Source organism: Microchirus variegatus, assembly GCF_963457635.1.
Source record: "Microchirus variegatus genome assembly, chromosome: 19".
Taxonomy (NCBI): Eukaryota; Metazoa; Chordata; class Actinopteri; order Pleuronectiformes; family Soleidae; genus Microchirus; species Microchirus variegatus.
In genome coordinates, this window is record NC_139820.1 from 21,463,834 (window position 1) to 21,528,281 (window position 64,448).

Genomic DNA, 64,448 nt, shown 5'->3' on the forward strand with positions numbered 1-64,448 from the left:
TTACTCACCTGAGCTTAAAACGTCCGCGTTTACGGGGGTTTTAATCGGTTTTAATCCGAAAACGCGTTCATGGTTTTTAATTCCGCCTCAAATGCACACACACACATACACACACACGCGCCGGCTGTTGCTTCGTGCGTGATGACGTCAGAGGGAGAACGTGGGATCTCTGGACAGAGCACCGCCCCCTCTGACAGTTTTGTCATGGTGGCCACTCTGGGTACTGCAACAAAAAATAATCAATACATTTTTCCGCCGTGTCAGGGAACCGTACGATATGAAAACTTTATGAGAAAACTTTATGAGAAATGTGGATAAATTAAGACAATGAGCGGTTTTTCTTTTACATAAAAAAAATAAATATTACGACAAAGCAGGTTTTAGTTTTATGTTCGTCGCTCTTCGGGGCCACCGTAGTTGAGCTGCAGCTAACGATTATATTCATAATTTTCTCGATTAATCAAGTCATCGTTTGGTCCATGAAATGTCAGAAAATGTATCAAAAATACCATCAAGCAAATCTCCAGGAGCACAGATGAATATTAATTTACATGAATGTAAAGAATAAAGTCGTAAATTACGAGATTAAGGCGTGTGTAACAACGGGAATTGTTGTCATTGTTCATGTTGTGCACGGACGTTTTAGAGTGACGGACCAAGAGTAAAAGTTGACTGCAGTTGTGTATATCTGTTCATACTGTTTGAATAAAGACACAGTGCACACGGGGTTAAAACAATTAACCCCGTTAAAACAATTGTTTTTATTGTTTCTGTTTCTTGAGAAACCACAAAACTCCTGTGAGTGAATGTTCCGATGATTCATCCACCGATAATCCAGCTGTTTCCCCCCCTCCAAGTCCGCCTGGTTCTTTCTGCGAAAATTAGCATTTTTTTGCGTATTCTTTTAAAAGTTCCAAATGTGCCAACACATGAAGTATCTCCGTGTTTGTGAAACTTATTCTGAAGTAACAATTACACGAAATGCTCCACGGTCCTCATTTTAACAACACCCCTCTTCTAAAGCAACAGGTTAGAATGATTTTATTATTATTATCTTTATTATTATTATCATTATTATTAATCTGACAAAAAAGCTTCATAAGTAAAACTAGATTACAAATAACCTGATCAGGTGTGTGTGTGCCTCATCACAGATCGTATTTAGTTTGTTAAGATGATTCACTCGTATGGAAAAACCAGTGATGTTAGACATTGACAGAGATCGTCTATTGCATTCCCTTCGGCCAGATGCTTCACTCTGAGTGGATTTGAGACGATAAACGTATATAAAGTGAATGTTGTATTATTGTATATTGTATTATTGTAAGACATAGACTGTATTTAGGATAATAAAATAAAGAATGAATGAATACGGGGTGAATAAAGGACAAATAAGTAAAGTAAAATCCAGCAATACAGTAATAAAAAGGAAGGAATAGTAGAAATAAAGGAATGATTAAAGAATTGGGCATCTAGGAATAAGGAAATCAATAAAATACGAAATACATGAATAAAGAAGGGAATTAAATGAATGAAAAGAAGAGTAAATAAAATAAATGAAGGAGAAAATCATAATTTTATTCTGAAATTAAAGCCAGCATAAAGTTGTACATTCACGTGAACACACTAACTGTTATTATCTAAAAAACTTCAGAATAACTATTTTTTAACAGCTAAACTGTCGTCTAATCTATGTGAAATCAGATAATAAAACTGGAGAACAACAAATAATAAATCAATAAGATAAATCATTTTATAGAGGCAAAACAGTGGCTAAAACCAGTAACATACAGTTTATACGGGATTATTAATTCCTATAACACACTCTTTAGTGTCTTCAGTGTCTGACAGTGAGACAAATGAAATCCCAATAAACATTAGACAGTATCATAATCCCTGTGTTGTAATTGGATGCAGGCTTATGTTCAACACATGACCATTTAAAACCCCACTGGTGTTAATCTCTTTGTGTTGGTCAGCAGGAGGACACACACCGGGATTATATACACACACACCTGACTGCAGACGACACACACACTTCAAAAAGGTATTTATTCTATGTATTTATGTTTAAAGTCATTAGAAAAACCCTGTCGTACGTGTGTGTTTATGTATTAGATTGTCCATTATGACGCCTTAGATGTGATAAGAGTTAAACTGTGTGAATTAAAGTGACATTTCCAGCCTGAGACGCAGAAAAATATCACTGCTAATGAAGGAAAAAGTGATTTTTGCCATTTAAAAAAAGGCACAGCTATTAAAAATCTGTCTATTCATGTCGACGATATCGTAAGAATGTGTTTGCGGCTTCGTCTCGTTGTTAAACAGCCTCGTTTACACTGGAAACTGACGTCTTTAAAGCGCTCGCTCTCCTGCACCAAAGCCCAAGTAGAAAATCAGCGCTTTTAGCTCACAGTGAAACAGGAGCTGACGGTCGACTGCTGCGTCGTTTAGTACGTTTGAGTCTCTTTGGTGAATCGGAACAAAGGGTTTTAAACACAGATGTCGCACAATTATACATTTGGACTCAGCGATGGAAGCAGCAGTGGATCAATAAATCACTGAGTGATGGTGATTGCAGTGATGTAAAATTGCTGTTTTTCTCTATGGGGTTTGGTGAGGGAGAGCGAGCGGTTTACGAAATGACATAAATGTAAGTTTTCAGTCAAAAAATGGCTGACTAATAGCAAAATAAAAGGTTGAACATATTCTTTAGAAAATGTAGACTTCAGGAAAAACATAGTTGATCACGTAAGTCTTTTAAGAAGCGACTAAAAGACAAGAAACTGGAATATTCAGTCTGTGTGACCCCTGTCTGTGACCCCTGTCTCCACAGCAGCAGCAGCCATGGTGGACGCCGCGGCAGCCGAGCAGTTCCTGGACGCAAACCCGCAGTTCGCCAAGCAGTACTACGATGCCACCTTCCGCCCCAGGGTCATCTCGGACCTGCTGACCAGCGGCCGCAAGACGGCGGTGGACGTCAGCAAGTTCCACGACCTGACGACGGTGGAGGAGAGCGAGATCCTCTTCGACCTGGTCAGGGACATCCAGGACAACCTGCAGATGGAGAAGTCGGTGTTCAACCTCATGAAGCACCTGAGCTTCATCATGAGGGCCGACCGCATGAGCCTCTTCATGTACCGGCAGAGGAACGGCGTGGCCGAGCTGGCGACCAGGTCACTGAAAAACCTTCTTTAACTGCAGTCTGAAAGTGTGAGATGTGACAGCTTGATTATAGTTTTATATGAAAGGAAGATTTAACAGCACAGAGTCGAAAACTCATGAGTCGTGATCTATTTAACAGCTCAATAATACAGTTTTAAAGTAGGACAGAGCTTAAACAACCCACAATTTACTGGTTTAATTGATCTTCGTTTGAATGATATAAGATTCATTCATCAAATTGTGACATTAGTCTTTTAATAAAAGCCATTTGCAGAGGGTAACCTCCTTTATTCTCGCTAGTTTGGACCATAAATATAACACATAAATTGTTCTAAGATCCCTCACAGAACATAGAAAGACAAACGCTAGTGTAACTCAATAAAACCTGCCAGAAAAGTCCAATTTAAACATAAATAACGAATAAAACACACAGTTTTAGTGTAAAAACATCAGTGAATATTAATTAGCTTATTTTATTTGTGCTATTTTATAGTTTTTTTAAAGCTCACCACAGTCTCACACGTCCAATGTTACGCTAGCTAGCATGCTAATACCTCGCTAAACATTCGTACTTCCTTCTCTTTAGTTTCTGCCTTTACTTTTATGTTACCTTACTGTGTAAAATCATTGTTATTAACTGTTGAATTTGAACTCTTTTCTGACCAAAAAATGCTCTCCTTTTTGTAAAATTGTGTTCCAATTAAGGGGAAAATAGTCTTCCTACTCCACTGTTATGCTAGCTATCATGCTAGCACCCTGTTAAACTTCTCTTTAGCTTCTGCTTTTACCTTTACCTTTAAGTTACCTTACTTCTGACAAAAAATGCAAAGAAATAACCTTTATATTGTCTCTTTAAAAGATGAAGTTACTTTCAGCTAAGCTCAAGCTAATATATTGTAAATAAAATTGAATGTTAACATTAAGTGAAGCAGAGGAAGTAGCATCTTAGCCGCTATGTAGCGACTTCACTGGTTGCCAAAAGAATGTTTTTTGATGAAAAATTGAGAGAATAATTAATATTTCCCTGTGAGATTAATGCTCTCAATCACTACTTTAAACTCTCCTTTAATAGAACATTCAGTAAATTATGTTCTAGTTAAGGTAGAAAGTTGGACACCAGTTTGATTGACAGCTGGTGTTGTCCAATGGGAGCCTGAAAAACTGTTATAACTTAGGTAAAATCTCAAGGCTGAAGAACACTTCCTGTTTCTTCAGAATAAAATGTCCCTGCCAACACAATTTAGAGTAAAATGTTGAACGGTGTCCATCCCACTCAGTCAGTATTTCTAGTTTTTACAGCTTTAGTTCTGTATGATTTTCTTTATTAAAACTAAACAACAATGATGTTTACCTGCAGGTTATTTAATGTCAACAAAGACGCGTCGCTGGACGACTGCCTGATTCCTCCGGACAGTGAGATCGTTTACCCTCTGGACATGGGCATCGTGGGCCACGTGGCCTCCACCAAGAAGATGCTCAACGTCCCAGACGTGGCTGAGGTAAATTTTTCACTAAAGTAGTCTTTATTTCAGTTAGATTTTCTGATATTTTCTCTAGTTTTGGACCATTTTCTGTGACTTCTAGTGACAGTTTCTGAACAAAATCATGTTCAAAATCACTTGAATCACTCGTTCTGATGCTCAGTTTGAACTTCAGCAGCTCGTTGAACACATGTACCTAATAAAGTGGCTGCTAAGTATAGAGCAGTGGATAATATTGATTAGTTTGTTATGGTATTAATGGATAGATTTATAGTATTAAGTTGTCTTACTGCTCCACAAACAGCTGCTTTGCCTCCATTTGACCACTAGAGGGCGACTTGAGACCACAGTGTGCCGCCGCTCCCTAATTCCCTGCCACCAAAGCCAACACAATCTCATTACAGCCAATTCCTCTGACATTTGAAAATGGCTGTCAAGCTTCTATTTATTTATTTATTTACTTACTCGGGGGCACAGTTGGAGTTTGTCGAGCCTCTGCAGATCCTCCTCACCTCCTCCTCCTCCCTTCCTTCTTTCTCTTCCTCACTCCTGCACCAACTGTTATTGTGACATTTAATCATGAATAAAGCAGCAGACGCTCAAACGTCCACACGTCTTCATGACTGATGGATCACAGCGTTCTTCTTTTTAAACGGAAGGTTAGGAAAAGCTCTGATGTACAAACAGAAAAGTCATCTTATTATTAGCAGTATTAGTATGAGGAAATCAAACTTCCAGTTGCAAAACTAGCCAATAATCCTGATGGTGGCGCTACAGCGAAGTCCACATGTTGAAAGTTCATGACAGATCATCACCGCTGCAGCTTTGGCACTTTTTAATTTGAATTTTTGTCACTTTTCCTCTCTGTTATCTTCTTCTTCTTCTTCTTCTTCTTCTTCTTCTTCTTCTTCTTCTTCTCTCTCTTTTACTAAACCTAAAACTGAACTTTCCCAGAATTAGAATTAGCAGTTTTTTTTGGACCGGGTGGGGAATCAAACACGCAACCCTCCTGTTAAATCTGCACAGATTTACTAGAACCTTCTTTGAGAATAAAAGTAGAACGTTCGTTGGGAATAGAAGTAGAACGTTTGTTGAGAGTAGAAGCAGAACGTTCATTGAGAATAGAAGAACGTTCATTGAGAATAGCAGCAGAACGTTCGTTGAGGATAGAAGTAGAACGTTCGTTGAGAATAGAAGTAGAACGTTCTTGAACTCTTGAACGTTCGTTGAGAATAGAAGTAGAACGTTAGTTGAGAATAGAAGCAGAACGTTCATGAGAATAAAAGTAGAACATTAATGAGAATAGAAGAAGAACATTCCAGAACGTTCGTTGAGAATAGAAGCAAAATGTTCTAGAACGTTGGTTGAGAACAGTAGTAGAACGTTGGAACGTCGTGTATGAACTGTATCCCGTGTATCGCCCACATCTCCATGAACACTAACCATCCAGATTCAGGGTCACAAAGCTGTCATCCATTCATTCATTCATTCATTCATTCATTCATTCATTCATTCATTCATTCATCACCATCACCATCACCATCATGCTGCTGCTGCTGCTTCACAGCAGAACATGAAAGCTGGGACACTGTGGTGGTGCGTGGGGGGGGGGAGTGACGCCTGTAACCATATCAAAGCTCCAGCTGCAGCTGTAGTAGTTTGACTTTTTGATTCTCGTGTCCTGTGAACGACCTCCTGAAGAGAATCACTGCTGCTGCTGCTGCTGCTGCTGTTGCTGCTGCTGCTGCTGATGATGATGATGATAATGCTAATGCTGCTGCTGCTGCTGCTGCTGATGATAATGCTGCTGCTGCTGATGATAATGCTGCTGCTGCTGCTGCTGATGATAATGCTGCTGCTGCTGCTGATGATGATAATGCTGCTGCTGCTGCTGCTGCTGCTGCTGCTGCTCTGAACCTCTCTTTCCATCCCAGTCCAATCCAGTGTGGACCGCTCATCCAGTCAGCTACAAAGGCAGGGATTATTTTTTTTCACTGGGATTATTATGCACCAGGGCAACAGCTGGCCTGGTTTCTCCCTCCTCCCTCATCATCCTTTCCTTTCCTTTCCTCCTTCAGAGTGAATTTAATTCAATTCTAACTCTGGATGACATCACTGGCGTAAATATCTGTCTACACAGAGATATGTTTGTGTGTGTGCGTGTGTGTGTGAGGTGAAGAACGTCAGGATGTTGCAGAGGAAGCCGGTTAATCTGTCCCCGAATTAGAGCGATCCCAGATTATCGGCAGAGGTCACGCAGGCCCTGAGCCACTTTCACCGACTCAGCACGACACGTGTGTTCCCCTTTATTTTGATTTATTTACATTCAGCGGAGAAGAAAAGCCACTTATTGTGTAATAATCCCACTCTTATTTATTGATATGTACAGTATCGTGTTATTTCATTAGAGATTAAACTTTTCTGTGATACGTTTAAAAACAACCAGGTTGCTTTACAAGTTAAAAAAAGGTACACAAAACACAGTAAATCATGATTAAAAAGTCATATATTTAAATGAGATAAAGATAAGATTAGATAAAATAAAGAGAGAAAATGTGAAATTTGGCTTAATGTATCCTAAAATGATTCTAAAACACATTAAATATCGTTTACCTTTCATTTTATTACTAATGTTACTAAAAAACATTACTTACTTTACTAAAAAATAGTCCAACGTGTTAATAATATTAGAAAAAACAATCTCTGTCAATGTCAACATTTACTCTCCTGCACCAAAGCCCATTGACAAAAACAGCCATTTTAGTTCACAGGAAACAAGAGGTTTTAATCTATTGTCGCCTCCATAAGTTGAATTTTCCTCACTTTTATAAACCTGTGTGAACGATTTCAAATATAAAAGTCACAAAATAATACAATAAAATTGAGTTGATGGAGACAGCAGTCCAATGTTAACAGTGGTGACCTGTGAGGTAAAATTTATGTTTTTGTGAATGGGATTTGGTGCAGGGGAGCGAGTGGTTCTAAAAAGTGACAAAAAGTTTAGTTGAAAACAGTTTTGGTGGTTCTTATTTTTATTATTTCTAATCTTGTCAATGTCTTGACTATATTTTCTATTAATTATAGAACTCTTATCAACTCTTTTGATGAATAAAAGTCTGACTTTTAATGGGAAACACACAAAAATGGTATAAGTGACCCCAAACTTTTGAACGCTGGTTTAAATCTGAAGTAAAAGTTGGGGAAAATTCAGCCTGTAATTTCTTTGGCGACCCAAAAATAATCTCTGGTGTCCCATATACGGGTCCCCGACCCAGTCTTTGTGAACCACCGATGTAGAGCATAATATCTGCAGCTGAGTTGAAACTTTTGCTGCTCTTCTGCAGTTCTGAGCACAAAACTGGAACCTCTCCATCCCCAAATGAGTCACGAGTCCAATCCTCACCCCCCCCCCCCGCCTCGAGGGTCGCTCCCTGCAAACTTTTCCTTCCCTTTTTGCCGCTTAATGAGCCGCGCTGTCTCTGACTCAACACCCCGAGGAACACAACTGATAACTCCTGCTGTTGAGCAGGAGCAGGAGGTGGAGCAGCACTGAGGGACTGCGGTTTGTGGATGATGGAAAGTCTTTGCTGGCAGCTTCTGTCTGTGGGGTGTTCGTCAGAGCTGCTGCTGCTGGAGGTTCAGGAGGTCAAAGAGCAGGAGAATTAACCACCATCTCTCTCCTCTCTCCTCCTCTCAGAGTCCCTACTACAGCGACTTTGTGGACGAGCTGACCGACTTTAAGACCAAGAGCGTTCTCGCCATCCCGATCATGAACGGCAAGGACATGGTGGCCGTCATGATGGCCATCAACAAGTTGGACGGACCGTGCTTCACCGCCAAGGACGAGGAGGTAACGAGGTTTTAAATCACCTGGACGAAAGTATCTAACGTTTGTAATCTGACAAACGCTAGATATTTACAATTTTTCTACATTTTTTGTCGGATGTCGCTGGGGTAAAACTTTGGGAACGAGTTCCCGTGATGACTTCCGGTCCAAAAACTCAGTAGCCAATCAGTAATCAGCTTCCTAAGGCCCGCCCACAAACAAAAAAAAAACATGGCGTAAGGAACAAATCAGGGATTTATAATCTGGGTTAACTTCTGACATGGTCGTGGTTGAAGATTAACGTAAATAATAATGCTTACGGTGCTGTTAACGCACGGCGCGTTTCCATGACGACGCGATGTCATGTTTGCGTGACCGTAACGCTAAACTTTTGAAAAAAAGAGGCACACAAACGCGGTACACAGGTACGCTGGTTATTTGCAGCAATGCTCTTTTCCTTTAATAAACAGACCGCTCCAGTTCCACTGTAGGCTAACGCTAACGGCGCTAAAGGAGCTAACGGAGCTATCTGGTGAATGGTGCCGTGGCATGAAAACATGACGTCACACATCTTTTTCCATTCAGTCGTCATGGAAACGCGCCATGCGTTAACTTTAGCGTACGTTAATGCCGTTAACCCCCGTTAGCTCGTTAACGTGCCCAAATAATCACTTCCTCCTCCTCCTTCTGATCGTTTTCAACGTTTGTGGACAATAGGCTCCTCTTCCTGTTGTGACATCATCTTCTCTAAACGTTCCGCTAGCATTTAGCTAGCTTAAGCCTGCCCCGTACTAGAGGATTTTCAAATCTGTGCACGCTGGCTGTTATCAGCAGACTGTCATCATTTAAATGTATGAAACGTTCTTAAATACGCTCTAAAAAAATATTAATATTAATAACACATCATCTTGTCAAAACGTGACAGTTTGACAGATGCAATTATACTGTATAAATTCAAACTGTATTTGAATTTTAGCAGCACAAATAATAAAAAAAAAACAATGACTATATTTGAAGTTATGATGATGTCATCTCTCGTTTATTTTCAGACCCTGAAAAAGTACCTGAACTTTGCAAACCTGGTCCTGAGAGTTTTCCACCTGAATTATCTGCACAACTGTGAGACCAGGAGAGGACAGGTGAGGCCACTCTTTATATTTTATAATGAATAATAGATAGCAGTTTAACGCGACCGTAACATGAATTTAAAGGTGCTTTTCTTTGTCGTCCGTCCAGGTGCTGCTGTGGTCGGCCAGCAAGGTGTTTGAGGAGCTGACGGACATCGAGCGGCAGTTCCACAAAGCCCTGTACACCGTCAGAGCTTTCCTCAACTGTGACCGCTACTCTGTGGGTCTGCTGGACATGACCAAGACCAAGGTGGGTCTTCACTGCCTCCAGTGTATAATTATGTCCAGGTTTAGTGGTAAAGGTCACCTGAAGAAAACAGAAATAAAGAGTGTTTATAAAGCAGACTGCAGGCGGATACTGAACACTGACATTCTGAGGTTCTTGAATCCTCACGTGTTGGACTTTATTGTCCTCTAAGCAGAAGGTTGGCAGGGAAATCCCTGGCTCCTCCCCCCTGTGAGACAAAGTGTCCTTGAGCAAGACATTAGTCCTCAAATTACCCCTGATCATGTGCGAATAGGTGAATGTGAACCACTCACGTTGACTACACTCTTAGAAATAAGGGTTCCAAAAGGGTTCTTCTACAAGGGATGAGGTTCTACCTGGAACCATTTGCTTCTGAAAAACCCTTTTCCTAAATAAAGGGTTTTAAAAGGGTTCTTGGTGGAACCTTTATAAAAAGGTTCTACCTGAGTCAAAAGGGTTCTCCTATGAGGACAAGCAGAAAAACCTTATATGGTTCTACTTAGCACTTTTATTTCTGAGAGTGTAGAAAAGTACACAGAGACACATATAGACTCAAAGACTCAAAAATCTGGCAAACACGTCATGCTATACTATGTCGTCCAAAATGTGAAAAATTTTTTCAAAAAAAATGTAGGTCCAAATTTTCACAAAAACACGATACTATACTATGTCGTCCAAAAGTTGTCAATTTTGACAAAAAAAATTAAAAAACTTGGTCCAAAATTTTACAAAAACGTCAGAATCTATGTCGATCAAAATAGATTCATATTTAGTCATATTTTATTAATTAAATTGCTAGTTTGTGTTATTTAATATGATAATTTGGTTATTTTGTATCAATCACACATTATATAAATCCTGGAAGAGCTCCCCCTACAGTTACGGAGTACACTGACAAAATCCATGAAAATAAGCCGTAGAATTACGGCATTCGTAAAAATCCGGTCAGTCGCTTCCTCTTCCAGTTTTCTCTGCTTCTTCTTCGTCTAAAATAACTGCCTTGATGTCATCGCCGGTACCTGGTTTCTCGTCTTGATTCTGAGGACTCTGGGTCAGCGTCCCTGATCTCGCAAAGCTGGTGTTCCTCCTAACAGACAGTAGGGGGCAGCGGAGACGAGACATTGAACAATGTCACACTGACTCTAATGAGCTGTTCAATTAGGGTAAAAATCCTGCACAGAAAAGACATATTTCAGAGTCTCCTGTGAGTGTTTGTTCGTCTAATGTTTTGTCTTTCTGTAGTAAATACTCGTGCTTCTTGTCCCCATGCGTCTGCGCTAATGAACAAACTCGTCATAAACGCTCCTCACTGGCTGTAGCTTCGGCTAATCTCGAGCAGCTGCCTGTTGATTCCTAACACCTGTTTTTTCTTTGTGAACAAAACACTTGTTGTGTGTGTGTGTGTGTGTGTGTGTGTGTGTGTGTCACAGATGGCTCTGCTTCCATGATTAAAGCTCTAGAGGAAGGAAAACAAGATAAAACACTAAACCAGTAGCTCTGATTTGAGCTCGGCGTTAGCTTTGGCTCTCGCTCGCAGCCCAGATACGACAAACTGGAGCAGAGCTGTCGTTCCCCTCTCGTGTTGCGTTGATCGTTGTTGTGGTTTGTAATCGTGGCCCAGATCCGTGGAGAGCAGGAGAAGAGCCATCATTCAGCGCCGTATGTGGGTCGGATGACGGGCCAAATGTGGAACATAGACGTTTTTGAAATATGTGCTGTGGACTTTGTGATGACGGACAGACTCTGCTGATGTGACCTGTGCTTTAAACTCTTGCTCTAAATCTTTTTTCCCCTTCTCCGTCTGTGTGTTTTCTGCAGGAGTTCTTTGATTTGTGGCCGATCCTGATGGGAGAAGCTCCGCCGTATGATGGACCCAAAACCCCAGATGGCAGGGTGAGGAAATGTTACTGATCCTATACCTGATATTTACTTTAGAAATCATGTCAAATCACGTAAAAATCCTCTTGTCACTTATATGTGACACAATAACTTGCTCGTTTTAGATTTTTAGGGTCTAATGTGTAAGTGTAAAATCTAGTGCTATCAATGCTAACACACGTTAATACATGACACGTTTCCATGACGACTGATCGGAAAAAAGATGTGCGTGAAGTCATGTTTACGTGCCGCGGCACCGGAGTCCAGTCACCGTTTGCCAGTTAGCTTCGTTAGCTCCGTTAGCTCCTTTAGCACCGTTAGCGCACCTACAGTCGAACTGGAGCGCTCTGTTTATTAAACTTAAAGAACAGCGCCGTTAACGCGTTAACGTCCCCAGCTCTAGTGAAGTCATGTGATTGTATGAATTGTTGTTTTTCATTAGCCAAGAATGAGCCTTTTATATTTTGGAGCCATGTCTTCTCTACAAAGGCCGCCATGATTTTACCGTAGCATACTATCTTTTGAGTTTTGATGCTAGCTTAAGGCTAATAACCGTTTTACACACAAAACGGTAAAATATCATTATATTATACAAACATACTTTTCAGTCGTAAATTACATTTCTGCCAATAAACCTTCATAAATATTACATATTGGATCTTTAAAATCGACAATATGAAGTGATTACAGTCAAAGAGAAATTATAAACATCTGAAAACAGTCAGTGAAGATTATACTTTATATTTTCTTCAGATAAACTCTTCCTATTACAGGGATCTTTATATTTCCATACAACCTATTATCTCAGGTATTTTAAAGCATATATTGTGTCGTAAATAACCTCTGTATTGTTATTTTTGGGACATTTATCTTTTGTTTTCTCAAGGAAATCATCTTTTACAAGCTCATCGACTACATCCTTCACGGCAAAGAAGACATCAAAGTCATACCGTAAGTAGAACACGGTGTAACGTAGTACTAGTAACTAACTAATAGTAGTTTGTTTTTCTTGTTTCCACGCTCCTGTCATTTCAGACCCAGTGCTTTGCAATCAGCTCATGACCTTCACCTGGTCTTCCTCACCTGAAGTCAATTTACTCATTAGTTCCTCATTAGTTCCTCTGTGTGTTGATACACCGGCTCACTTTCATTCGACCTCTGCCAGATTGTCTTGCCAAGTTTTTTCCAGCGTTATTCTTGTTAGCCTTCTTGTTCTGACCCTGTTTTTGCCTGTCCCTGACTTTGGATACCTGCCTGGCACTTGTTTTTGGGCGAAGTCAACTGCCTGCTCCTCTACAAACATGCTTTTGGGTTCTTTAAAATGCAGTTGATTATCCTTAAATTATCTCGTCACTATATTGTGACGTTTTGTGTTTGTTGCTCCTCAGAAATCCTGCAGCCGATCACTGGGCTCTGATCAGCGGTTTACCAACCTACGTCGCAGAGAATGGACTGGTCAGTGTCTTGTTTTTTTCCCTCTTTTCCTTAAAAGATCCAACTGCTGAAACCCCCAAAAAACCTTAACTTCATACCATGAGAAAAAAATCCATTCAAAAGTCACTTAGAATTGTCCTTATTTTGGAAGGAAAAGCACTTTTTTCAATTAATCTAACATTAAATGAATCAGAAATACATTCTATACATTGTTAATGTAGTAAACGACTATTCTAGCTGCAAACGTCTGGTTTTTAATGGAATATGTACAGTACAGTGTTCTAATGGTTCATTGTGTTTGCTCATCGCGTTAGAAGGCTACTGGATGATTAGAAAACCCTTGCGCAATCATTAGAAAATTATTTCTAATCTTGTCAGTATCTTGACTATATTTTCTATTCATTTTGCAACCATTTTGATGAATAAAACACAACAAAAATGGTATGGGTGAGCCCAAACTTTTGAACGGTAGTGTAAAAGTCATCTAAAAACACGCTACACATCACCTTTGGTTTGTGTTAATGGGCACTAAACCTGTGCTTTGTGGACATATTTCTCCCTCGTCTCTGTTGATGTATGACATATTTTTTAAGGTGACTGTGAGAAAGATTATTGCTCACAAGCCTGTAATCAAACAAGATAACGGCGGGTAAATAATCAGATTTACGATCCTGTCACATTTGCCTCGGTTACTCACATTAAATTAGTGCACAACGCTTTCAGAGCCTCTCATAATCAAGGGGAAGCCTCCTAAAATGGCTGACTTTCAAAGATACTCCATGAAAAGACATCAACATGGATGTATGTTGTTTGACCTCTGTGCCAGCAGAAGTACTCGAAGTCCTTGCTGCATTTAAATGTGGAGTGTTTTTAGTGTTTTCCTTAAAATTGACATCAACTCTTAATATATTACATCAAAATAACGCAAAGCTTAAATATTAGCATCTAACGACAAACCATACTTGGCTAGAAACTGCTATATTGTTTGTATCTTTGCTAATACACAAACTTCTACGTACACAAACAGGACATAATATTACATACAAATAAAGAACAACTCTTCTAGAAACCGCTAACTTGAGCTGCAGTGGCTGTCTTTGTTAGCTAGGGTTGCTAAATAGCATAATCGATCATAATATGAACGCAGTAATCTGTTGACTTACTGTAAATACTCAACTAGACGCCGCTAACTTGAGCTACGATCGCTACTTGTTAGTTGTTATGCTAAATAGCATTTCCCTGTTTATTAATTAGAAACTGCTAGCTTGACCTTGAATCATAGTAGCTATATTGCTAATTAGCTTAACCAGAGGCTAATAAGAGAAAAGTTTGATGTGAAATATGAAAGTTGTCTCAGAGCACAGCCTCAGTGACCAGGATGTTTGAAAAGCCTCTGGTCATCAATCAACACATGACGCACACTTAGCTAGCCTGTTTCAATACATGCGTTCCCAGGGCGCTAGGAGGGCGTGTTAGCATCATGTGACCTTTCCTGAGCCCCGGAGCCCAAACACGTATGGATTTAAACATGAAAAGCACAGTGAATCAATGACCAGGCAGCAGGTGGAATATAAAACACACACAGCTCCTGAGCTCGGCAGCAGAGTGATTCACAGATTCACTGTGGCAAAAACACACAAACAACAAGCTGTCCGATAATAACTCCACATGATGTATCGCCGGCGTTTTTCTTGTCACTTTTCCAGTAGATTACATCAAACAAGTGGAGCAGAAAATCCCAACACGAGGTCCGTGTGGAACTCTGGGTGTCAGTGTGAAGAATTTATAGAATTTAATCAAAAACTAGCTCGCATCAAATCGTCGTTGTCCACCGCGGTCAGAACGAGAGTTCTGGGTGTTGAGATGCCCAACTTTAAGTTGTGATAGTAATGACAATGCATATATTATATAGTCTTAAAGGGACAGCGTCGCCCTGTTCTGCCTGGAAACTGAAGTTTGTAAAGCGCTCACTCTCCTGCATCAAAGCCCATAGAGAAAATCAGCATTTTTTGTGTCGCTTAAGTAAAATCCAGTGAATAATTTCAAACACAGAAATCACAAAACAACACATTTGAATACATGAATGGAGTTTTAATGGTAATAAAAATATAATACTGTTATTGAGGTTAAGGCTTTATAAACCACTGTTTACGTCAGCTAACATCGTAGTAACTGTTAGCTTAAACTATAATTAAGTAGTTAAACCACCATTCCTCACAAGGAGCATTAATAAAGGCTAATAATGTTTAATAAATGCTTAATTATTGTTAAGTAACACTTATTCTGGACTCCCATACATTTAAGAAGTCCATGCTTTACTCACTTCCTTTATTAATGCTCCCTGTGACCCTTATTTTAAAGTATGTTTAAGAGAAATTTGGAACCTTATAGACACAGAAACCTTTAATAAATGTGAACTAAAGAGAATTTACATTGACGTAAACAGACACTTGAATTATATATGAAAAACAGTAATTTCATTGTTAGTTAAAACATTAATTAGCTGATAATAAACGCTTATAACATCAATATTGTTAATTATGGCGAATTGTTCCCATTTTAAACTTGTGTGTCCTTTATAGTTTAAAATAATAATAAAACTGAGTACAGTGTGTGTGTGTGTGTGGTCACACGAGCAGAACGTCCATATTACGTCTTATTACACGCTTATTACACAGAAATGAAAAGAGCTCAGTCATTGTAATTTTTTGGCAGTCATTATAATTAACCACATTATGCTTTTTTCCCAATTTTTTCCTCCAACAAAACCAGTGATCCTTCAACACCACGTCCTCTCTCTGTCCTCTCTCACCTCTTCATCCTCTCTCACCTCTTCATCGTCCTCCTCGTCCTCCTGAGTGAAAACTCAATCTCTGCTCTCAGAGTTCCTTCCTCTCCACCGTCAGATTGACGTTAATGCCCCCGGATGCAAATCGATCGGTGGAGCAGGCGAGCGTTAAAAACTCTGTCAGCTTCTCTAAGTAACATGTTCAAGTAAACGCATACATCAGCTCTTTCTGTTCCCTCGAAGCCAAAAACAGTCTGTCCACTGTACGTGAGAACACCAGCGCTATTTTTAACACTTATTATGGTCTTTAAAACTCCAGGATGTTCAGAATAATGTGGAATTCTTCGTAAAGCAAGAAAGTTTTAATAGGACAATTGACAAGATAATCCGCAATTAAGTTAAATGAGTTAGTTGAGATTCAAATAAAGTCAGTAAAAGCTACTGTTTGACTATTTTCTGATATGGATTCAGCTGATTTGTCTTAATTAATGAGAAATACTTGGAAATAATACTTGGATAATTTAAAGATTTAAGACACGCATGCAAAATAATACCGTTTTAAAAGATGAAATCTAACTATCTTACTAAAACCTTACAAAAAACTATGAACTAGGATTAAAAAAGAGGAAAAATCATAATAAATAGACCAGTTTATGAATATACATCAAAATATATACATGTGAAAAGTGTTTTTATGGTGTAGACGAGAAATGTACATTTTAAGCATCAATACTGTCTCTTACGGTTAAAAAATCTCTTGTTTATTCACGTTAATTCTCATGGAAAGTTTCCAATTTTTGTAAATTCCCTGAATTAAACCTGCAATGACTTTTTCTTCAAGTACGTACAGAAGAATAAACATAAGCTTTTTTTTCCTTAGCCTCACACAAAAATCAACCCTGCAAACTCCTTTAAAATCCTCAATTTAATTATTTCTCCTTTCCCATTTTTTCCCCTCCACAGATCTGTAACATCATGAACGCCGGCGAGGATGAATTTTTCAGTTTCCAGGTAAAGTTGTTTTCTTCTTCTTCAAATTGGACGAGTTCGCTCATTTACGTAGGGTGCCAAAATGGAAGCCCAAATTCAAAATGGCCACCCAAATTCAAAATGGCCGACTTCCTGTTGAGTTGAGGCCGTGGTTACGGTTGACTTTTTTGTTCGTCTTGCTCAATAGCATCTTCTCACCAAGTTTCGGGAAATTCGGTGAAACTCAATTTTGCCTCTGTTTTCACCTTAGGGGGCGCTGCTATAGAGCCCTTGAGCAACGCGCGGGCCCGGGACCTTTGCCAATGTCGCATTTTTACCAGACCTGACCATGCAAATAACAACAAAATAAGACAATAAAATAAACTGCGGCCGTTAATGTGTTCATCTGTGTGTCACTGAGTCACTGCTGCAGATTATTATAATCTACTGCGGTGAATAAAAGTGTAAAGATGAATATTTGAATATTATACATTTATTTACATTAATTCTCTCGGCCGACGCTTTCGTACGAAATGCGATTGTCAACGTTTGTGATTAATTCCTCTGCATTTATTCATCCAGGGGAGTAAAGTAATGAATTCACCCTCGCGCTCGTGCATTAATGCGGCTCCGGCGAGAACTTCATCATCTCTAACAAGATTGTTATGTTAAATAAATAAATGAAGGAATAAATGAGTGGCTTTAATGTTTTACCGTCAGATTACACTAACTGAATAAATCACACTTTAGGAGGTGATGAGAGAATAATCAATAACTGAATGATTCGTCTCACGTCCTCTGCTTTTATTCAGTTAAAAAAGAGGATTATAGCGCCCCCTGTAGTTAATGTGTAATGTTACATGGTTTCCAACACAGTTCCTGCTCACGCACTCATTTTTTATCATCAACCAACGGCAAACCTTTAATTTACTGGGATTAAAATCTTTTTGGTGGGACCTCAACAAACAAACGAGATGGCCACCAAATTCAAAATGGCCGACTTCCTGTTGAGTCCAGACCTTGGTCCCATTAGACTTTTTTGTTCGCCTTGGTCTTGAACATGTTCCCACCAAGTTTCGTGAAATTCGGTGCAACTTAGTTTTGGCTTGCTCCATCTGTGTTTCACCTAAGGGGGGTGCTGTAGAGCCCTGGTGCAGTTCAACAAACATTTAATATCACTATATTTAAGTCGCGATATCGCAATATTTATGCCATGATACGATATCACAATATTTAAGTCATGACACTATAAAATGATATTTAAGTCCAAATATGATATTATCGTGATATTGAAATCATGATACGATATTATCACAATATTTAAGGCACAGTACGATATTTTCACCATATACAAGTTACGATATGATATCACGATATTTGAGTCACAATACAATATTATCACAATATTTAAGTCGCAATATCACGATATTTAAATCACAATATCACAATACAAGTCACAATTGCAATATTATCACAATATTAATGTCACAATATGATATTGCAATATTTAAGTCACAGTACAATACTATCATGATATTTAAGACATGATGCGATATCACGATATTTAAGTCACGGTACAATATCACGATATTTATGTCACAATACGATATCGCGATATTTAAGTCATGATACAATATCACGATATAAAAGTCACGGTAAGATATTATCACGATATTTAAGTCACTGTACGATATCTCGATATTTAAGTCATGATAAAATATCACAATATAAAAGTCACGTTATGATATTATCACGATATTTAAGTCACAGTACGATATTATCACGATATTTAATAGACTGATGTAATTGTTTGTATTGACTGATAATCCGAACACGTCCTGTTTTAAGTGCAGCGTTAAACCCGATTTTCATGCTTCCATTTTTTTGAAAAAGGGAAAAAGTTCAGGTTTTCTCTCTGAATTATTGATTCTTCCCTCATTATTTCCTCTGAATGGACGAGTTCACTTCACATTTCTGTCACGTTTCTGCTTCGTGGTGGAATAAAACTCTGTTAAATCAGGGATTAGAGCTTTAAAAAACGTACAGTTTTGTGTGAATAAATGTGTGTGTGTGTGTGTGTGTGAGAACAGAAGGAACCTCTGGATAGCACCGGCTGGACCATAAAGAACGTTCTGTCGATGCCGATCGTCAACAAGAAGGAGGAGATAGTGGGCGTGGCCACGTTCTATAACAGGAAAGATGGGAAACCCTTTGATGACATGGACGAAACACTGATGGAGGTACACGTGTGTGTGTGTGTGTGTGTAGTTTATAAATACACATTCAGAGCATGTGCATTATTTATCACTTTGCCTGGAGGCTTTTTCTCTCTCTCTGCTCCACTCAGAGTTTCAGTAAAAATAAACAACATGACAGTTTAATCCCTCACTTTAAAATCAAAGTCGTTTCAGGAACAATTTGGTTGCTGTTGTTGTTGTTGTTGTTGACGACGACGTTTTCACATAATTTTCTTCTTGTTTAGTCACGACTCTGCTGGACAAAGTGTCAGTGGATCGTAACTAACGACATTTCATGTAGAATCAAAAACACTTTGACCGTCGTGTTCTCCTGCCAAAAGGAATCAAAAGAACACGTATTGATTTTAAACTCATATCTGATCACAAAACACTTTAAAGGGATAGTTCGTGATGTTGAAATAAGGAGGTATTGACGCAAAGTAATCGCCAGAGACACCGCGGTATCACAGTACGATATTATCGCGATATTTAAATCACAGTACGATGTTATCACGATATTTAAAGCACTATATCACAATATTTAAGTCACAGTATCACGATACTTAAGTCACAATACAATATTATCACGATATTTAAATCACAGTACAATATAATCACGATATTTGATTCACAATATCACAATACAATATTATCACAACATTTAAGTCACAATATTGAAGTCACAATACGATATTATCACATATTTTTGTCACAATACGATATTATCATGATATTTAAGTCACTTTATCAAGATATTTAAGTCACAGTATCACAATATTTAAGTCACAATATCATGATATTTAAGTCATGATACGATATCATCACGATATGATTTAAGTCACCATATCACAATATTTAAGTCACAATACGATATTATCACGATATTTAGGTCACTTTATCACAATATTTAAGTCACTATACAATATTATCATGATATTTAAGTCTCAGTATCACTATATTTAAATCACGATACAATATTATCACAGTATTTAAGTCACAATATGATATTTAAGTCATGATATTTAAGTCTCAATATCATGAAATTTCAGTCACGATACGATACTATCCCAATATTCAAGTCACAATACGATATTATCATGATATATAAGTCACAATATCAAGATATGTAAGTCACAATACGATATTGTAATATTTAAGTCACGATATCACAATATTTAAGTTACATTACGATATTATCACGACATTTAAGTCACAATATCACGATATTTAAGTTTCAATATCACGTTATTTATCTTTATCTCGCCATTAAACGGCCATTTTATGACCAGAAACTGAAGTTTTACTTCACTCACTCTTGTCTGTACTTCCTGGTTTGTCTGTTTGAAAGCAGATGATTGGCTCCTGGGAGAAATGGTCAAGTTATCTCTGTACACAGTTTTTCAGCGACTTGTACTTAAATCAGTTGAAGAAGCATAAAAACTTTGAGAGCAGCAGCAGCAGCAGCATTTTCCCCTCATTAAATGTTCTCCCGCTCCTCTTTTAATGCTTCTGTGCTGCCTTTACAAATGAAGACATCTTCTTATGCACTCGAGCAAAGAGTCCCTACAGGTTCGAGCTCATTAGTTTCACAATGTCCTTGTTCTTTACATGAGCGGCTCGGTCTGAAGCAAATTACTGCGTCAAATACAACACGGCTCACGAGCACTTGTTGGACTTTTTGGACCAAATTTGAAAATGTGAGGCGGCCTACGGGGGGCGCTCTCTCGCACTTTATTGGACATGAACATACTTTTGATTATGACTTTTCTCACCATACAAGTCACGATATGATATCACGATATTTAAGTCACAATATCATGATATTTAAGTTGCAATATCATGATATTTAAGTCGCAATATAACAATATTTAAGTCACAATATTATCACCATATTAAAGTCATGATACAATACTATCGCAATATTTATGCCATGATACGATATCGCAATATGTGAGTCATGATACAATAAAGCGATGTTTAATTCACAATGTAATATTATCATGATGTTGAAATCATGATGCTATATTATCACAATATTTAAGTCGCAGTACGATATCACCATATACAAGTTACGATATATCACGATATTTAAGTCACGAGACAATGCTATCACAATATTTAAGTGGCAATATCACAATATTATCACCATATTAAAGTCATGATACAATACTATCGCAATATTTATGTCATGATGCGATATTTCGATATTTAAGTAACATTATGATATTATCATGATATTTGAATCACAATGCTTTATAATCCCCATATTCAAGTCAAAATACGATATCACGATATTTAAGTCACGATGCAATAACATGATATTTAAGTCACAACACAATACTATAATGATATTTAAGACATGATTCGATATCACGATATTTAATTATTTTTTTTACGTTTTTTTCATTTTTAACGTACTTAATGTTGGTGGAAATGGGCGAAAATGGTCATAAAAATCGGAACAGGTGAAAAAAGTTATAAAATAGCGCCCCCTAAGGTGAAACCTGGTAGGACAAAGCTGAAGTCAAGTTGTGCCAAATTTCACAAAACTTGCTTGAAACGTGTCACAACACAAGACAAACAAAAAAGTCTATTGGGACCATGGCCTCAACTCAACTGGAAGTCGGCCATTTTGAATTTGGCGTCAAACATTTGGCGATTTTGCATGTTTTTCGTAAATGAACAAAGTCGTCTGATTAATCGTACCAATATTAAAAAAAACACATACATTTGTACTAGACACAACAAAGATGAAACGTTACCAAAAGTTCTCTCAGATTCAAAAGGACGTGGCCATGGCAACCATCGGAATTTTGGCGAAATTTTGACCATTTGCTACAGAACAGGAAGTGGCCTATAACTACGATCTGCTCCAAACTTCCTACGTGAGACAAGGAACCCGTTTTTAAACAAACACTGCTGAACAGGAAAGCACAGGAAACACTTATTTTAGTATTTATTCAAACGTTTTCTCCTTTGTGTCCAGTCTCTGACTCAGTTCCTGGGCTGGTCGGTCCTGAACACTGACACCTACGACAAGATGAACAAGCTGGAGAACAGGAAGGACATTTTCCAGGACATGGTTCTGTACCACGTCAAGTGTCGCAAAGATGAAATCCAGAACGTTCTGGTGAGCGCATACATACTCACTTCAATCAGTAACACAATGAATTCAAACTTATAAGGAAGTTCTCGTCATATAACTTTGAATGAACTTAATTCATTTAGATTTTACATGAATATGAATTATTGTACTGCCTTAGATGAACAGGACTCACCTCTTCGTAGTAGATGTATTACACCTTTTTTGTCAGTGATGTTTTTGTTATTTTTTCTCAATTATTTCTTCATGGAATCCTAGGATTAACAGATTTTTACCTTTTGATTCTGGAAAAGCGGAGTACAAATGTTTGTATGTTAGAACCAGGGCTTCAGAGTGTATGTAGTAAAGATTCAATTTTAAGTAAACAGACAACAAAATAAGAGGAAACAGAGGCTGGAACACCGACCCTGCAAAGACGGTGCTTTGCCTTACACTAATGGAAGATGCTGGCGATATTAACGGGAGCTTAGAATCATCTATAAAGTGAAATAAGCTGTCAGCTTCTTGTATGAGGTGATTTGTCAGCGGACACGAACGCAAAGGCGGAGAACAAAAGCAGAGAGAGACGACCTGCTGTGACCTCTGATCAGGAGTCGGATGATTGATGCTGAAGCGTTTCATCCAAGGTGAGTGTTGATGATCTGTGTTTCCCCCCAGAACACCAGGGAGAGATGGGGGAAGGAGCCTGATGAGTGCGAGGAAGAGGAGCTCCAGGAGATTCTGGTAAATAAACACAAAAACAACAACAGTGTGAGCTTTTAGAGTTTAAATTTAATCAGAAAATACACCAAAGGTGACCTTTAGTTTGACTAAATAGATACTCATGTGTAAATTTATGGCTGGAAGTCGTTTGGCGAAAAAAGCGTGGGAAATTGGAAGTGGGAGGGGCTAACGAAAATGAAAAAAACACACTTTCATGAGCGGATTTAAAAAAAAAAATGTTTCACGTACATGAACGAAAGTTGGTACACATGTTAATCATGTCAGGACGGTCCAAAAAGTCAATGAGGACTTTGCCGTAAGTCCTACAGGAAGGCCGCCATCTTGGGTTGATTTTGGCGATTTTGCAACAATGGTGTTAGTATGATCATCTTCAAATTTTTTTCATTGTTTTTAATAATTTTGGCTGCATTCCAAAGTTTTGTATTTTACATTTTGATATATCTATAATACACTGTAAAAAAAAATACCAACACTATACTATGTATACTATATATACTTATAAAGCCATTTTTATTCTGAGGTCCTGACCTCAAATTTACTCTATGCAAGATGCAGTTCACTGGTAATCCAGCAAGTGACACGACAAAATGTTTTATGTTGTTCATAATCAGTGACCTATACCAGGCTGTAATGACCTCCAAAACCTCATTGTTATGGAGTGTACAGAAAATAATGCACATTTTTTGCGTTTGTTAAATTTAAAAAAATTGGGGAATTGGGGAAAAAAATTGGGAAATTGAAAAATGAAATGCTTGAAATTGAAATGAAGTATACAAATGCATTTTCTTCATGATCAAGTGTAATGTGAATCACATGAAAATGAGAAATAATTCTAAGTTAAACTGAAGTTTTAAAAAAGGTAAATTTTTTGCACTTAAGGTGCTGAGTTAAAAAAAATTTTCAGGCTTAAGTATTTTTCATTTTTATTGTTATGAAGAATTAAATACAGAATCATAATATACAGATAGATAGAATTATCAACATTATGTGATTATTTCATCAGCTGTTTTAACAAATACTTCTAAGCTGAAGGAGCAGAAAAGAGGAACATTTACGCTTCTCTTTTTTCAGCCGGTTCAGTTCAGACTCGCATGAAAGCTCTGGTTGTAGTTTGTGCTTTTTCTAAGACGAATGTTGGAGCTCAAAATAAGGAGGTAATGAACCACGAATCGAGTGCGTAGATAAGAAATAGACCAGTGTTTGCTTTCTGTGGAAGGATGTAAAGTAAGCAGTCAACCCTGACACACACACACACAGAGAGGCCACAGCAGTATGAAATTTAAAATGAAATCTCAGTGTGTGTGTGTGTGTGTGTGTATTTGTTTATACTGTGTTTTTTTTCCCTCTGAGCAGCAAAAGAAAAATACATTTCCCCTGATGAAACAGGACCGAAAATACTTTTTGTGGAATTATTCTATTGATTCTCTCGGTCCAATTTGTGACCTTTTAATTTGTTTATTTAAAGGTTTTTCTCTCTCTCTGTGTGTCCCACAGTCTGAGGTCCTGCCGAACTCCAAGAAAGCCGAGATCTTTGAGTTTCACTTCTACGACTTCCACCACACGGAGCTGGAGTTGGTCAAGTGTGGCATCAAGATGTACTACGAGTTGAAAGTGGTGGACAAGTTCCACATCCCCAGAGAGGTAAGAGCTCATTATGGTCGAAGAACCTGTCGAAGAACCTATCGAAGAACCTATCGAAGAACCTATCGAAGAACCTATCGAAGAACCTATCGAAGAACCTATCGAAGAACCTATCGAAGAACCTATCGAAGAACCTATCGAAGAACCTATCGAAGAACCTATCGAAGAACCTATCGAAGAACCTATCGAAGAACAGAGCACAAACACGTTCTTGCCTCTATAGCGCCCCCAGAAGTCGGGTCATGGTCAGACAAAATTGGTCGGATCGAGACAAAATTGCCATAAATGCTAAATTTTAGATTTATCGTGTCTAAGTCGCACATACTTGTTCCGATTCCAAACAAATTTCCAATGTACTTCCATTAGCTCCGCCCACCCAGAGGTCGGCCATTTTGGAAAAACAAAAATGGCTAGTCTACACATTTGAACAAACTCGTCCTAGCACGTTTGAGCTAGCCGCTTCAAACTCGGTCCATCTGTTCTCGACAGGTTAATGATTAAAAGTTATCAAAGGATTATCTCTTCGTCAAAAGGTGTGGCCTCAGCGCTTCGACAAAGTTGACGTTAAAATACCACTTTTTGAAAGTTTTAACATAAACACAACCACGTGAAATTTGTCATAGGATACGACGAGTTGCGTGGGGCGAGCGCCCGATCATGACTGCGTGCAGTCCTAGTCATTGTAGTTATTATTATTATTTAATGTGAACTTGAAGTTCCTGCATCTATGATGGAGGTGGAACTGAGTTTTATTTGTTAGTAAAAGTACAAACTTGTGCTCCATTGTGGCGTCAGCGTTTATTATTTATTGTCTCATGAATATTAAATGTCAACAATAGTGTGTGTGTGTGTGTGTGTGCAGGTCCTGGTGAGGTTCATCTATTCCCTGAGTAAAGGCTACAGGAAGATCACGTATCACAACTGGCGCCACGGATTCAACGTGGGTCAGACGATGTTCACGCTGCTGATGGTGAGACGTTTATCCTCCTCCTCCTCTTCATCATCATTCCCTTGTTTGTTTATGTTAAGGTTAAGTCTTAATCTTAAGTGTGTTTGTGTCCTCAGACCGGTGATTTAAAGCGTTACTACACAGACCTGGAGTGCATGGCCATGGTGACCGCCGGCCTCTGCCACGATATCGACCACAGAGGAACCAACAACCTCTACCAGATGAAGTAAGAAGCCAGGGATTCGCGTGTGTGTCTTTGTCGTTAAAGCTGTAGTACGTAAAACTGCCTTGTTTTGATCGGCGCAACGTCCTTCAGTCTTGACATAGAACACATCACTTCCTGTGTGCAGAGTGGGAATGTCACCGGGCGACACGAGATCTAAACGCAGCTGTACTGATCGGAAGTTACATTGAAAATAAATAGCTTTTTAAAATGTTAAAAAGTTGGCAAAAAAACACAAATCTTGAGTTTTTTCCCATTAAACGATGACATCATTAGTGGGCGTGTCCACGTAGGCTGTAGGCAGGAAGTAGGAAGGACAAAATAACATTTGACAGTGGTTTGTTTACGTTTTAAAGTTGCGTACTACAGCTTTAAGTGTAGTTTTCTACTGTTTATATTTATTTTTAAAGATAATGGATGATTTAAGAGACAAACCATGTGAGGTAACTGTTGGTTTTTCAAAATAAAACTAACTTGCGTAGCATCCATTCTTCATAAATCATAGTCATGGATTTAAATAATCACATTTTTCTCAGTTTCTCCTTCATACTGTCGTGATTTACATGAACTGACCACAACCATCTTTAGAAAAAAGGTTTGTCATCATCAGTTTTTTAATTTAGCTTCTCACATATTTGATTTATTTTGAAAAAGGTGCTTGCCAAATTGTTAAAATCATGTGGATTATGGATTTATATATATATTTATGCATCATATATAAAGCACTGTTGTCTATAGCTCAGGAGGACATCATGGACCAGGACGTTGTCAAAACAAACTCGTATTTGTAACTTCCTGCCGTCGTGACCCAGTTTTCTTGTTGCATTAAACCACAAACTCGTCTCCAGCTTTAACTCATGACAGTTGTGAGGCGGCTGAATTGACTGGTGGTGACAGGAGCTCCTGTAGAGACGAGCTGACCTCAGCCGAACACACACACACACACACACACACACACACACACACACACACACACACACACACACACACACACACACACACACACACACACACAGTCGACATCAGTGAGCTGCTGATATTGAGCAGAAACGCCTCCAGCTGCTCGCGACTCCACCTGCTGATGGATGAGATAATGAGAGTCGCTATTAGCTGTGGACGCAGCAGGCCTGGCTTTAACATGCGTGATGCATCACAGTGTAACCTCCCAGCATGCTCTCTGTCTCTCTGTGTGTGTGTGTGTGTGTGTGTGTGTGTGTGTGTGTCCAGGTCTGGTAATCCTCTGGCCAAACTTCATGGCTCCTCCATCTTGGAAAGACACCATCTGGAGTTTGGGAAGACTCTGCTGAGAGACGAGGTGAGTTACAACAAACAGTAGTCCCATAGACCCTTACCCTAAACCTAATGCTAATCCTAAAACCAGGTCTTAACCCACAAAAGTCCTCTAAAGTTGTGAGGACCACACAAAATGTCCTTATGTTCCCAAAATGTTCTCTTTACCAATGGTTTTTATGTAAGGATCACAACTAAGTGCCTAATCCTAACCCTTAATCTAAACCTTCTTCGGACCCTAAGTCCAGGTCCTAACCCACACAAGCCCTTTAAAGTTGTGGGATCCAGATAAAATGTCCCCACAAGATAGGTTTGTAGGTTTTTTTGGACCTAACAAAGAACACTTGTTTCCTAGCCCCTTATGCTAACCTTAACCATCACAAAGCAAAGTGTCTAACCCTTAAACTAAACCTAATAAAGGTCTTAACCTCCAAAAGCCCTTAAAAGTTGCTAATGATCCAGAAAAATATGTCTCTACTTTCCCAAAATGTCCTCACTCTCTATGGTTATACACATTTGGACCTGGCAAAGATACACAAACAAGAACACACACAAACGTATATCTTAGTGAGGACACATCTGCATTCCCCTAACCCCTTACCCTAACCATCACAACCATCTTAAACTAACAATTAGCATAAACCTCATTCTAACCCTAACCCTAAGTCTTTAACCTTTTGGTCCTCACAAAGATATCAATACCTGGGACTCATAAAGGACTAAAGGTCTCATCTGCATTAACCATAACCAGTTAATGGTTAATCTGAACCCGAACCTGAACCGAACCACAATTCAAATCTTAGTCCTAAACTCAGAGAAGCTCCTCAGAAATAAGGTTCTGCCTCATTAGGACCAGGTTTGTCAGTCTCTGTGAGGACAACTGGTCCTGACGGGGTCAGTGTTTACGACAGAACACACACACACACACACACACACACACACACACACACACACACACACACACACACACACACACACACACACACACACACACACACACACACACACACGGGGGTGGACACCTGAACACCTGTCTATTGGAAAGCAATGTAATACAAGTGTCAGGCAATAAATCTAAAGGACTGACGCCAAAACCTTCTTCACCCGTGTGTGTGTGTGTGGGGGGGTGTGTGTGTCTGTGTGTGTTCCTGTAACTTGGCAGGAAAATATGCTCATGGAAAATTTAATGAAATTATAATGATTTTTTTTCTTCTCTGCCATCAGGATGTCACAGCTGCTGCTGTTTACTCAGTTCATCTGAGGAGTAAAAGAAAAAAAAACCTCCTCTTCACTGCAGAAATTCAGATTATCTGCCTTTTTTTTAACTCCACTAAACAACTCTGAACGCTGTAGTACATGTGTCGGGCCTGTATGTGGCGCTGTAAAGCTTTATTATTATTATTTACACTCTGGAATCCTGTTTTCTAAAAGTTGCATTCAACGACTCCCAAAACTAAAGTGACACTAAAATACACAACAATAATCCCATGAAAAGTTTCTCCGCCTGCTCTGCTGCTGTATACACACAAATGCTCCCTCAGTCAGGTCTTTCACATGATGTTTCTGTTTACAATGATGATACAAAGGGATGATTTGCAGTGTATTATGGGATGTGCAGTCCTGTCACTCTGCTTTTTACTACCTTTATCTATGCTTCTACACTCCCTGGATTTGTATATTATTACTAATGTTGTTGTCGTTGTTTAAATTGACCTCGTCTTCTCTGTCTCTCGTCGTTGTTTCAGTCGCTGAACATTTATCAGAACCTGAATCGTCGTCAGCACGACACCGTCATCCACCTCATGGACATCGCCATCATCGCCACTGACCTGGCTCTGTACTTCAAGTCAGTTCACACACATGTTTATATTTATATTTATATTCATTCTTTGATTGATTTACTGTATTTTCTTAAACTTTACAAGATGAACTAACACAGCAGCACAATGAAAACAGATCATTAACCAGTTATGATGTAATAGTTTATTGTTAGAACATTATTTGTTTGTTACCTAACAATATAAACAAGTATTTGTGTGTTTTCTAACAATATACATATGTCAACAATAAACTTAAATATGTTAATGTTAAACGTACATATAATTATACCTTAGAGCAAATTATGATTATATAGTTAATCGTTAGAACAATGTTTGTATATTTTCAGAATAAATAACCTATATTGTACCTATAACAATACACTAAAGTAATATATTTTATTTATTTTCCCGTTATGATGTTATACTGATTTTATTTTGCAGATTTGTCATTTTTTTCTGTCTTTTTGGAAAGTTAAAAAAATACTTTAATTTAATATTTACATAATAATAATAATAATCCTCTATTAATCACATATATGAACACTTATCACAGGACAATGAAAAGATTAATTGAAAACACTCACACTACTAATAATGGAGAAAAAATATTTTAACACACGTTGATTTGCTGTGTTTTTGTTGAAAGATAAAAACAGTATAATCTGTGTACAGTATCGATAAAAGCTCGTTTTATGTGTATTTTCTGTTTATATATTAAAGATAAATCACTGTGTGCTCAGAACCATTACAATAAGAGGAGATTTAAAATGTCCAAAACTAAAAGAGTGAAGCTCTAACGCTCCTAAAAACTTAATGGTCGTCAATAACAACAGAACACACACACACACACACACTGAGTGGTTCATTTAGCTTCATTCAGAGGAAAAACGGCATCGATTTCAGACTCTGAAGCTTTGTAGAGATTCATGAGATAAGAAAACACACAATATGACACCTTTATTAGGTTTAGTGAAATAATGACACATTTTGTAAAGTTCTAGGATAAAAATAAATGAATAAAAGTGTTTTTCGTGTGCAGGAAGAGGACGATGTTCCAGAAGATCGTGGATCAGTCCAAGACCTACGAGAACTGGAACGACTGGACCAAGTACATGATGCTGGAGACCACCAGGAAAGAGATTGTCATGTATGTACACACACTGTACAGACACTGTACAGACACTGTACACACTGTACACACAGTGAGGTGTACCACAGGGATGTATGTCTGGCATCATTTCAGTTGTGTTTTAATAGTGATTTAGTGGTGTTTTGGTGTTTTAGTGGTGCTTTAGTAGTGTTTTTTTTAATATTATCTTAGTGGTGTTTTAGTAGTGTCTTTGTGGTGCTTTAGTGGTGTTTTAGTAGTGATTTAGTGGTGTTTTAGTAGTGTTTTATTGGTGTTTTAGTGGTGTTTTCTTAGTTTCTTAGTGGTGTTTTTTCGTAGTGTTTTATTGTTGTTTTCTTAGTGGTGTTTGCGTAGTGTTTTATTGTTGTTTTCTTAGTGGTGTTTGCGTAGTGTTTTATTGTTGTCTTAGTGGTGTTTTAGTAGTGATTTAGTGGTGTTTTAGTAATATTTTAGTCATGTCTTTGTGGTGTTTTAGTAGTGATTTAGTGGTGTTTTAGTAGTGTTTTATTGTTGTTTTCTTAGTGGTGTTTTCGTAGTGTTTTATTGTTGTTTTCGTAGTTTCTTAGTGGTGTTTTCGTAGTGTTTTAGTAGTGTTTTATTGTTGTTTTAGTTGTGTTTTAGTAGCGTCTTAGTGGCGTTTTCTTAGTAGTGTTTTATTGTTGTTTTAGTGGTGTCTTAGTGGTGTTTTTGTAGTGTTTTCGTAGTAGTGTTTTAGTGATGTTTTATTGTTGTCTTAGTGGTGTTTTAGTAGTGATTTAGTGGTGTTTTAGTGGTGTTTTAGTTGTGTTGGCTCTGCTCATCTACATGTACCCTTGAGCACGACACAACTGGATGGGTAAAAACTGTAATGTAAAGCAGCTCATCGAGACTAGAAAAGCTCTACATAAATACAGACCATAAAGCCAACTCTTCTTCTTCTGATTTGATTTGGTAGTAACAAAGTAACAAAGATAATTGTATTGGAGTATCTGTATCTGTGCTTGTGTGTTTTCCAGGGCGATGATGATGACGGCCTGTGACCTTTCTGCAATCGCCAAACCGTGGGAGATTCAGAGCAAGGTACGAACCTGTGAGATTTCTGCATTTTCTTTTTCTTTCTTTTATATCGTAGCTCACAGTCGTAGCTGTAAAACGTCTGCAGCCTCACTCACGTCCAGCTGTTCGCGTTAATAAGACACAGACTGGAAACACGAGCTCCAGTCGAGACTCTCTCGCCAAACCACGGACAAGTCGACGGAATGACTTTCTGTCAGCGCTGCCGTTTCCTCGCCGGCGTTCGGCGGTGGTTCCTGACGGCCTCATGCTTCAGCTGCAACCTGCTGCTTTTTCTTTATTCCCCGTCATTACCGCCCAGCAGGCTCGGCATTTTACTTTCACTAAAGTATGCAATACACACGTCGCCACCGCGTCGGCAAACGCAGGCACATCAATATGAGCGGGAAACGACTCTCGCTCTGCAACAGCCGCCGCCGACGCCGCAGAGTCATTTTTCCTCCGTGAATGTTTTTATTTCTCTGTGATCGACTGCAAACATGAGCCATTTTTCAATCCCATAATCTGGGGAAACACAGTATTTGCATTGTAGCCGTAATAAAAAGCAGAAGCAGTCGTTTAGAGAGAAGAAGTGATTTTGTTTGATTTACAAAGGCCACCATAGTTCAGTGTAAACTCAAAATAAGATCTTTATCTTTGCTAAAAGGCAAGAGCCTTGCTTTACAGAGGCGGCCATTTTGTGCCGCCATGTTTCAACAGTGGCCTAAATGGACAATACATTTTTTAGAAAGTGGTATCTTATAATGCAAATTAAGAAAAAAGCATCCTTTCTGGTCTGTGAAGGCCACCGTTGTTCATGGAACCTCAAAAATAAGCCATTTATCTGTGTGTGAGGCATGGGCCTTGCTATACAGAGGCAGCCATTTTGTGCCGCCATGTTTCTACAGTTTGCGTTGAAAATCAGGCGTTTACTACGCAGATTTAAGAAGAATGACATGCTTTCTGGTCTGTGAAGGCCACCGTAGTTCAGTGTGACCTCAAAATAAGCAATTTATATGTAATTGAGGCAAGAACCTTGATTTACGGAGGCGGCCATCTTGTTTTCCGCCATGTGTGTACAGTAGCCATAATGGACAAAACAGGCAAAGTTTCCATTTTGCATGAAAAATCAGAAGCTTATCAGCAAAATTAAGAAGAATGACATCCTTAAGTTTAACCTCAAAATAAGGACAGTAATGTATATATATATATATATATATACATACAGTATATATATATTAGCAGATTATTAAACATTTTAACTTTTTTCTTTTTTTCTGCACAGATACCACTAATTAAATCCACCAGTATTTTGTATTTTTGGTCGTATATTTTTCTCGTTTATATATATATATATATATTCATTTGAGTGTGATTTCACCTCAGTTTGCACTCGTTGAGTCAGCTCCACATCCCACACACACACACACACACACACACACACACACTGACAGGATTCCCGTCCGCCCTCCTGTGAATTCCGCTCTAAAAGTAGAGTCTGATAACCGACTCCCGCTCCTCTGAGGTGAAATCCAGCAGCTGGATGCTGAATCTGTCGGAAATAATCGCACACTTGCAGATCACTCGACGCTCAGATCTTTACATTTAAGCAGACGACGGTGAAATAAGTCTCTTTTATGCCGCGGATCTCTATCCGACGAGATGAGGTTTTGATTCTCGCATTAAAAACCGTGTGAAGTGGTCGCTCCTGATTTTAGCCGACGATACGCAGACCTGACTGAGACGTTGTACAGATACACACTTGATCAAGTCTTTTTATAGCAGATATTTTACTTCCTACGCTCACAGAATCTCTCATCTGAGGCCTCGTGCACCGCCGCCGTCACTATAACTGCCTCGATGACTAACTCCCCCCGAAGATGAGGTTTTCTATTTTGAACGCGGAAACTCGCGCATTATTCATCGGGGGGTTCTTTCATCTCGTTGCGACGCACAAAAGCCTGAAAGTGCCTCCGACGTGAAGCCGTGAATAAGCCCCTCGTTTACGACGGGGAGGCGTAAAAGCAGAGGCTTTACAACGGGATTTTAAACGACGTCAACGCCTTTGAATTTGAACGATCCTGCGCCTCAGAAATCCAGCTCTAACAGCTGCCTGTGGCTTCAGGGAGAGAGAGAGACGCTCTGCAGATACCCTTAGGTATTAAGATGAGATAAAGGAGGTTAAGGGCTGTTTTATTTAAAATCCCCTCTACGTGGAAAATCACAAAGACTCACGCTCACAGGACAATTTAGGCTTTATATTTAGATTTAAACATTTCAAATGCATAGAAATGTGCATTTATTTGGATTATTGTGGTTCCTCACGATACGAGACCAATAATATCGCGATGCAACGGCTCTGTCCTAATCGATATATACTCGGGAAAGTGGTTTTAAAGGGTTCTCTGGATCAAAATGGTTCTTACTGGAACCATTAGTGTCACCAAAGGGTTTTTCAGAAGCAAATGGTTCCAGGTAGAACCTCAGCCCTTGTAGAAGAACCCTTTTGGAACCCTTGTTTACACACTCTTAAAAATAAAAGTGCTAAATAGAACCATATAAGGTTCTTCAGCGTGTACATCGTCCAAATTACTCTTTATTTGACTTTGTCTGACTCCCCTCTAGGTGGCGCTGTCTGTGGCTGCAGAGTTCTGGGAGCAGGGAGATCTGGAGAGGACGGTCCTGGAGCAGCAGCCCATTGTAAGGATTAGTTCAAAATCCTCAATCCTAAATTTCCCAAAGGAACTTCCCAAGTGGATTAATAAAGTGTTTCTTTAATCTAATCTAACATAATCTAATGGAGTTGCTCTCATGTGATTGGCTGATTAGATTTTTGTGTTAACACAGTAGTTGAGCAGGTGTCATTTATGAGATTAAATGTTAAACGTTTGTTCCCACACAACTGAACTGCAGCCTCATACGCATTTTATTATCATTTAGATTCTTACATCACAGATTATCTCAGTCATTATCACAGATTATCACAGATTATCACAGTCATTATCTCGGTCATTATCACAGATTATCATTATCAAAGTCATTATCATACTTATATCACATTTATTATCACAGATTATCATAGTCATTATCACAGATTATCACATATCACAATCATCATATTTATTATCACAGATTATTGCAGATTATCATAGTCATCATCACATATTATTAGTCATTATCACAGATTGTCATTATCAAAGTCATTATCATACTTATATTACATTTTGTTATCACAGATTATGACAAATGATCACATATTATCACAGATTATTACAATTATTATCATAGCCATTATCACAGATTATGACAGATTATCACAGCCTTTGCAAACATCTTTACATTTTCAGATTTGTCATGATTATGTCAGATAATCCCACTTAAAAAATAGGTTCTTGTATTAAAGGTTCTAGAAACGTGGCTCTAATGAGGAGTGTTCATGAGAAATTGTCAGCATGTAGTTTATTTATTTATTTATCTGTTGCTCCACTAAAGTGAGGTGTAAAAGCAGCAGCAGTCAGATTATTTACTGGCTGGACAGGAGTCGTGGGAATTGAGGCAAAAACAAAAGCCGTTCCTCAGGGTTTTCACTGGAGATTGAGACCGGACACGCGGGAATATTGAGAGAGAAGAAGAGTCTGATGTGGTCGGAAGACAAAAAAACCAAAAGAAAGAGACGGATTAAGTTCCCTGTGGCGTCAGTGTTGGACGAAACAGAGGCCATTATCTGGAGCAGTGATATGGAAAGAGCGGTGGCTGTGGCTCCAGCTCACTCCACCGTACTTTCCCCCGGCTCTCGTCCTCTTTCTGCCACTTCCTCCCTCGCTCTCTTGTATCGTTTCCTCGTGTCCTTGAGACACAGAACTCTGAAACTCTGGAGTCTCTTTCACCTCACAGCGGTTTAGGCTTTAATGGCATCATTTTCGTCACTTTGGATTTATTTCCCCCAGCGGTCGACTCTGTGACTGAGTGTGATCTGACCTGAGTCGATTAGTTTGAAGAAGAAGAATCTACTTATAATCCCAGAATCCACTTATAATTCCAAAATCTGTTTAATTCCAAAATCTACTTAAACTTCCAAAATCTACTTATATTTCCAAAATCTACTTAAACTTCCAAAATCTACTTATAATTTCAAAATCTTAAAGTTCCAAAATCTACTTATAGCTCCAAAATATACTTATGGTTCCAAAATATACTCAAAGTTCCAAAATCTACTTATAATTTCAAAATCTTCTTAAAGTTACAAAATATACTTATAATTCCAAAATATACTTAAAATTCCAAAATTTTCTTAAAGTTCCAAAATCTACTTGTTCCAAAATGTTCTTAAATTTCCAAAATATACTTAAAGTTTCAAAATCTATGATACTTGGTACCAGATGCTGAATAATCCAGTAGCTGATCACATTTCTTGCAGTAAAATCCAATAATCCCAAACAAAGATCTGTGCAGTGATTTATATATAATATATATATATATATATATATTATATATATAATATATAATCTACATGTTCCTTTAACTCTCTATTCTTTCTCTTCTTCAGCCGATGATGGACAGAAACAAAGCCGAGGAACTGCCCAAGCTTCAGTGCGGTTTCATCGACTTTGTCTGCGCGTTTGTCTACAAGGTCAGAGGTCACTCAGAGGTCACACAGAGGTCACACAAACACATGAAACACCATCACCAGTCAATAATCCTTTGTTTAATGTGATACTACTTCAATGTTATGGAATAGGCTGAATCTACAGAAGGAAAGTGGTATCACCGGTGTTGGACTTGATAGTCTTCTTCTTCTTCTTCTTCTTCTTCTTCTTCTTTTTTCTTCTTCTTCTTCTTCTTCAGGAGTTCAGCCGTTTCCACGTGGAGATCACGCCCATGCTCGACCGTCTGCTGAACAACAGGAAGGAGTGGAACGCGCTGAAGGAGGAGTACGAGGCCAAGATGGCCGTCCTCAACGCAGCCAAGGCGGCCAAGGAGGAGGACGCTCAGAAAGCTGTGGCCAACAGACAAGGTAGGAACATCTCACTCTGACCAGTCTTTACTGTCTGTGTAACACCATCATAAGTAACTTCCTGTCTGTTCTTCTTCTTCTTCCTGTCCTTCTCTTCTTCTTCCTCCTGCAGCAGCGGCGAGTGCTGCTCAGTCTCAGTCAAAGACTTGTGTTCTCAGTTAGAAAATGCTTCTCTAGAACTTCTCTGCTTGCTCCTTCTAAAAGAAAAATCCAGTTTACAGATTTTCATTTGTCTCTAAAGCTAAAACTGCTGCTTTCTCTTCCTGCTTTCATACTGTAGCAGGGCTGCAACTGGTCATAGTACGTTCTATTTGTTGTCGGAACTCGGAATTTCCAACTCGGAGCAACCTCGCTAACGCTGAGACGGCTCACAAATACTGATCATTTTACCGTTAATGGCACTTTCTGAGGTATTTGTGTCACAGTAAATCAGTCGTACAACCTTTAAAGAACGTTCTCTTTTGGTTACCACAACGTTCCCCTAGTTGCAGCCCTACACTGTCGTAGTCATTGTTGCTGTATTTGTTTTTTTGTGTCACGCTCCGACATCTGATGTTTGAGAATCTTAAGCTGTTTTTCTGACATTAAGTCTGGATCATATCTGGAAAATCTGATCTGGAGAAACGTCCATTTATCATTTTACAGAACTGAAATAAATCGTATTGAATTCAAGAAAACACAATAAATAAAAACTCTTAAAGAGATCAGACTAAACATTTAAATATTAAGAATCAAATGTTTTAAAAGGAGTGAGAAATCAAATTTAAAGACATAAAAAAAGGTGAAAGAAGTAAAAAAATATATTTATATTCAAGAAAATATGAAAATATGCTTGTTTGACTTGATTCAAGCGGCTTTTGGTTGCACTTTATTATGAACGTAGCTAGCTTTAGCATTAGCTCCAATCAAAAATGCATTATTCTTCTTTACTATAGTGACAGAATGTGTAAGTGGTTTTAGTAAAAATGGCTATTTTCATAAAAACTCTGGCGTCTGTGTTTTTTTATTTGTAGTTCGAGTTTTGAGTTTAAGTACGAAGGCCTTAATGGTGCGTTCCATTTGTTGTCGGATCTCGGAATTTTTGCTAATCTAATGTACTCTAAATGTAACCCGATTAAATCAGTCACCCCTTCAAAACCTTAGGTACACTAGTGGACCACTTTATGGTTTGTTCAACTTTTGCTGTAGTAAGCATAGCTACGCTAGCAAACTTGGCGCGCAAATTCATAACCTGTGAACTTCGCAACTTCGAACTGACCAAGTTTTAGGCCCATCCGATGAATTCTACAGGAATAATGGTTAAAAACACAATTTCACATTTTGTGTTCCCACTAGCCACGCAGCAAGTTTCCGCCCATAATCGACTCCGCCCAGACAGACTCCGCCCTCATCTTCCTTTAGAACTTTACGTTGGGGTTACCATGGTGGCCTTCCTCCGTGTCTCTATTCTCTTGTCCACGATTGATGACCTTCAAAGCCGGCCATTGCGCCACCTACTGGCAACAGGAAGTGCGCTTTCGGTACCAAATTGGTGGAACCCCTCTCTAGCGCCACACAGTGGCCACACGCTGACATGGGTGGATGGTTCAGTGCTACTTTCAGGTTCGGGTTTATTTTGATCCCGTTTGCGTCGGGGTTTATTTTTGTGACGGTAAAAGCGAGCTCACAAAGACATTTACAGCATGTATATATGTATATCTGTATGCATGTATGTATGTATACGTTTAAACACGTTTACACATGTAGCATGTGATGCCAGAGCAGGATAATAAGAAGTGATCAGCGGCAGCACATGAGCTGAATACAACACTGCTGCTCTTACTCCCTCCCTCCTTCACTCACTCCTTCACTCAGTCAGTGTAATAATAGCCTGGATACAGAAGCCTCAGAGTGTCGTCACTGCTGTGTGTGACGTAAGCCTCTGTGATGTAAGCGCCCGTGACGTCAGAGGAGGAGGGAGCGTGAAGGATCGCCGTATACGGTGGTGTTGACCAGCCGAGTGTGTAACACGCCGCGGCCGTGACGCAGGAGCAACCCGTGACTGCAGAGGAGGAGGAGGAGGAGGAGGAGGAGGAAAGAGGAGGCGAGGCTGAGGTGTAGTAGCAGGGATCGGGGGCAGTCGTGACTGCAGAGCTGCGATCGCTGCAGCAGAGCGAGAGCGAGCGAGCGAGCGATGTGGGACTATTTATAGGACGACGGTTCATGTGTCGGCTGCAGTTTCTGAGCAGAAGTACAAGCCGCTTGACTTTGGTTTTTCACGTCCCAGCAAAAGTGATGACGTTCGCGTATATTCACGTGCACAAATATCAGATTCGGTGCATCGAGTGAAACGGCAACGGCAGATTATCCAGAGTCCAACAAAGGTCATGAATCGTGAACTTGAAGTCAACCTTTAAATAATAAAAAAAGAAATAATATTTAATAAATCAAGACAGCTACTACTATCACCAAAATGTAATTACGTCTCTGTTGAACCAACTCGACTCGACAAAGTGAATCTTAAAGTGAATCCATGTTGAAAACTTGTTGATTTCAAAGTAAATTCATGTTCAAGAGGCAACATCTGAAGGACCCATGTCCCTCAGGGTCCGCAATATTTAAAAGGTTAATCCAGTAATCTGAGAGGATCCGTTGAAAATATTTGCATCTCGTAATGACTTGAAATTTACCGTCATAATAGTCGGCATCGCCCTGAACTAGGATCCGTTGAAAATATTTATAAATCTCTTAAGGAATAATTTTAAGGAATTTTGAAATTTAGGAAATGATCCATTTGCCCTGATGCACTTTGACAGTGAGCTGACTTTATTCAAAAAAACAAAAAGTATCTTGGAATGACTTGAAATTTACCGGCATAATAGTCGGTATCGCCTTGAACATGGATCCGTTGAAAATATTTGTAAAAGTCTTAAGGAATAATTTTAATGAATTTTTGAAATTTAGGAAATGATCCATTTTGACAGTGCACTTTGACAGTGAGCTGACTTTCTTCTCAAAAATAAAAAGTATCTCGGAATGACTTGAAATTTACCATCATAATAGTCAGCATCGCCCTGAACAAGGATCTGTTGAAAATATTTGCAAATCTATTAAGGAATAATTTCAATTAATTTTTAAAATTCAGGAAATGATCCATTTGCCCTGATGCCTTTTGACAGTGAGCTGACTTTCTTTGAAAAAACAAAAAGGATCTCGGAATGACTTGAAATTTTCCATCATAACAGTCGGAATCGCCCTGAACAAGGATCTGTTGAAAATATTGAATATATAATATTTATATACTTACAATACCAGGACATAAAATGTCGAGATTATGACAGTGAGACGTGAAGAGAGATGTTAGGAAATGTGTGAAATAACCGCAGAGACGTTTTGACCTTTATTTATATGAAGGTAACACAAAAATGTGAGCGAGGAGACGGCGACCTCGGGAGACCACGACGACGTGACCTTTCATCGTCTCGCCTTTAAAAAAAATAAAATAAAATAATACACATCGTGAAAACCTGAGCCAAATCGTCTCAGAGATGTTCCTGCCTGGATCCACGAGTCTCACGAGGACAATTAAAGAGTGGAGTCTGCTACACTAACCTGAGAAAATCTGTTATATTTCTGTTCAGTGGAGCAGAGAATTTATCTTTAACTCAACAAAACATTAGAGTTGAAACAGCAGAACCACGACCCGAGTCCTAATTATTAGAGCTTTAGGTCAAAGAAATACATGTATGGTCACACTTTTAATGACTGTATTAAGAGGATTTCATTAGTTTGAATTTACTAGTTTATTCAAAAATAAACTAAACTGACACCTGAACTTTTTTCATTTAAAAAAAAATCTGAATTTGTTCAATGCGACAGAACCGTGTTGAATTAAAATTTCCGACAAATCCATAATGTGGATCAGATTCAGATGAAACTTTGTGGGATGATGTGGTGCCTCATCCTGCTGACACTTACCCAATTTCGTTAAAATCGGATTCGTTTTGACAAAGATGTGATGATCTATTTTACATTTTTGCCCATTATAAATGAGTGGGATTTATTGAAAATGTTATACTATTTCGTGACGTCATAAGTGGGTCAATTCTTACCAAAATTTAATGGGAACATATTTGGGTGATCACAAAAAATGTGTATTGATCCGTCACAAACTGACGACATGAATCTCCTATAGAACTTTACCTGCTTATAACTTGTTCAATGGGACTGTTGCATGTAATCTCATCTAATCCCTAATCTGTATTATATCCGGATGATATTTGGCTTCATGGTAGAGTTTCTTATCCTGCATGTACTTCATAATAATTTCGATAAAACTGCGATGAGTTTCGACAGAAATCAGATTTTTAAATTTTACAGTTTATTGAAAGTTTGATAGTTGTTTGTGACGTCATCAGTGGGTCGATTCTTACCAAAATTGAATGGGAAGATAGTTAGCTGAAATGCTATTGTAAAATTATGAATCAATATTGACTAAAATGGACCCAACAAGTGTGGTTTAAGCATCATTTCCACTCTTTGACTGCAGTAAATGTTGTTTTTGCTCCTGTAATCAGTGTAAAAACAATCAATCTGATATTCTGGGATTATTCCAGGTTGTTGGGGCTCCTCACAGCTCAGTGGTCTGAAACGTGACGGCTCATCAGACCAAACTCACAAACTGATTTCTCCTTTTCATTAAAACCACGCAGCATCTTTTTTCTTCCGAATGTTAAAATCCAATTAGGCGTCCGAGTTACAACGTCATATTTCATAAAGCGGACCTCGGTCACGGCTGGTGTGTCGCGGTGTCGTTAAAATTCCTTGGAACGATCAATGGTTTTGGCTCTGGGACGATCTGTCGTATCTCTGGAACGTCATAGATTTTTCCACAGCAGCTCCAGTCGTTCCCTCACGTCCAATAATCCCACATGACTGCTGTCAGAAGATCAATTATAATCTGTTGTCAGGGTTTGTTTAGAAATTATTGAGGCTGTGTTTCACCTTTTGGCTTCAACGGCTCTTATTTCATCCAACGAACATCTGTGGCTCTTCTTCATTTGATCAGATTATTCCTAATTTCCACTCATTTATAAATGAAGTTTTGTGTTGCTTACAACGTCGGCTAAAATATAATCCAGCTTCTCAATTTACACTGAGTTGAGGTTAAGGGGAAACTTGGACTTGAAAAACTTGAAATTTTGTGGTCTGTTTTACGAGATTTTTTCTTTGGTCTGTTATTACAAGATTTTTTTTCCGGGGTCTGTTTTTTACAGAATTTTTTTCGGGGTCTGTTTTTACAAAAAAAAAAATTTCGGGGTCTGTTTTTATAAGAAAAAAATTAATGTCGGGGTCTGTTTTTCTGAGATTTTTTTTTGGGGGGTCTGTCATTACCAGATTTTTTCAGGGTCCGTTTTTATGAAAAAAATGTTGTGGTGCGTTTTTACGAGATCTTTTTTTCAGGATCTGTTATTACGAATTTTCTTTTTCAGGTTCTGTTTTTATGAAAAAAACATTTTCAGGCTCAGTTTTCACGAGATTTTTTCGAGTCTGTTATAATGAGATTTTTTTTTCGGGGTCTGTTTTAACGAGATCTCCTTTTAGGGGAATGTAATACGCTTCCGTTCACGGTGACACATATGGAGTAAAAAATACCAGATGGCAGTGCAGGTGAAAGCTGATCTGGCAGAGCAGGGACGGCTGATTTGAAAATGTGCAGTGTGCTGAGTTATTTCAGGAAAAGTGAGCATTAGTGTGAGCCGCCGTGTCGTCCTGGCGTCTCTGTCAGAGTTAAGCTGAAGCTCGTGGGGACAGAACTCACTGTGTGTCTCTGTCTCTGTGTAATAACTCTGCAGTGCAGAGCAGCTCTGTTTGCTGCAGTCACGACAAAGAACCACACAGAGGGCAGGAGGGCACAAAATGGCTGACGGGAGGATCGCTAACTGTCTGCGCTAAGGTCAATGTAGGAATTGGCGAAATAAACCGAGGAGAGTTTAATCGCTTAAACGCAACCTTGTTATGAAAGGAGTTTGTGATGTTTTTCATGCACCAATCCTGTGAGTTTGTTAGCGACACTTAGCTAATCACTAGCTAATCAGCAACACACCATTTCAGTGTGATTGGACAGGTTTTTGACAGGTGTTTTTTTAAATAAAGCTTTCAGCGACGCATGTGAGAAGGTATGAATGTCATAGTCATCTTCACTAGTTAGCTGTAGGCAACTGGACTTGGACACTAGCTTGAGTTGGACTTTGGCTAACTTTGGGGTTAGCCAGACAACTTAGGCCTTGTTTAGACTGCAGCCCAAATCAGATATTTAAGCAAATCCAGATTGTAGCTATAGAATTTATTTTTTTTCAGCTAAAAAACGCACACAAGATCCAAATTTTCGCAGCATTTGAAGGTTCTGCCGATGGACAAGTGGAAGCTAATCGCTAAAAAATCAGAAGAAAGTTTTTGCTGTCGTCCATTTTTTTTATTTTGATCAGACTTGCTTGAGTTGGACTTGGCTTTCAGAAGTGTCATTTATTTAGCTAACTTTTGGATTAGCCACCAAATTTAGAGTTGGCTTCTAGTCCCAGTTTGTAGCAAGTGTTGCTAATGTTGCTAAAGTGATGTGGTGAATGGACTTGTTAAATAGCTCTGGTTAGACGTGTAGCACGTAGCTTAAATAACGGTCTATGGTTTCATTATGTCAGAGTTGCAGCTTTACTTTTTGCAGATTCACTGATGCACTTTGGACTGAAACCAAACCAAGTATGCTACATGTTATTTCACGTAAACCTTTATTTCGTTAGGAATAAAGAGTCAGGAGTTGCATGAGGCTTTGGTTCAATCCTCTTGAAAACGAGGCGGTGAAAGTCTCTTGAAATCTTATTCCCGACAGAGTAAGGCTGTAATCTGAGCTTTCATCGCTGCAGACGCTTGTGATGGAAGGAAAGTGATGCTGGAGCCAGACACAGAGTGTAGATTAAAAATTTAAAAGAGTGGAAAAAAGAACGCTGCTTTTGAAACCTCCAGATTTTTGACTCGACTTCACAGGACTTTTCACTATTGGACATCAGCTGTTAATTACATGGTTTCTTTTCATATTTGCCATACATTATTTTATTTTTTCCTCTAAATGACCAGTGGTATCGCCCCCTGGTGGCCATTCAATCAATTGTTACCTCCAGGTTTCTTGTGAATCGGAAAACACTGTCTATTTTTTATAATTTAACGGTCTGTGGAGCCAGATTATAAAACTCTTATATCTATCAAATGAAACTGAATTGCAGTGATGGTCTTTGTATTTAAGTGTTTTGATGGTTCAGTTACCAATTTCTGGTTCCCAGAATGTCAACTTTTGGACGACATAGTATAGTATGTTTTGTCAAATTTTGGACCAAATTTTTTTTTTCCAAAAAAATTGTCAAACTTTGTACGACATAGCATAGTATGGCGTTTTGTCAAATTTTGGACCAACATTTTTTTTTCAAAAAAATTCTCACATTTTGGACGACATAGCATAGTATGAGGTTTTTGTCAAATTTTGGACCAAACATTTTTTTTCAAAAAAATTGTCAAATTTTGGATGACATAGTATAGTATGACATTTTAGTCAAATTTTGGACCAACAATTTTTGTTCAAAAAAATTGTGACATTTTGGACCACATAGTATAGTATGACGATCTTGTCTTGTTTTTTTCAAAAAATTGTCAAACGAATGAACGAATTTATCAAATGAAGCTGAATTGCGGTGATAATCTTGGTTGTCATGGAAACTTTTCCATGATGATTTCATGATTGTGACATGGGTTCTGATTTCAGAAACAATAAATACCCAGTAGACCCACTTCGTGTTACATTTCCAGAACCAAAGGAAAGATGAATAGAGCAAAGATAGGCATGAATCCAGCGGGAGGCGCCTGCTGCAGTTTCTTCTCGACGTATAAAGTTTGTTCACGTCTTTCTTGATTCTTTGCTTCCTTTGGTTCAAACATTTCTTCCTTTTCATCGTATTTTCCTTGAGTTTGATGGTTTTTGGAGTTTGAACAACAGTCGCGCACAGAATGAAAATTGGCCCACATTTATTTTCTAACCTCGCCATTTCGTCCGTGCTCGATTAAAGGGAGGCCAGGGCAGAGTCGGAGAACTCTGGCAGTTCAGGCTTATTCCAGAATCATCGTGGAGGTCTTCCCGTTTGGGTTTAGAAAACATTTTAGCTGAACTTTTGGCTGACTGACTGACCAGAGAATCATCCTATGGTGAGAGACTGCAGCTGCTGTTGGACCAACATGTTGGACCATCTGTGTGCAGTGATGCTTCTGCGACTGGTGTCACAGCTGTGTTAGCTGGAGAAATGAAACAGTATGCATTGAGTACATTTCTTTAACCATGCTTGGCGTGATTAGGATAAGACTTCTTAAATTTAACTGATACAGATTAGACTTTTGTTGCCAGTGTGGAAGTGACAGGAGAGCGTCAGTCACAGTGGTTCGACGTAGTGATGTCTCATACATGGACACCATCAGTGCAGTCACTGACATGTGAATCACAGTTTAGCCAGGCGGAAAATTGCCAGCGGCCTCTTAATAGGGTGCTGTTTAACCAGCTGGGAGTGGCCATTTGTGTGTGTGTGTGCTTTGTGAAGCATGCTAACATGCGGCGAATGCATGCAAAGGCACGCGAATCGCAAGCAAAGCATCTACAAGACATGACCGTTTTCAAAGTGCGAGGATAAAGACGACAATCAGAAACAGATTCTTCTGTCATTTATGATCACAGTGAACAAAATGAATTGCTCTACCAGTAAATACGAACAACATGAAGCTGAGTTGGACGACATAGTATAGTATGACGTTTTGTCACATTTTGGGCTAAAAGAAAAAATTTAAATACATTTTTCAGATTTTGGACGACATAGTATAGTATGTCGTTTTTGTCAAATTTTGGACCAAAATGTTTTTTTCAAAAATATGGTCAGATTTTGGTCCAAATAGTGTAGTATGACATTGAGGTCGAAGACATAGTATAGTATGACGTTTTGTCACATTTTGAGCTAAAAGAAAAATTTAAATACATTTTTCAGATTTTGGACGACATAGTATAGTATGTCGTTTTTGTCAAATTTTGGACCAAAATGTTTTTTTCAAAAAAATGGTCAGATTTTGGACCAAATAGTGTAGTATGACATTGAGGTCGAAGACATAGTATAGTAGGACGTTTTGTCACATTTTGGGCTAAAAGAAATTTTTTTAATAAAATTTCTGATTTTGGACGACATAGTATAGTATGTAGTTTTTGTCAAATTTTGGACCAAAATGTTTTTTTCAAAAAAATGGTCAGATTTTGGACCAAATAGTGTAGTATGACATTGTGGCTGAAGACATAGTATAGTATGACGTTTTATCACATTTTGGGCTAAAAGAAAAAATTTAAATAAAACTTCTGATTTTGGACGACATAGTATAGTATGTCGTTTTTGTCAAATTTTGGACCAAAATGTTTTTTTCCAAAAAATGGTCAGATTTTGGACCAAATAGTGTAGTATGACATTGAGGTCGAAGACATAGTATAGTAGGACGTTTGGTCACATTTTGGGCTAAAAGAAAAAAATTAAATAAAATTTCTGATTTTGGACGACATAGTATAGTATGTCGTTTTTGTCAAATTTTGGACCAAAATGTTTTTTTCAAAAAAATGGTCAAATTTTGGACCAAATAGTGTAGTATGACATTGAGGTCGAAGACATAGTATAGTATGACGTTTTGTCACATTTTGGCCTAAAAGAAAAAATTTAAATAAAACTTCTGATTTTGGACGACATAGTATAGTATGTCGTTTTTGTCAAATTTTGGACCAAAATGTTTTTTTCAAAAAAATGGTCAGATTTTGGACCAAATAATGTAATATGACATTGAGGTCGAAGACATAGTATAATATGACGTTTTGTCACATTTTGGGCTAAAAGAAAAAATTTGAATACATTTTTCAGATTTTGGACGACATAGTATAGTATGTCGTTTTTGTCACATTTTGGACCAAATAGTGTAGTATGACATTGAGGTTGAAGACATAGTATAGTATGACGTTTTGTCACATTTTGGGCTAAAAGAAAAAAATTAAATAAAATTTCTGATTTTGGACGACATAGTATAGTATGTCGTTTTTGTCAAATTTTGCACCAACTTCTTTTTTTCAAAAAATGGTCAGATTTTGGACCAAATAGTGTAGTATGACATTGAGGTCGAACACATAGTAGAGTAGGACGTTTTGTCACATTTTGGGCTAAAAGAAAAAATTTAAATAAAATTTCTGATTTTGGACGACATAGTATAGTATGTCGTTTTTGTCAAATTTTGGACCAAAAGGTTTTTTCAAAAAAATGGTCAGATTTTGGACCAAATAGTGTAGTATGACATTGAGGTCGAAGACATAGTATAGTATGACGTTTTGTCACATTTTGGGCTAAAAGAAAAATTTAAATAAAACTTCTGATTTTGGACGACATAGTATAGTATGTCGTTTTTGTCAAATTTTGGACCAAAATGTTTTTTTCCAAAAAATGGTCAGATTTTGGACCAAATAGTGTAGTATGACATTGAGGTCGAAGACATAGTATAGTAGGACGTTTGGTCACATTTTGGGCTAAAAGAAAAAAATTAAATAAAATTTCTGATTTTGGACGACATAGTATAGTATGTCGTTTTTGTCAAATTTTGGACCAAAATGTTTTTTTCAAAAAAATGGTCAAATTTTGGACCAAATAGTGTAGTATGACATTGAGGTCGAAGACATAGTATAGTATGACGTTTTGTCACATTTTGGCCTAAAAGAAAAAATTTAAATAAAACTTCTGATTTTGGACGACATAGTATAGTATGTCGTTTTTGTCAAATTTTGGACCAAAATGTTTTTTTCAAAAAAATGGTCAGATTTTGGACCAAATAATGTAATATGACATTGAGGTCGAAGACATAGTATAATATGACGTTTTGTCACATTTTGGGCTAAAAGAAAAAATTTGAATACATTTTTCAGATTTTGGACGACATAGTATAGTATGTCGTTTTTGTCACATTTTGGACCAAATAGTGTAGTATGACATTGAGGTTGAAGACATAGTATAGTATGACGTTTTGTCACATTTTGGGCTAAAAGAAAAAAATTAAATAAAATTTCTGATTTTGGACGACATAGTATAGTATGTCGTTTTTGTCAAATTTTGCACCAACTTCTTTTTTTCAAAAAATGGTCAGATTTTGGACCAAATAGTGTAGTATGACATTGAGGTCGAACACATAGTAGAGTAGGACGTTTTGTCACATTTTGGGCTAAAAGAAAAAATTTAAATAAAATTTCTGATTTTGGACGACATAGTATAGTATGTCGTTTTTGTCAAATTTTGGACCAAAAGGTTTTTTCAAAAAAATGGTCAGATTTTGGACCAAATAGTGTAGTATGACATTGAGGTCGAAGACATAGTATAGTATGACGTTTTGTCACATTTTGGGCTAAAAGAAAAATTTAAATACATTTTCAGATTTTGGACGACATAGTATAGTATGTAGTTTTTGTCAAATTTTGGACCAAAATGTTTTTTTCAAAAAAATGGTCAGATTTTGGACCAAATAGTGTAGTATGACATTGAGGTCGAAGACATAGTATAGTAGGACGTTTTGTCACATTTTGGGCTAAAAGAAAATTTTTTAATAAAATTTCTGATTTTGGACGACATAGTATAGTATGTCGTTTTTGTCAAATTTTGGACCAAAATGTTTTTTTCCAAAAAATGGTCAGATTTTGGACCAAATAGTGTAGTATGACATTGAGGTCGAACACATAGTAGAGTAGGACGTTTTGTCACATTTTGGGCTAAAAGAAAAAATTTAAATAAAATTTCTGATTTTGGACGACATAGTATAGTATGTCGTTTTTGTCAAATTTTGGACCAAAATGTTTTTTTCAAAAAAATGGTCAGATTTTGGACCAAATAGTGTAGTATGACATTGAGGTCGAAGACATAGTATAGTAGGACGTTTTGTCACATTTTGGGCTAAAAGAAAAAATTTAAATAAAATTTCTGATTTTGGACGAAATAGTATAGTATGTCGTTTTTGTCAAATTTTTGACCAAAATGTTTTTTTCAAAAAAATGGTCAGATTTTGGTCCAAATAGTGTAGTATGACACTGAGGTCGAAGACATAGTATAGTATGACGTTTTGTCACATTTTGGGCTAAAAGAAAAATTTAAATACATTTTTCAGATTTTGGACGACATAGTATAGTATGTCGTTTTTGTCAAATTTTGGACCAAAATGTTTTTTTCAAAAAAATGGTCAGATTTTGGACCAAATAGTGTAGTATGACATTGAGGTCGAAGACATAGTATAGTAGGACATTTGGTCACATTTTGGGCTAAAAGAAAAAAATTAAATAAAATTTCTGATTTTGGACGACATAGTATAGTATGTCGTTTTTGTCAAATTTTTGTACCAAATTCTATTTTTCAAAAAATGGTCAGATTTTGGACCAAATAGTGTAGTGTGACATTTAGGTCGAAGACATAGTATAGTATGACGTTTTGTCACATTTTGGGCTAAAAGAAAAAATTTAAATAAAACTTCTGATTTTGGACGACATAGTATAGTATGTCGTTTTTGTCAAATTTTGGACCAAAATGTTTTTTTCAAAAAAATGGTCAGATTTTGGACCAAATAGTGTAGTATGACATTGAGGTCGAAGACATAGTAGAGTAGGACGTTTTGTCACATTTTGGGCTAAAAGAAAAAATTTAAATAAAATTTCTGGTTTTGGACGACATAGTATATAGTATGTCGTTTTTGTCAAATTTTGGACCAAAATGTTTTTTTCAAAAAAATGGTCAGATTTTGGACCAAATAGTGTAGTATGACATTGAGGTTGAAGACATAGTATAGTATGACGTTTTATCACATTTTGGGCTTAAAGAAAAAATTTAAATAAAACTTCTGATTTTCGACGACATAGTATAGTATGTCGTTTTTGTCAAATTTTGGACCAAAATGTTTTTTCCAAAAAAATGGTCAGATTTTGGACCAAATAGTGTAGTATGACACTGAGGTCGAAGACATAGTATAGTATGACGTTTTGTCACATTTTGGGCTAAAAGAAAAATTTAAATAAATTTTTCAGATTTTGGACGACATAGTATAGTATGTCGTTTTTGTCAAATTTTGGACCAAAATGTTTTTTTCAAAAAAAAGGTCAGATTTTGGACCAAATAGTGTAGTATGACATTGAGGTTGAAGACATAGTATAGTAGGACGTTTTGTCACATTTTGGGCTAAAAGAAAAAATTTAAATAAATTTTTCTGATTTTGGACGACATAGTATAGTATGTCGTTTTTGTCAAATTTTGGACCAAAATTTTTTTTTTCAAAAAAATGGTCAGATTTTGCACGAAATAGTGTAGTATGACATTGAGGTCGAAGACATAGTAGAGTAGGACGTTTTGTCACATTTTGGGCTAAAGAAAAAATGTAAATACATTTTTCTGATTTTGGACGACATAGTATAGTATGTCGTTTTTGTCAAATTTTGGACCAAATTCTTTTTTCCATAAAAATGGTCAGATTTTGGACCAAATAGTGTAGTATGACATTGAGGTCGAAGACATAGTATAGTATGACGTTTTGTCACATTTTGGGCTAAAAGAAAAAATTTAAATACATTTTTCAGATTTTGGACGACATAGTATAGTATGTCGTTTTGGTCACATTTTGGACCAAAATTTTATTTTCAAAAAAATGGTCAGATTTTGGACGAAATAGTGTAGTATGACAGTGAGGTCGAAGACATAGTATAGTATGATGTTTTGTCACATTTTGGGCTAAAAGAAAAAATTTAAATACATTTTTCAGATTTTGGACGACATAGTATAGTATGTCTTTTTTGTCAAATTTTGGACCAAAATGTTTTTTTCAAAAAAATGGTCAGATTTTGGACCAAATAGTGTAGTATGACACTGAGGTCGAAGACATAGTATAGTATGACGTTTTGTCACATTTTGGGCTAAAAGAAAAATTTAAATAAATTTTTCAGATTTTGGACGACATAGTATAGTATGTCGTTTTTGTCAAATTTTGGACCAAAATGTTTTTTTCAAAAAAATGGTCAGATTTTGGACCAAATAGTGTAGTATGACACTGAGGTCGAAGACATAGTATAGTATGACGTTTTGTCACATTTTGGGCTAAAAGAAAAATTTAAATAAATTTTTCAGATTTTGGACGACATAGTATAGTATGTCGTTTTTGTCAAATTTTGGACCAAAATGTTTTTTTCAAAAAAATGGTCAGATTTTGGACCAAATAGTGTAGTATGACATTGAGGTCGAAGACATAGTAGAGTATGACGTTTTGTCACATTTTGGGCTAAAAGAAAAAATTTAAGTAAAACTTCTGATTTTGGACGACATAGTATAGTATGTCGTTTTTGTCAAATTTTGGACCAAAATGTTTTTTTCAAAAAAATGGTCAGATTTTGGACCAAATAGTGTAGTATGACATTGAGGTCGAAGACATAGGACGTTTGGTCACATTTTGGGCTAAAAGAAAAAAATTAAATAAAATTTCTGATTTTGGACGACATAGTATAGTATGTCGTTTTTGTCAAATTTTGGACCAAAATGTTTTTTTTCAAAAAAATGGTCAGATTTTGGACCAAATAGTGTAGTGTGACATTTAGGTCGAAGACATAGTATAGTATGACGTTTTGTCACATTTTGGGCTAAAAGAAAAAATTTAAATAAAACTTCTGATTTTGGACGACATAGTATAGTATGTCGTTTTTGTCAAATTTTGGACCAAAATGTTTTTTTCAAAAAAATGGTCAGATTTTGGACCAAATAGTGTAGTATGACATTGAGGTTGAAGACATAGTATAGCAGGACGTTTTGTCACATTTTGGGCTAAAAGAAAAAATTTAAATACATTTTTCTGATTTTGGACGACATAGTATAGTATGTCGTTTTTGTCAAATTTTGGACCAAAAGTTTTTTTTTCAAAAAAATGGTCAGATTTTGCACGAAATAGTGTAGTATGACATTGAGGTCGAAGACATAGTAGAGTAGGACGTTTTGTCACATTTTGGGCTAAAAGAAAAAATGTAAATACATTTTTCTGATTTTGGACGACATAGTATAGTATGTCGTTTTTGTCACATTTTGGACCAAAATTTTATTTTCAAAAAAATGGTCAGATTTTGGACCAAATAGTGTAGTATGACATTGAGGTTGAAGACATAGTGTCGTATGACGTTTTGTCACATTTTGGTCTAAAAGAAAAAATTTAAATACATTTTTCAGATTTTGGACGACATAGTATAGTATGTCGTTTTTGTCAAATTTTGGACCAAAATGTTTTTTTCAAAAAAATGGTCAGATTTTGGACCAAATAGTGTAATATGACATTGAGGTCGAAGACATAGTATAGTATGACGTTTTGTCACATTTTGGGCTAAAAGAAAAAATTTAAATACATTTTTCAGATTTTGGACGACATAGTATAGTATGTCGTTTTGGTCACATTTTGGACCAAAATTTTATTTTCAAAAAAATGGTCAGATTTTGGACGAAATAGTGTAGTATGACAGTGAGGTCGAAGACATAGTATAGTATGATGTTTTGTCACATTTTGGGCTAAAAGAAAAAATTTAAATACATTTTTCAGATTTTGGACGACATAGTATAGTATGTCGTTTTTGTCAAATTTTGGACCAAAATGTTTTTTTCAAAAAAATGGTCAGATTTTGGACCAAATAGTGTAATATGACATTGAGGTCGAAGACATAGTATAGTATGACGTTTTGTCACATTTTGGGCTAAAAGAAAAAATTTCAATTCATTTTTCAGATTTTGGACGACATAGTATAGTATGTCGTTTTGGTCACATTTTGGACCAAAATGTTTTTTTCAAAAAAATGGTCAGATTTTGGACCAAATAGTGTAATATGACATTGAGGGTGATGACATAGTATAGTATGACGTTTTGGTGACATTTTGGAGTAAAAAAAAAAATGTCAAAAAAATTTCTGATTTTGGACGACATAGTATAGTATGACGTTTTGGTCACATTTTGGACCAACAATTTATTTTCAAAAAAATGGTCAGATTCTGGACCAAATAGTGTAGTATGACAGTGAGGATGATGACATAGTATAGTATGACGTTTTGGTTACATTTTGGACCAAAAACTTTTCTTTCAAATATTTTCATCCATTGCATGTTGTTCAAATTGTGGGAGGAAGCCGGAGAAAACCAAAACACACGGTAGATCACACAAACATCTTGCAGGAAAGGCCTCTGTTTCAACCGGGAGTTGAACCCATAAACCCAGATCTGCTTGATGCAAAGGCAAGAGTGCTAACCACTACACCAACCTATGCCGAGACTTAAAGACATACTATAGTATGTCCTCTTTGGTCACATTTTGGGCTAAAACATTTTTTTTTGAAAATTGTCCGATTTTGGACGAAATAGTGTAATATGACATTGAGGGTGATGACATAGTATAGTATGACGTTTTGGTGACATTTTGGAGTAAAAAAAAAAAATTTCAAAACAATTTCTGATTTTGGACGACATAGTATAGTATGACGTTTTGGTCACATTTTGGACCAAAATTTTATTTTCAAAAAAATGGTCAGATTTTGGACGAAATAGTGTAATATGACATTGAGGGTGATGACATAGTATAGTATGACGTTTTGGTGACATTTTGGAGTAAAAAAACAAAATTCAAAAACATTTCTGATTTTGGACGACATAGTATAGTATGACGTTTTGGTCACATTTTGGACCAAAATTTTATTTTCAAAAAAATGGTCAGATTTTGGACTAAATAGTGTAGTATGACAGTGAGGATGATGGCATAGTATAGTATGACGTTTTGGTTACATTTTGGACCAAAAACTTTTCTTTCAAATATTTTCATCCATTGCATGTTTTTGAAAATGTGGGAGGAAGCCGGAGAAAACCAACGCACACATGGTAGATCACACAAACATCTTGCAGGAAAGGCCACTGTTTCAACCGGGGCTTGAACCCATGAACCCAGATCTGCTTGATGCAAAGGCAAGAGTGCTAACCACTACACCAACCTATGCCTAGACTAAGACATAGTATAGTATGACGTTTTTCGTCACATTCTGGGCTAAAACATTTTTTTTTGAAAATTGTCCGATTTTGGACGAAATAGTGTAATATGACATTGAGGGTGATGACATAGTATAGTATGATGTTTTGGTGACATTTTGGAGTAAAAAAAAAAATTTCAAAACAATTTCTGATTTTGGACGACATAGTATAGTATGACGTTTTGGTCACATTTTGGACCAAAATTTTATTTTAAAAAAAATGGTCAGATTTTGGACGAAATAGTGTAATATGACATTGAGGGTGATGACATAGTATAGTATGACGTTTTGGTGACATTTTGGGGTAAAAAAAAAAATTCAAAAACATTTCTGATTTTGGACGACATAGTATAGTATGACGTTTTGGTCACATTTTGGACCAAAATTTTATTTTCAAAAAAATGGTCAGATTTTGGACCAAATAGTGTAGTATGACATTGAGGTTGAAGACATAGTATAGTATTACGTTTTGTCACATTTTGGTCTAAAAGAAAAAATTTAAATACATTTTTCAGATTTTGGACGACATAGTATAGTATGTCGTTTTTGTCAAATTTTGGACCAAAATGTTTTTTTCAAAAAAATGGTCAGATTTAGGACCAAATAGTGTAGTATGACATTGAGGTCGAAGACATAGTATAGTAGGACGTTTTGTCACATTTTGGGCAAAAAGAAAAAATGTAAATAAAATTTCTGATTTTGGACGACATAGTATAGTATGTCGTTTTTGTCAAATTTTGGACCAAAATGTTTTTTTCAAAAAAATTGTCAGATTTTGGACCAAATAGTGTAATATGACATTGAGGTCGAAGACATAGTATAGTCCAAAATCTGACCATTTTTTGAAAAAAAGAATTTGGTCCAAAATTTGACAAAAACGACATACTATACTATGTCGTCCAAAATCAGAAATTTTATTTACATTTTTTCTTTTAGCCCAAAATGTGACAAAACGTCATACTATACTATGTGTTCGACCTCAATGTCATACTACACTATTTAGTCCAAAATCTGACCATTTTTTTGGAAAAAACATTTTGGTCCAAAATTTGACAAAAACGACATACTATACTATGTCGTCCAAAATCTGAAAAATGTATTTAAATTTTTTCTTTTAGCCCAAAATGTGACAAAACGTCATACTATACTTTGTCTTCGACCTCAATGTCATACTACACTATTTGGTCCAAAATCTGACCATTTTTTGAAAAAAGAATTTGGTCCAAAATTTGACAAAAACGACATACTATACTATGTCGTCCAAAATCAGAAATTTTATTTAAATTTTTTCTTTTAGCCCAAAATGTGACAAAACGTCCTACTCTACTATGTCTTCGACCTCAATGTCATACTACACTATTTGGTCCAAAATCTGACCATTTTTTGAAAAAAAGAATTTGGTCCAAAATTTGACAAAAACGACATACTATACTATGTCGTCCAAAATCAGAAATTTTATTTAAATTTTTTCTTTTAGCCCAAAATGTGACAAAACGTCATACTATACTATGTGTTCGACCTCAATGTCATACTACACTATTTAGTCCAAAATCTGACCATTTTTTTGGAAAAAACATTTTGGTCCAAAATTTGACAAAAACTACATACTATACTATGTCGTCCAAAATCAGAAATTTTATTAAAAATTTTTCTTTTAGCCCAAAATGTGACAAAACGTCATACTATACTATGTGTTCGACCTCAATGTCATACTACACTATTTAGTCCAAAATCTGACCATTTTTATGAAAAAAACTTTTTGGTCCAAAATTTGACAAAAACGACATACTATACTATGTCGTCCAAAATCAGATATTTTATTTTAATTTTTTCTTTTAGCCCAAAATGTGACAAAACGTCATACTGTACTATGTCTTCGACCTCAATGTCATACTACACTATTTGGTCCAAAATCTGACCATTTTTTGAAAAAAAGAATTTGGTCCAAAATTTGACAAAAAAGACATACTATACTATGTCGTCCAAAATCAGAAATTTTATTTAAATTTTTTCTTTTAGCCCAAAATGTGACAAAACGTCATACTATACTATGTGTTCGACCTCAATGTCATACTACACTATTTGGTCCAAAATCTGACCATTTTTTTGGAAAAAACATTTTGGTCCAAAATTTGACAAAAACGACATACTATACTATGTCGTCCAAAATCAGAAATTTTATTTAAATTTTTTCTTTTAGCCCAAAATGTGACAAAACGTCATACTATACTATGTGTTCGACCTCAATGTCATACTACACTATTTGGTCCAAAATCTGACCATTTTTTGAAAAAAACATTTTGGTCCAAAATTTGACAAAAACGACATACTATACTATGTCGTCCAAAATCAGAAATTTTATTTAAATTTTTTCTTTTAGCCCAAAATGTGACAAAACGTCATACTATACTATGTGTTCGACCTCAATGTCATACTACACTATTTAGTCCAAAATCTGACCATTTTTTTGGAAAAAACATTTTGGTCCAAAATTTGACAAAAACGACATACTATACTATGTCGTCCAAAATCAGAAATTTTATTAAAATTTTTTCTTTTAACCCAAAATGTGACAAAACGTCATACTGTACTATATCTTCGACCTCAATGTCATACTACACTATTTGGTCCAAAATCTGACCATTTTTTGAAAAAAAGAATTTGGTCCAAAATTTGACAAAAAAGACATACTATACTATGTCGTCCAAAATCAGAAATTTTATTTAAATTTTTTCTTTTAGCCCAAAATGTGACAAAACGTCATACTATACTATGTGTTCGACCTCAATGTCATACTACACTATTTGGTCCAAAATCTGACCATTTTTTGAAAAAAGAATTTGGTCCAAAATTTGACAAAAACTACATACTATACTATGTCGTCCAAAATCAGAAATTTTATTTAAATTTTTTCTTTTAGCCCAAAATGTGACAAAACGTCCTACTCTACTATGTCTTCGACCTCAATGTCATACTACACTATTTGGTCCAAAATCTGACCATTTTTTGAAAAAAAGAATTTGGTCCAAAATTTGACAAAAACGACATACTATACTATGTCGTCCAAAATCAGAAATTTTATTTAAATTTTTTCTTTAGCCCAAAATGTGACAAAACGTCATACTATACTATGTGTTCGACCTCAATGTCATACTACACTATTTAGTCCAAAATCTGACCATTTTTTTGGAAAAAACATTTTGGTCCAAAATTTGACAAAAACGACATACTATACTATGTCGTCCAAAATCAGAAATTTTATTTAAATTTTTTCTTTTAGCCCAAAATGTGACAAAACGTCATACTATACTATGTGTTCGACCTCAATGTCATACTACACTATTTAGTCCAAAATCTGACCATTTTTTGAAAAAAAGAATTTGGTCCAAAATTTGACAAAAAAGACATACTATACTATGTCGTCCAAAATCAGAAATTTTATTTAAATTTTTTCTTTTAGCCCAAAATGTGACAAAACGTCATACTATACTATCTGTTCGACCTCAATGTCATACTACACTATTTAGTCCAAAATCTGACCATTTTTTTGGAAAAAACATTTTGGTCCAAAATTTGACAAAAACGACATACTATACTATGTCGTCCAAAATCTGAAAAATGTATTTAAATTTTTTCTTTTAGCCCAAAATGTGACAAAACGTCATACTATACTATGTCTTCGACCTCAATGTCATACTACACTATTTGGTCCAAAATCTGACCATTTTTTGAAAAAAGAATTTGGTCCAAAATTTGACAAAAACGACATACTATACTATGTCGTCCAAAATCAGAAATTTTATTTAAATTTTTTCTTTTAGCCCAAAATGTGACAAAACGTCCTACTCTACTATGTCTTCGACCTCAATGTCATACTACACTATTTGGTCCAAAATCTGACCATTTTTTTGGAAAAAACATTTTGGTCCAAAATTTGACAAAAACTACATACTATACTATGTCGTCCAAAATCAGAAATTTTATTAAAATTTTTTCTTTTAGCCCAAAATGTGACAAAACGTCATACTATACTATGTGTTCGACCTCAATGTCATACTACACTATTTAGTCCAAAATCTGACCATTTTTATGAAAAAAACTTTTTGGTCCAAAATTTGACAAAAACGACATACTATACTATGTCGTCCAAAATCAGATATTTTATTTTAATTTTTTCTTTTAGCCCAAAATGTGACAAAACGTCATACTGTACTATGTCTTCGACCTCAATGTCATACTACACTATTTGGTCCAAAATCTGACCATTTTTTGAAAAAAAGAATTTGGTCCAAAATTTGACAAAAAAGACATACTATACTATGTCGTCCAAAATCTGAAAAATGTATTCAAATTTTTTCTTTTAGCCCAAAATGTGACAAAACGTCATACTATACTATGTGTTCGACCTCAATGTCATACTACACTATTTAGTCCAAAATCTGACCATTTTTTTGGAAAAAACATTTTGGTCCAAAATTTGACAAAAACGACATACTATACTATGTCGTCCAAAATCAGAAATTTTATTTAAATTTTTTCTTTTAGCCCAAAATGTGACAAAACGTCATACTATACTATGTGTTCGACCTCAATGTCATACTACACTATTAAGTCCAAAATCTGACCATTTTTTTGAAAAAACATTTTGGTCCAAAATTTGACAAAAACGACATACTATACTATGTCGTCCAAAATCAGAAATTTTATTTTAATTTTTTCTTTTAGCCCAAAATGTGACAAAACGTCATACTATACCATGTGTTCGACCTCAATGTCATACTACACTATTTGGTCCAAAATCTGACCATTTTCTGAAAAAAAGAATTTGGTCCAAAATTTGACAAAAACGACATACTATACTATGTCGTCCAAAATCAGAAATTTTATTTAAATTTTTTCTTTTAGCCCAAAATGTGACAAAACGTCATACTATACGATGTGTTCGACCTCAATGTCATACTACACTATTTAGTCCAAAATCTGACCATTTTTTTGGAAAAAACATTTTGGTCCAAAATTTGACAAAAACGACATACTAAACTATGTCGTCCAAAATCTGAAAAATGTATTTAAATTTTTTCTTTTAGCCCAAAATGTGACAAAACGTCATACTATACTATGTGTTCGACCTCAATGTCATACTACACTATTTGGTCCAAAATCTGACCATTTTTTGAAAAAAACATTTTGGTCCAAAATTTGACAAAAACGACATACTATACTATGTCGTCCAAAATCAGAAATTTTATTTAAATTTTTTCTTTTAGCCCAAAATGTGACAAAACGTCATACTTTACTATGTGTTCGACCTCAATGTCATACTACACTATTTGGTCCAAAATCTGACCATTTTTTGAAAAAAGAATTTGGTCCAAAATTTGACAAAAACTACATACTATACTATGTCGTCCAAAATCAGAAATTTTATTTAAATTTTTTCTTTTAGCCCAAAATGTGACAAAACGTCCTACTCTACTATGTCTTCGACCTCAATGTCATACTACACTATTTGGTCCAAAATCTGACCATTTTTTGAAAAAAAGAATTTGGTCCAAAATTTGACAAAAACGACATACTATACTATGTCGTCCAAAATCAGAAATTTTATTTAAATTTTTTCTTTTAGCCCAAAATGTGACAAAACGTCATACTATACTATGTGTTCGACCTCAATGTCATACTACACTATTTAGTCCAAAATCTGACCATTTCTTTTGAAAAAAACTTTTTGGTCCAAAATTTGACAAAAACGACATACTATACTATGTCGTCCAAAATCAGAAATTTTATTTTAATTTTTTCTTTTAGCCCAAAATGTGACAAAACGTCATAATATACTATGTGTTCGACCTCAATGTCATACTACACTATTTAGTCCAAAATCTGACCATTTTTTGAAAAAAAGAATTTGGTCCAAAATTTGACAAAAAAGACATACTATACTATGTCGTCCAAAATCAGAAATTTTATTTAAATTTTTTCTTTTAGCCCAAAATGTGACAAAACTTCATACTATACTATGTGTTCGACCTCAATGTCATACTACACTATTTAGTCCAAAATCTGACCATTTTTTTGGAAAAAACATTTTGGTCCAAAATTTGACAAAAACGACATACTATACTATGTCGTCCAAAATCTGAAAAATGTATTTAAATTTTTTCTTTTAGCCCAAAATGTGACAAAACGTCCTACTCTACTATGTGTTCGACCTCAATGTCATACTACACTATTTAGTCCAAAATCTGACCATTTTTATGAAAAAAACTTTTTGGTCCAAAATTTGACAAAAACGACATACTATACTATGTCGTCCAAAATCAGATATTTTATTTTAATTTTTTCTTTTAGCCCAAAATGTGACAAAACGTCATACTGTACTATGTCTTCGACCTCAATGTCATACTACACTATTTGGTCCAAAATCTGACCATTTTTTGAAAAAAAGAATTTGGTCCAAAATTTGACAAAAAAGACATACTATACTATGTCGTCCAAAATCTGAAAAATGTATTCAAATTTTTTCTTTTAGCCCAAAATGTGACAAAACGTCATACTATACTATGTGTTCGACCTCAATGTCATACTACACTATTTAGTCCAAAATCTGACCATTTTTTTGGAAAAAACATTTTGGTCCAAAATTTGACAAAAACGACATACTATACTATGTCGTCCAAAATCAGAAATTTTATTTAAATTTTTTCTTTTAGCCCAAAATGTGACAAAACGTCATACTATACTATGTGTTCGACCTCAATGTCATACTACACTATTAAGTCCAAAATCTGACCATTTTTTTGGAAAAAACATTTTGGTCCAAAATTTGACAAAAACGACATACTATACTATGTCGTCCAAAATCAGAAATTTTATTTTAATTTTTTCTTTTAGCCCAAAATGTGACAAAACGTCATACTATACCATGTGTTCGACCTCAATGTCATACTACACTATTTGGTCCAAAATCTGACCATTTTCTGAAAAAAAGAATTTGGTCCAAAATTTGACAAAAACGACATACTATACTATGTCGTCCAAAATCAGAAATTTTATTTAAATTTTTTCTTTTAGCCCAAAATGTGACAAAACGTCATACTATACGATGTGTTCGACCTCAATGTCATACTACACTATTTAGTCCAAAATCTGACCATTTTTTTGGAAAAAACATTTTGGTCCAAAATTTGACAAAAACGACATACTAAACTATGTCGTCCAAAATCTGAAAAATGTATTTAAATTTTTTCTTTTAGCCCAAAATGTGACAAAACGTCATACTATACTATGTGTTCGACCTCAATGTCATACTACACTATTTGGTCCAAAATCTGACCATTTTTTGAAAAAAGAATTTGGTCCAAAATTTGACAAAAACTACATACTATACTATGTCGTCCAAAATCAGAAATTTTATTTAAATTTTTTCTTTTAGCCCAAAATGTGACAAAACGTCCTACTCTACTATGTCTTCGACCTCAATGTCATACTACACTATTTGGTCCAAAATCTGACCATTTTTTGAAAAAAAGAATTTGGTCCAAAATTTGACAAAAACGACATACTATACTATGTCGTCCAAAATCAGAAATTTTATTTAAATTTTTTCTTTTAGCCCAAAATGTGACAAAACGTCATACTATACTATGTGTTCGACCTCAATGTCATACTACACTATTTAGTCCAAAATCTGACCATTTCTTTTGAAAAAAACTTTTTGGTCCAAAATTTGACAAAAACGACATACTATACTATGTCGTCCAAAATCAGAAATTTTATTTTAATTTTTTCTTTTAGCCCAAAATGTGACAAAACGTCATAATATACTATGTGTTCGACCTCAATGTCATACTACACTATTTAGTCCAAAATCTGACCATTTTTTGAAAAAAAGAATTTGGTCCAAAATTTGACAAAAAAGACATACTATACTATGTCGTCCAAAATCAGAAATTTTATTTAAATTTTTTCTTTTAGCCCAAAATGTGACAAAACGTCATACTATACTATGTGTTCGACCTCAATGTCATACTACACTATTTAGTCCAAAATCTGACCATTTTTTTGGAAAAAACATTTTGGTCCAAAATTTGACAAAAACGACATACTATACTATGTCGTCCAAAATCTGAAAAATGTATTTAAATTTTTTCTTTTAGCCCAAAATGTGACAAAACGTCCTACTCTACTATGTCTTCGACCTCAATGTCATACTACACTATTTAGTCCAAAATCTGACCATTTTTTTGGAAAAAACATTTTGGTCCAAAATTTGACAAAAACTACATACTATACTATGTCGTCCAAAATCAGAAATTTTATTAAAATTTTTTCTTTTAGCCCAAAATGTGACAAAACGTCATACTATACTATGTGTTCGACCTCAATGTCATACTACACTATTTAGTCCAAAATCTGACCATTTTTATGAAAAAAACTTTTTGGTCCAAAATTTGACAAAAACGACATACTATACTATGTCGTCCAAAATCAGATATTTTATTTTAATTTTTTCTTTTAGCCCAAAATGTGACAAAACGTCATACTGTACTATGTCTTCGACCTCAATGTCATACTACACTATTTGGTCCAAAATCTGACCATTTTTTGAAAAAAAGAATTTGGTCCAAAATTTGACAAAAAAGACATACGATACTATGTCGTCCAAAATCAGAAATTTTATTTAAATTTTTTCTTTTAGCCCAAAATGTGACAAAACGTCATACTATACTATGTGTTCGACCTCAATGTCATACTACACTATTTAGTCCAAAATCTGACCATTTTTTTGGAAAAAACATTTTGGTCCAAAATTTGACAAAAACGACATACTATACTATGTCGTCCAAAATCAGAAATTTTATTTTAATTTTTTCTTTTAGCCCAAAATGTGACAAAACGTCATACTATACCATGTGTTCGACCTCAATGTCATACTACACTATTAAGTCCAAAATCTGACCATTTTTTGAAAAAAAGAATTTGGTCCAAAATTTGACAAAAACGACATACTATACTATGTCGTCCAAAATCAGAAATTTTATTTTAATTTTTTCTTTTAGCCCAAAATGTGACAAAACGTCATACTATACTATGTGTTCGACCTCAATGTCATACTACACTATTTAGTCCAAAATCTGACCATTTTTTTGGAAAAAACATTTTGGTCCAAAATTTGACAAAAACGACATACTATACTATGTCGTCCAAAATCTGAAAAATGTATTTAAATTTTTTCTTTTAGCCCAAAATGTGACAAAACGTCATACTATACTATGTGTTCGACCTCAATGTCATACTACACTATTTGGTCCAAAATCTGACCATTTTTTGAAAAAAAGAATTTGGTCCAAAATTTGACAAAAAAGACATACTATACTATGTCGTCCAAAATCAGAAATTTTATTTAAATTTTTTCTTTTAGCCCAAAATGTGACAAAACGTCATACTATACTATGTGTTCGACCTCAATGTCATACTACACTATTTAGTCCAAAATCTGACCATTTTTTTGAAAAAAACATTTTGGTCCAAAATTTGACAAAAACGACATACTATACTATGTCGTCCAAAATCAGAAATTTTATTTAAATTTTTTCTTTTAGCCCAAAATGTGACAAAACGTCATACTATACTATGTGTTCGACCTCAATGTCATACTACACTATTAAGTCCAAAATCTGACCATTTTTTTGGAAAAAACATTTTGGTCCAAAATTTGACAAAAACGACATACTATACTATGTCGTCCAAAATCAGAAATTTTATTTAAATTTTTTCTTTTAGCCCAAAATGTGACAAAACGTCATACTATACTATGTGTTCGACCTCAATGTCATACTACACTATTTGGTCCAAAATCAGAAATTTTATTTAAATTTTTTCTTTAGCCCAAAATGTGACAAAACGTCATACTATACTATGTGTTCGACCTCAATGTCATACTACACTATTTAGTCCAAAATCTGACCATTTTTTTGGAAAAAACATTTTGGTCCAAAATTTGACAAAAACGACATACTATACTATGTCGTCCAAAATCAGAAATTTTATTTAAATTTTTTCTTTTAGCCCAAAATGTGACAAAACGTCATACTATACTATGTGTTCGACCTCAATGTCATACTACACTATTTAGTCCAAAATCTGACAATTTTTTTGGAAAAAACATTTTGGTCCAAAATTTGACAAAAACGACATACTATACTATGTCGTCCAAAATCAGAAATTTTATTAAAATTTTTTCTTTTAGCCCAAAATGTGACAAAACGTCATACTGTACTATGTCTTCGACCTCAATGTCATACTACACTATTTGGTCCAAAATCTGACCATTTTTTGAAAAAAAGAATTTGGTCCAAAATTTGACAAAAAAGACATACTATACTATGTCGTCCAAAATCAGAAATTTTATTTAAATTTTTTCTTTTAGCCCAAAATGTGACAAAACGTCATACTATACTATGTGTTCGACCTCAATGTCATACTACACTATTTGGTCCAAAATCTGACCATTTTTTGAAAAAAGAATTTGGTCCAAAATTTGACAAAAACTACATACTATACTATGTCGTCCAAAATCAGAAATTTTATTTAAATTTTTTCTTTTAGCCCAAAATGTGACAAAACGTCCTACTCTACTATGTCTTCGACCTCAATGTCATACTACACTATTTGGTCCAAAATCTGACCATTTTTTGAAAAAAAGAATTTGGTCCAAAATTTGACAAAAACGACATACTATACTATGTCGTCCAAAATCAGAAATTTTATTTAAATTTTTTCTTTAGCCCAAAATGTGACAAAACGTCATACTATACTATGTGTTCGACCTCAATGTCATACTACACTATTTAGTCCAAAATCTGACCATTTTTTTGGAAAAAACATTTTGGTCCAAAATTTGACAAAAACGACATACTATACTATGTCGTCCAAAATCAGAAATTTTATTTAAATTTTTTCTTTTAGCCCAAAATGTGACAAAACGTCATACTATACTATGTGTTCGACCTCAATGTCATACTACACTATTTAGTCCAAAATCTGACCATTTTTTGAAAAAAAGAATTTGGTCCAAAATTTGACAAAAAAGACATACTATACTATGTCGTCCAAAATCAGAAATTTTATTTAAATTTTTTCTTTTAGCCCAAAATGTGACAAAACGTCATACTATACTATGTGTTCGACCTCAATGTCATACTACACTATTTAGTCCAAAATCTGACCATT

General features: G+C 36.1%; 1 protein-coding gene across 1 annotated transcript; it reads left to right on the top strand.

Moving 5' to 3' along the window:
- Positions 1-2,826: 2,826 nt before the first annotated feature.
- Positions 2,827-36,238, top strand: pde6a (phosphodiesterase 6A, cGMP-specific, rod, alpha; the record flags this gene model as incomplete). The annotated part of the gene is made up of 23 exons (XM_083906136.1): positions 2,827-3,176; positions 4,523-4,664; positions 8,344-8,496; positions 9,522-9,611; positions 9,709-9,849; positions 11,665-11,739; positions 12,611-12,675; positions 13,113-13,179; positions 16,910-16,957; positions 19,006-19,155; positions 22,139-22,282; positions 22,913-22,978; positions 24,473-24,619; positions 25,482-25,589; positions 25,685-25,794; positions 27,019-27,106; positions 28,827-28,927; positions 29,941-30,048; positions 31,026-31,089; positions 33,688-33,762; positions 35,609-35,692; positions 35,908-36,076; positions 36,192-36,238. Exons 1-23 carry the CDS (start codon positions 2,848-2,850, stop codon positions 36,236-36,238), a joined length of 2,571 nt encoding a protein of 856 aa, XP_083762262.1. The 5' UTR covers positions 2,827-2,847.
- Positions 36,239-64,448: the final 28,210 nt, after the last annotated feature.